At 32.1% G+C, this 72,089-nt stretch overlaps 5 protein-coding genes, 2 long non-coding RNA genes and 1 other non-coding gene across 9 annotated transcripts in view; 4 read left to right on the top strand and 4 right to left on the bottom strand.

The window, feature by feature from the left end:
• The first annotated feature begins 915 nt into the window (after positions 1-915).
• LOC146918084 (uncharacterized) lies at positions 916-3,477 on the top strand. The gene is made up of 3 exons (XR_015015972.1): positions 916-1,406; positions 2,171-2,278; positions 2,963-3,477. It is a non-coding gene; the product is annotated as an uncharacterized LOC146918084 (long non-coding RNA).
• Positions 3,478-15,121: 11,644 nt separating this feature from the next.
• LOC146918083 (uncharacterized) lies at positions 15,122-18,215 on the bottom strand. The gene is made up of 3 exons (XM_085719750.1): positions 17,639-18,215; positions 17,423-17,501; positions 15,122-16,230 (listed from the first exon to the last, which is right to left on the bottom strand). The coding sequence occupies exons 1-3, from the start codon at positions 17,642-17,644 to the stop codon at positions 15,650-15,652; spliced, it is 666 nt and encodes a 221-aa protein (XP_085575876.1). The 5' UTR covers positions 17,645-18,215; the 3' UTR covers positions 15,122-15,649.
• A 12,146-nt stretch (positions 18,216-30,361) lies between these two features.
• Positions 30,362-30,442, top strand: TRNAL-CAG (transfer RNA leucine (anticodon CAG)). The gene has a single exon. It is a non-coding gene; the product is annotated as a tRNA-Leu (tRNA).
• A 2,923-nt stretch (positions 30,443-33,365) lies between these two features.
• On the bottom strand, positions 33,366-39,290 carry LOC146918081 (uncharacterized). Its single transcript, XM_085719749.1, has 2 exons — positions 38,965-39,290; positions 33,366-33,886 (listed from the first exon to the last, which is right to left on the bottom strand). The coding sequence occupies exons 1-2, from the start codon at positions 39,179-39,181 to the stop codon at positions 33,567-33,569; spliced, it is 537 nt and encodes a 178-aa protein (XP_085575875.1). The 5' UTR covers positions 39,182-39,290; the 3' UTR covers positions 33,366-33,566.
• A 2,154-nt stretch (positions 39,291-41,444) lies between these two features.
• On the top strand, positions 41,445-42,932 carry LOC146918080 (uncharacterized). Its single transcript, XR_015015971.1, has 2 exons — positions 41,445-42,332; positions 42,815-42,932. It is a non-coding gene; the product is annotated as an uncharacterized LOC146918080 (long non-coding RNA).
• Positions 42,933-52,781: 9,849 nt separating this feature from the next.
• LOC146918079 (uncharacterized) lies at positions 52,782-57,202 on the top strand. The gene is made up of 5 exons (XM_085719748.1): positions 52,782-53,429; positions 54,925-55,089; positions 56,027-56,119; positions 56,544-56,690; positions 56,804-57,202. The coding sequence occupies exons 1-5, from the start codon at positions 52,902-52,904 to the stop codon at positions 56,936-56,938; spliced, it is 1,068 nt and encodes a 355-aa protein (XP_085575874.1). The 5' UTR covers positions 52,782-52,901; the 3' UTR covers positions 56,939-57,202.
• A 576-nt stretch (positions 57,203-57,778) lies between these two features.
• LOC146918078 (uncharacterized) lies at positions 57,779-64,008 on the bottom strand. Of its 2 annotated transcripts, none has more exons than XM_085719745.1 (10): positions 63,686-64,008; positions 62,394-62,471; positions 61,204-61,501; positions 60,928-61,118; positions 60,682-60,784; positions 60,365-60,469; positions 60,098-60,268; positions 59,105-59,275; positions 58,891-58,991; positions 57,779-58,129 (listed from the first exon to the last, which is right to left on the bottom strand). In XM_085719745.1, exons 1-10 carry the CDS (start codon positions 63,935-63,937, stop codon positions 58,067-58,069), a joined length of 1,533 nt encoding a protein of 510 aa, XP_085575871.1. In that variant the 5' UTR covers positions 63,938-64,008; the 3' UTR covers positions 57,779-58,066. The 2 variants fall into 2 exon arrangements, with proteins under 2 accessions (XP_085575871.1, XP_085575872.1); XM_085719746.1 differs by having other exon boundaries at positions 61,210-61,501.
• Positions 64,009-71,668: 7,660 nt separating this feature from the next.
• LOC146918077 (Octicosapeptide/Phox/Bem1p family protein) overlaps positions 71,669-72,089 on the bottom strand; it is a 3,289-nt gene continuing 2,868 nt past the window's right edge. Inside the window, exon 2 of the mRNA XM_085719744.1 lies at positions 71,669-72,089. This exon is cut by the window's right edge and continues 741 nt beyond it. Coding sequence (XP_085575870.1) covers positions 72,065-72,089 — 25 coding nt within the window. The 3' untranslated portion in view covers positions 71,669-72,064.

Genomic DNA, 72,089 nt, shown 5'->3' with positions numbered 1-72,089 from the left:
TATTATAAATAGCAGGAATATTTTTTTCATAAATAACAGTCGGTTTTCTGCATCAAGGTTAGTTTAGTCAGCGACAACTTATCCCGTGCATTTACATTGCTTTTGGAAATTTTAGTCAATCCTCTTTTCTTCCAAGTATTTCAACTTATCCCTTTCTTATATTGTGGAGACTTTTTTACATTGTATAGAATTTTAGCAATGACAATTATTTAAGTGTATAATAATTTTCGACTTATAAAATTTTATAATATGTTTGCCAACTTCTCGTGTGTATTAGTGATGACTTGTCCCAGGTATAATATTCCTTTGAAGCATATGGAGTAGTAATGAGTAAACCACCAAATTGGTGTTTGTCTTTGCAAAACACTCTCGAATTATTCCATAACTTTATTTTTATTTGGAAATAATCTTTTTCTTTTTCAAAAATTTCTCAATTAAGTCCTTCGTAATGTGATAATAACATAGATATAAAAATTTAATTTAAAAACTTTTGATAATATTTCAAAATAGCATATGTTTTTGTCAAAAATTTCTCAATTAAGTAATTCGTCGTGTGATCAAAAACATTGATAAATATTTAATTGAGAAAATTTTGACAAACACTATTTTTGATATATTAATAGAGTCAGCGACTAAATTGAAAATGATTTTCAAAGAAATGGACCAAATTGATGATTTTTTTATGGTGGTCGATGTTTGAACCCCGGACCTTGCATATATTATGCATTGTGATGATTTAGTCATTAATTAATTGTTCCATTAAAAAATATTAATTAATTGTAAATTTGTTTTAATGCTAATTTTTCAAATTATTGCCACACCACACGTGTACCTTGTACTACCACTTTTCAAATCTCTACACATCACCACTCTCTCTCTATTCCATTTCTGAAATCCTCACACGTCTCATGTATATTTATTTTTCATTTAATATTATTTAATAATTTGTAAATTCTTTAACAAAAATTATCAGTTTCCAGTCCACTTCTCTCACATACTTCCCCTCTCTCTCTATCGACTAAACCATCAATTATCATTTTCTTCTCCACCATTAACAACCATCACCAGAAACTTCCGACCAGATCTACATCTTTCCGACGACCTTTACTCAAAAAAAATTACATATTATTCATCACTTCATTCTCCTCTATCTTTCTATCAAATTAGATTTTCAAAAGGAAATAGCTTGAAAATTTCTCGATTTTAAAAATGAGATTCCGGCCACCGTTTGGATGCACCACCACCACCACCACCACCACCAAACCAATATCTCCATTCTGTATAAAACATAATTTTTTTAATATCTCCGATTTTTCATACCGCCGACTTTAGAGGCCGTTTCCGGCCACTTCTTCGGTAACCACCGAGGACAGCCTCCGTACAGTGTAGTTTCTTTATTTTTCTGGGTAAATCATCCACCTCTCTTCTTGGTAAAGCCATTTTAGACATGTTCTTTATTTTTTTTTTTTGAGATCTCAACCTTTGTCCAGCTCAAATCTGAAAATGACTGTGTTGTATTTTTTGATCAGTTTTACATGCAAAATAACATGTTCTCACTTTGCCTTCCCAAAAAAAAAAAAAATTAGATCTGAAGCAGGTTTATTTTTAATTTCTCAGAGATGCATGTGAAATTATATTAGTTTGTCATCGTAGGAATATATGTATTTATGTTCTTATCTCGGTTTGTTTTTTTTTCTACTTTCTTTGTTAATAATTATTATTTTTTCTTTTTGTTATTTTTTAATAAAAAACATAATTTGGTAAAAAAAAATAAAAAAATATTTCGCTGCTGGTGCTAGCCTGCATATGGGGAAAAAAGACTCACTAAATAAATTTAAATGAACTTAAATTGGGTACTTATTTATTTTTTCTCATTTCCTTATTCTTAATGGACATCTTTCCTTTTCATGAAAGACTCTTTCTTTTTTACTAAGTACAATTGTTGAGATTTACAATACCATGAGTCCTCAAATTGTCATATTCTTTTCTTTTGATGTGTAAACTATATTTGAATTTAAATGATTTTATGTGAATGGAAAAATAATTTTTAACTCATTTATGAAAAAACATTGATGAGCTTAAAAAAAATTCATTTTATATTTTGTTATATATTTATTTTGTTGGGTAGGAAACAAAATAATTTAAATTCTTTTTAATTTTTATTTGGCAGAACATTATCTATTGTTGACTTGGGAGCAGCTTTCAAATCTCCTGCAAAATGAAGAACATAAAATGGAACTCAGTACAACATACAGAAGAAAAAATGAATGAGAGAAGTGTAAGATTTTACTCTTGAAAATGTTTTTGGATCTATGTTTCTTCATCATCTTCTTAATAACAATACTATGTTATTTTTTTTTTTGGATCTTTGTTAAATATATTACTCTATAGATCTAAAAAAGTAGATAACTTTTTTTGTTCTACATAATAGAATTTTTTGGTTAGATATAAAAGATTAAAACTTTTGAATAAAATAAGAACTTTTTTGAATGTAACACTGCAAAATAAAATAAAGTGAAAAAGTTTATACAACAAATATATGGACAATGAGAAGGTCTTTTGCAAAAAAAGTTCATCGAAATGACTAATGACCAAATCATTCTTGCCAAAATGTTTTTTTTTTTTCTCAAGCAAAGAACAGGCCTTTAACCAAAGGTGCTTCACATATAACTTAAAAAAAAAAAGTTCAAGAAATAGGTATATAGTAGTATAAATATTAATAAATATATTTATATGCTTAGACATGTCTTTGCTCTCTCTCTCTCTCTCTTTTGAATTAGGTAAATAGTAACTAAGTTTTGAAGTTAAAAAAAAGTTAGATATTCATTTATTTTCCAAAACATTGTTTCAAAAAAAGTTACTTCCCAAAACATAACTAATTCTATAAAAGAACATACCATAAATAGTTAGATATTCATTTACTGACCCGTGTGTTTTCTTCTTCTTTCATTTTATGGTGCAGAAGAGACAATAAAACCATTCAAGTTTGCAGAAGCTTTACCAATGGTGTTGAAGTTGTTTCTTTAGCTTTGTGTTGAATTAGAGAAGATGAAAATGTGAGAATGGTGAGAGTATAAGAGTATTCAATGAACTCACTCACCATTCTTCCTCTTGCTTTCTAATCATTTACTTGTCTGTGTTTTTTTGTTTACAGTTTGATGGAGATCATTTATAGAAATATTAGATTTGAAATATTGATGAAAATGTTTTTTTGTTTACAGATACTCAAGTGGGAAGAGAGTATCTTATAGAAATATTAGATTTGAAATAAGTGAAGAGAGGGAAAAGAAATTTTGAATTTGAAGTGACATTGGGAAATGTAATAAGAGGACAGCTTATGTGACATGTTGAGTTTGAAAAGAAAAAGTTAACTATATCCTTTCCCTCTCAATTGAACCCACCCTTGTGTAGTTGAAAACAAATTGTACTCGTTAGTTAAGAGGCAAAAAAAACTAAAGTGTGAGTTGTTAGTACTTACATGACCTCATTTCAGTCAAGTGAGATCATTTAGTTACAAAAAGCATTATTTAGACTTCTTTTACCCCTTAAATTAGGACGTGGCAGTTGTATAGGATGTCCAGCTTGGGTTTTTCCACAACATTGAATCTTCTTATATTAAGGAGGATTAAAAAAAGATTTTTCAAGTGATTTACTACCATTTTTGTTGTAAAAACATGTTTAGAAAAAAATCAATTACAAAAAAAATATTGTATAATATTATTCATATTTTAATAATGTATTTAACCACACTTCTATTGTCAAGTTGCTTCATAGATTTAATGCAATTAGAGACATCTTTGTCCATTCGATTACGATCTGATGGTCTAAAAAAATGAAAATTCTATTTTTATTTTATAATTCAGAGTACCGAGCTTAAATTTCGAATATTGGATCTGAATCAAACGGCCAACGATGTCCTAACAGCGCAAACGCAAAAATCTGACTGTAGAGAAACTCATGTCTAGAAACATTGTTAAATACTGATGTTGCCCTATTTCCATCATCTAACTGTTTAATACTTTGACAATTCAACTTCTTAATACTTGATACTATAACATACTAACTTCACTTAATATGCAGCGCTATAGAAAAAGAGTTCTTACCTTGTGGTCAACATTGAATGGATAACAAAGATTTCATATGAACCCATATAGAAAGTAGAAACATAATGAAATTATTTATTTATCGCATTCCATCTTGACTTTCAACAAATGTTCAAACATACAAGAACTTTAAGAACAAATATCATAAAATTGCAAATAAAGTTAAAATATGAATCACAAAAAATGCTTCTAGTCATGTCTAATACTCCCTAGCATAGTTTACATGCAAGATTGGATGTTTCACAATACTTGAACAAAAGAAAAGATTGCTTAAACAACTCAATGACTTCAATATAACTAAATTGATACAAACAATTAATAAAAATTCTTATAAATAGAAAGGAGCTATCTATCGTCACTTGACAATTATTCAACCTACTGATTCAAGAGAAGTAATACAAAGAACATGAAAAAGAGATGTGTATGTAAAACCAGTTACCTAAATGCAAATGAGAAAAAAAATGATGTTAAGTCCTTAAATATAAGAAAAACTAGTTTTGGAAGAAAGAAAAAAAAAGATTTGGTTTCCCACCTATGTATAGTCCAATGGAGCCAACCATGTTATAGAGTTTTCATGTGAGATACAAAATTTAATTTAATCGATTCAACTAAAATCTAACATTTATTTTTAAACATTTAATTTTTGCATCGATAAGAAATTCCACTATAAGTGATTATTGGCACAACCATACCCACAATAAAATACATGCATATCACTAATAACCTTGATAAGTATGTTTGTCATACATTGATTGTGGTCATCAAATTTCTATTAGGCTTGTGTAGCCAATTATTTTGAAGTTTGGTGATCACAATCATGTATCATAGACATATGGGAGGAAATGTTCACAATCCACGGCCTCTGGCGATCAAACTTCTCTCAACCCTCTTTGGCCAACTAGTTTGAAGTTAGGTGGCCAATGCCATGGAAAGTAAACAATTTCGAAAGGATTATTGGTATATATCATGTATTCATAATATAGTCGTGAGTCATTGTTGTGCCAATATTATATTATAGTCATTTGTTAAAAGAAGGACTAATCAATATTGAATATGGAATAAGAAGAGTCTCATACAAGATATATGACATCTGGTATGAAATGAGCAACTAGCTAGAGTGGATTCTGTGAGATAGAATGAAGCGACTGTGTTTGTAGGAGAAGTCAAGAGTGGTTGAAATGAGTTTAACTTCAAAGAAATGTTGAATAGACATTTTATAGTGTAAAAGGATTTTGAAGGTAAGTTTGTGTTAATAGAGTAGATGAAGAGAGCTAGATAGATACATTTAATGTGAAGGGAGGTTGTAAGTAGAGTAGGTGAAGAGAGGTTGAGACGCAAACTAAATGTGAAGGGAGGATTGAATTTAAGTTGTACTTAGAGAGTAGGGCTTGGTTTGATAAGGCCAAAAAGTTAGCTTATAGTGGATAGTTTATAAGTTTGTTTGACCAAACAGGCTCTGTTTGGTAATGTTTTTTCACCACGAACTTATAAACTATTTTTCAGACATTATTCCAAGTAACGTTTGAGTTTATAGCTTATAACTTATTATTTTTTCTTTCAATTTTGCCCTTATTATTTTATCTAAATTATGTTTTTACCCTTTATAAATTGTTAGGTTAGGTGTCATCGTGAACATAGCTCAGTTGGTAGGGACATGCATTATTATATGCAGGGGTCGGGGTTCGAACATCGGACACCCCACTTATTCACCTTGAAAAAGGTGAATTCGAGCCATTACGCTACTTGACAAAAAAAAAGAGGGGGAAATAGTCACTTTAGTCCCTGAATGAGGAACGAATAGTCACAATAGTCCCTCAATGTATCGAAATTTCAAAATAGTCCCTGATTGTGCATTTTGTTAGTCAAAATAGTCCTTGATATTAAAATATTTCGTTAATATTCATATTAGTCCTTCAATAAACTTATTTATTATCATATTAGTCCTTATACGTACTTACTTATTGTCATTTTAGTCGTTAGAGACTATTTTGACTAACAAAGTGGACAATCAGGGACTATTTTAGAATTTTGATACATTGAAAGACTATTATGACTACTTGCTACACATTCAGGGACCAAAGTGACTATTACCTGAAAAAAAATTGTTAGGTTAGGTTAGTGACAAAAAATTGTTACGATACTGGCAATAAATTTAAGGGACGTTTATTTTGTTACGTAAACAATATACTTTTATAATTTTCGTTAAGGGAAGATGGTGACAATATACATATTTTGTTAAGGGAAGATGGTGGCAATATACCTTGGCAAAAAAAAAAAAAGATGGTTGCAATATACATATTTTGTTACGCAAACAACATTACCTTTATAATTTTTTGTTTTGTTTTGAAAGAGCATTTATAATTTTCATTGTTAGTTTATAATATATAATTTATAATTAAAATGAATAGATAGAAACATTACTATTAAGTTTTTTTATAAAGTATAAAATTAAAATAAACATAAATAAAAATAAAAATTTCTGCAAGAAAAAATTAATTTAATAATAATAATATATAAAATAATATTTTTAATTAATTATTTAAATTACTAATTTTTAAGTATCTTAAAATTTCATAAAAAGAAAGTATTTTAGTTATTAATTGATATAAATTTTATTAAGAATTAAGAATGTCTTTTTATGTCATTTTGCATTTATCAGCTAGTTGAACCGATAATTTTACGAAACACTTTAATTAGCATATCAACTATAAGTCATTAGCTATCAGCTATCTGCTATAAGCTATCAGTCATCAATCATCAGTTATAAGCTAGCAACTAGGTTATAAGCTATCCCTACCGAACAGAGCTTAGGTGAAGAGAGGTTGAAGGGAGCTTTTAACATGGAAGAAGGTAGAAGAATAACATGAATTTTTAGAGTGGCTAAATTAAAATTTTGATACTTAAAATTGTAACTTTGTAAGGGTCGGTAATTTTTGTCATTTTAATTTTCAAAATAGCAATTTAGTCCTTTTTTAGACCATAGCAATCACTTTGTGTAGGTTTTAAGTGTAGACTTAAAATGTTTTAAATTCAATAAAAGAGAGTAGTAAAGAGAGTGTTGTTAGCACTATTTTTAGTTCAAATTAGACCACTACACTTCAATCGTACCGTGAAGGACTTTGATAAGTGCTCGGAAGTGATACTTTAATGTTATATTTTAAGCACTTTTGTTACTTGTTTTGCAAGTTATTTAGGGAAAAGCCGAGATAAAAGTGATAATTGCCTTATTACGCTTTAATTGCCTTACTTTACTCAATTGCGCAGGATTTGACCTCAAGACACTAAGCAAGGATGAAAAAGCCAAGAAAAATGCAAAAGGGCCGCAGGTACCCCATTGCTCGCGAGGCGAGCACATCTACTCGCAGTGGCGAGCATCAATTCAAGTCAAAAAGTCGAAAGCACCCACTTGCTCGCGAGGCGAGCATATCTACTCGCCGTTGCGAGTAAGGGCGGTTTGACCCTCCCAGGGTGACATGGCAGAATCTTAACGGTGCAGGAAACAGCACTCGCCATGGCGAGTAAGGTTGCTCGCGAGGCGAGCTCAAGCATAGCAAAAATTCTATAAATAGCCCCTTCCTATTCTTTGAAGATATGATCTAGGGTTTTTAGCTTTTCCTAGTTCTTCATTTGTAAGATATTTTGCAGAGAGAAATAGGGTAGTTCTTCATAGAGTAAGAGTGGTTTTGGAAGTTGGATCTTATTCCTTTGTTGAGACATCACAAGTGTAATGAATCCTTCCTTTTCAATCCATCCTTGCAAGGCTTCCATGATGATGAGCAGCTAAATACTCTTTGTTGGGATGAGAGGTACTTGATCTTGCTAAACATGTAATCTTTTGATTTTGCAATATATGGTTCTAGCAATTTATATTCAATATTGTTGTTATTCATGTGTTAATGCTTTCAATGAGATTCAAGATGATTTGGACACAAACTCTTGAATCTAGAGCTAGAGTAGCAATATATCATAGGTTAACTTACTTGACATCTTTGTTAATCTTGTGATAATCACCATAATCAAGAGTTTAATGCTTTCGGATACTTAATCAGGCTGGACACGGTCGATTAAGTTATCTGATCGACTTTGTTATCGTTTAAGGGATTTGGACACGAATGTTTAAATGATAACTTAGAAATAATTATATCACTTTGGACACGAAGGGTAGTTTAGAATTGATTGTGATAATATTGTTTACAAAGCTAGAATTCGTATGGATCATTAGGTTACGTGTGATGCTTGGTTAAGGAACGCTAATCCTAACAAGTTTCAATCCTTATTTATCTCATCTTTTACTTTTTGCAAATTTGTAGATAATCACATTTCATTTCAAACAAACAAGTACTCTTAATACTTGGAATGATAATTGATGTTAAACTGTCATTGATAACGCACTATTCCCTGTGGAGACGATACACAAATACTTATCTCGTTTGATGCAAAATTATTCCATCAGACTTCACTACTCATGCTCTCTAATTGGAATGCAACAAACATTTGGGTTTGGCTTAAGGTCATGTCTCTCTCGATCGATCTCCCAACTTATCACCAACTCCTAACTTATCACTAACTATGAGTCATACTCGACACTAATATTGCAAATGAGATTAGTATTTTCTTTTCTCTCATTAGTGTTTTGGTAGTTCCTCTAAAATAAATAATATTAATTTGGGATTGGCTTCGGTTTGACCAGGAAAAACCCCCGGTGTTTGAGAAGAGGTGGCCACTTGTTGGGCCACTTGGGAGATTTGGGTCTCGAGTATTTTAGTGTGGGTAGCAATAGAATCTACTTTGGTATTGAGTTTGGAAAGAGAATCATTCGGAAATCCAGTTTGGTTTTTGAGCTCTTGAAGCTGTTTAGATTGGTTCATGACATAGTTTTCCATTAAAATTTTCAAATTTGATTTCTGAGCGACTCTCTGGTTGTTTGCATAGCCAGGTGGTGCTACTTGTCCATAGGAATTCTGAGGGTTTTTGTAAAAGTTTTGGTTTTGCCTCATTCCTTGGTTGTATTGAGCATAGTTCATTTGCTCGACACCATTAGTAGCACTACCTAGTTGGCAATCAACACCAATATGATCAAATATACCACAAATTTCACAAAGAGGAGATACAGGAACAGATGTGATAGCACTAACATTTAGTTTTTCAATTTTTTGGGTTAGTGCATCAACCTTAGCAGCAAGATGGTCATAGTTAGAGACTTCGTACATACCTGCCTCTTTTTTAGAGGGTGAAGAGTTGGTGATGGCTCTCTCATCGGTCCATTTGTAGTGATTCTGAGCCATGTCTTCAATCAAGGCGTACACTGCTGTATAATTCTTGTTCATTAAAGCTCCACCTGCAGCTGCATCAATGATGAGTCAATATTAGTTAGTTTTAATATAACATTTAAGTCCTTTTTAATTATATTTGAGTTTATTTTATTTAAGTTTATTTCCTTTTTAGAACTCTTTTACTACAATTGCAAGTTATTATATTTCAGGAACAAATATTCTAAAGATTGAGTCTTGGAGCAAAAGAAAGGAGAATTGGAGCTGATTCGTGCCAAAAATATAAAAGATCTCATGTAAAAATATATTGTGCAAGGATTCATGTCAAAAATATGAATATCTCATACAAAAATATCATGTGCAAAGAATTTGAAGATCTTGTACAATAATATGACAAGAGGCGCGCCCCCTTTGGTCCTTTTGCTGCTTCTACTTCAAAGACAAGCTACCTATTAGTTTCTTGTGGAACATTCTAGTTATTAGTTGCTTAAGTTTTAAGTCGACATAAGACTATAAATAGAGTAGCTAGCTATCACAACAAATCATCTTTTGTTCTTTGGAATAAAAATTCACCTTTACTTTATTGTTATTTACTTTTATGTTCTTCTTCTTCTCTTCTATGTCTACAATGAACGTTAGTGAGTAGATTCTTTTTGTCTTGGGATTGTTGGATAAGTCTAATGACATAATCCTAATCAAACCAAACCTTAAACCTTGATTTTATGTAACCCTAATTTCTAATCTAAATTCACCGTGTTAACATGAATTAACCATTATCAAACTGTAGAAGCGAAAATGGAGGGTTTGATAATTGTTAATTCTTTATCCCAAATATCAATTCATAAAACGAAAGTGGAATTTTGATATTCGAACAAGTGAATTTAGACAAGGATTGCGAAACATGAGAATAGCTAGCAAACCTTGAGACACATAAAGTTTCGAACTTCAAGGATTCCAAAGGCAATCACCCATGAGAATAGGCGTGGTTGTTGGAGGAACACACTCACTGAGACCGAAAGGAGATATGATAGGTCAAAGAGAAACTTGTCTTTAGAAATTATGTCTAACATAAAGTTATAAGTTTAATGGTTTAGTTTGTGAAGGGTTTGTCACCATGATGGACCAATAATCCCAAGGCTCTCTTTTATTTCATTATTGTTATTTTCTTTTAATTAAAAATCTAAACTCTAACCTCAAACTCTAATCTAATCATTATTTAAAGTTAATTGAATTCATAATTCTCTGTCGGAACGATATCTTTTTATTACTACATCGGTAAACCGTGCACTTGCGGTTTTATCCCATCAAGTTTTTGGCGCCGTTGCCGGGGAGTTATTGTAATTTGATTAACTTTTTAATAGTGGTTAGACAAATATATATATATATATATATATATATATATATATATATATATTATTTCTTTTTCTTTTCTTTTTTTTATTATTTATTTTTTTATTTTATTTTTCTACCTTTAACTAAAAAGCATATATAAAAAAATAATAATAAAAAAAACAAAAATTAAAAAATAAAATAAAAAATAAAATCTCTCTCTCTCTCTCTCTCTCTCTCTCTCTCTCTCTCTCTCTCTCTCTCTTTATTCTATTCTATCTTTAACTGTTTTGATTTCAGGCATGGCTCAAAACCTTTATCAATGGACTTTTGATTTCAGGCATGGCTCAAAACCTTTATCAATGGACTTTTTCCCCCGTTTCACCACCTTGTAAAGATTATGAAATATTTGGTCATACTAGTGTTGAATGTCAACTAGGTAGTGTTGTTAGAAGTCCTGAGCAAGTAAATTATGCTCAATATAATCAAGGGTTTAGGAATAGTCAAATTTTTTTTCAAACCCCTCAAAATCTTTTTGGACAACAAACATCACCACCCGGTTTTGCAAATAACCAAGGAGTCCCTCAAAATCCGACTTGGAACTTTTGCTAGAAAATCTTGAATTAGATAACATTAGCCATAACCAAGAATTTAAAATCAAAGCTGGAATTTTGAATGACTCTCTCGATAGGATTTCCGCAAAAGTGGATTCTCTTTTTACTCACTACAAAATGCTAGAGACTCAAATCCCTCAAGTAGCACAACAAGTAGCCTCTCCCTCCCAAACCTCCGGAAACCTTCAAAGCCAACCTGAAGCTAACCAAAAGGGTCAAATGAATGATATTACACTTAGAAATGGCAGGTAATTAGAGGACCTCGTTGTGGAAACCAAGACAATTGAGGTTGAGGTAGAGAGTGAAAAGCCGCAAAGTGAGAAAGTTGTAGTAGAGAGTGAAAAGCCTAACATATCACCACAATATGAGCCAAAAATTCATTTCCCACAAGGGTTTGATGAGTCCAAGTTAGATAAGCAGTTTAGGAAATTTATTGCAATCATTCAAAACAAATCGTCATCTAAACTTAAGGATCCAGAGAGTTTTTCCATACCATGTGTCATAAGATCCAAGACTATAGAAAAAGCCATGTGAGATTTTGGAGAGAATGTCAGTTTGATGCCATTGTCCCTTTCTGAAAGATTAGGTATAGGGTATAGAAAACTCTTGATCGTCAAGCTAATGACTTTAAACAAGTGCTTCGTGGGAGGCAACCCACGCATTTAACTGCTTTTATTTTGTTTGTTTTTCGTTGTTTTAAGTTGTTTTGTAGGTAATTGTCCGAGCATGATTCAAGAAAATGAAAAAAATTGAGCCTACGATACCCAGAACCTTGGCACGGCTTGTGCTCCCACTGGCACGGCCGTGCCTGACCTGCCAAACCAACAAGTCAACATTCCAGATGCTTGGCACGACCCGTGCCAAATGTGGCACGACCGTGCCATACCCCTAGCCTTCAAAAACCAACATTTTTTCTTCTTTTTCCTTCATTCCCCAACTCAAACATCTCTCCTCATTCAAACTTCTCTCTAAAACCTCCATAACCAAAAACCTTCATATCTTCATATTTCCCTCAAATCTTCACCAAATCACATAATTTCTTCACTCAATCAATCACAAACTTCATAATTCTAATCACTAAGAAAAAGTTAATCAAATTAGTTAACTCCCCGGCAACGGCGCCAAAAACTTGATGTGATAAAACCGCAAGTGCATGGTTTATCGAAGTAGTAATAAAAAGAGTATCGTTTCGACAGGGAGTTGTTCAATTCAATTAACTTTAGTTGATGATTAGAAGAGAATTTAAGTTGCAAAGTTGGGGTTTTCAATTGGTTGAAAGAAAATATAATAATAAAAGGAGCCTTGGGATTATTGGTTCATCATGATAACAAGTCCTTCACAAACCAAAACCTTAACTTATAACTTTATGTTAGACCTAATTTCTAAAGACCGGTTTCCTTTTAGCCCCTCACTTTCCTACCAAGTCCAATGAGAGTTTTCTTCTAGCAATCAAACCTATTTCATTGATTTGATTACTAGAAGAAGCTTTTAAGGTTTGAAACATCCAATGTCTCAAGAATTGCAAAGACTATTTCGCTGCCTTTGCAATTCTTGTCTAAATTCACTTGTTCGAATATCCAGACTCCACTTTCGTTTTATGAATTGATATTTGAGATGATGAATTAACAATTATCAAACCCTCCACTTTCATTTCCACAGTTTGATAATGGTTAATTCATGTTAAAACGGTGAATTTAGATTAGAAACTAGGGTTACACAAAATTAGGGTTAAAGCTCGGTTTGATTAGGATTATATCATTAGACTTATCCAACAATCCAAAGACAAGAGAAGTCTACTCACTCATGTTCATCGTAGACATAGTGAAGAAGAAGAAGAACATAAAAAAAATAACAAGAAAGTAAAGAAATAAAGGAAGAACTTTTATTAATAAAGAAAATTGTCACTTCTTGGATTCCAAGAACAAAATATCATTGTTAATGATAGATGGCTACTCTATTTATAGTCTTATTGTCGACTTAAAACCTAAGCAACTATTCAGTATAATATTCCACAAGAAACCACGGGCTTTTCGGTCAAAACAGGTAGCTTGCACATGAAGCAAAAGCAGCAAAAGAGGCTCTGGGGGGTGGCACAACCGTGCCAGTTGGTGGCACTGGCCGTGCCAAGCTTCTGACTTGGGGAGAATATATTTTCATCTTCAATCTTCGTATTTTTCACCCGAATCAGCTCCTAATCCTCTTTCTTTTGCTCCAAGACTCAATCTATCAAATATTCGTTCCTGAAATATAATAATATGCAATTGAAGTAAAATATTTCTAAAAGGAAATAATATTTAAATAAAATAAACTTAAATCTAAATAAAATGAAACCAAATATTATATAAAAACTACTAATTATTGACTCATCAGTATTTACAAATGTTTTCCAACCCAAGAGAACCTCTCATCAAATACACTCAACCCTAAAGTTACTTATTTGATTTACTAAGTTTCTATCTCTTAAAGCTCTCTCAAAAAAGTGAATTCCAGTTTATGTAAGGTGAGGGCCAAAATTGTTCGATATGTCCCCGTCAATTGAGTTAGCATCACGATCAAGGATGGATAATAAAAGTTTTAATTTACTTTTATTCTATTTCTCTTCTTCAAACATTTTTAATTTTTGCTTTCACTTTCTTTTCCCAAATCGGATCGTCTTCATATTTTTCTCATATTACGATTTTCATTTTTTTGGAAACCGGTCATTTTTTATGTATATAATTTTTTTTTTGGTAATATTTTATATACATAATTTATACGGATAATGAAGTTTGAACTTATTAAGGCTTCATCCATATTGCCAAAATGGTCACACCGAGTAAACTGCAAGTGGCTTCAATGCCTGCTTAATTTCATTAATCAATTTGATTTAGTACCGTCTGTATCATATAAAATGACTAGTCAGTCTTATATATGATATAAAAGAATAATTGGTCTTGTACCAAAAAAAAAAAAAAAAGAATAATTGGTCAGCCAGAGAGTACTAAAATACTGAGATTTACATAAGACAAATTCTCCAAACACTTGTTACATAAGACAAAGTTTCATTGTCAAAAAGAATAAGACATAGTTTCAATTTTCAAAATCGCTAACACATAGTTATATATTTTCCACCATTCATATCATTACATTGGCATTTTCTGACATAGTTGGCACGCAAAAGTGACGGAATAATTTGTACAAAGTTTGCGTAAAAGATATATGAAATACGTACATGAATATAAGATGAAACTAGAATTCACATCGGTGAAACTTATTCCCGATGTGAATTATACCTATTTGACATCCGTTGCTATGGTACACCTGATGTGAAATCCTATTTTTTTAGTTTATTGATCACATATCAAATCAATAATTTGCTGCCATTGTGGAAAACAACTTATCACAACTGTTATGTACCCGATGTTAAATGTCGTGGACATACAACATCAACTTTAGTTATATCGGATGATACCCAATGTGATAAGTCAATTCTAACCGATGTGAAATGTCATTTTTGTAGTAGTGTGGCTATCTTTCTAAATGCTATTTACATTCACTTTAAATTCAACACCGTCACACTTGAGGATTTCACATGAACTTGTGAGACATTACAATCGCATTGATTAAACATTCATTTATATTCGAATTTGGTAGGTTTTTTCAATTAATCAAAATTACCATAAACAACAAGGTTTGCACTACCTCTCAAATAACTACTTCTGGATTCAAATATAGTTTCTTTTCCTTTGGGAGAGTCATATTACTCAATGAAACTTACGTTTTTTTTAAGGATCAATGAAACTTACTTTTTTTTTGAAGGATTAACTTACTTGAAAGCTACTTTTATTCTGTATTAATGAAAAATATACAATTTAATCTCATTCAAACAGTAAGAAAACAACAAAGCAGTTTCATAAAATTTACATGGTAAATGAATACGAAAAACCAAATAACACCCTATTCTTACTTGTTGAGATGAGACCTATAAAAAAATTAGTAAAAAAATTAGAGATAAAAAAAATGAAATTCATCACCAATTCTTTAATCACTAAATTTAATGACAGAATTAGATATACGAATTTCACATTTTCTCCTCTCCAAATTTTCATCACTAATTTATTTATTTTCCTTAAAAGATTATTGTATACAAGTATCTTATAATGACACCATGCTTGCAAATTTTATTGAAGGCATTATGGTTATGCTCCATATCAACCTTATTGTAACCCTTATCCACCACCTAATTATGCGGCTTGTTATGACCCAAATACTGAACCTTGCTCCATCATTATTGTATACAAGTATCTTATAATGACACCATGCTTGCAAATTTTATTGAAGGCATAGTTCTTACTCACATGATGGAGCAAGGTTCAGGATTTAGGTCATAACAAACCACATAATTAGGTGGTGGATAAGGGTTACAATAAGGTTGATATGGAGCATAACCATAACACCTTGGGCATGTGCACCATTGAGGACATTGTTGGATTTTTGGTGAAGGAGGCTTCTTAGGAGTGCAACCATCACACTTCTTGTTGTCACAACAACTCTTTGGATTAGGTTTACACTCACAACAACTCTTTGGATTTTCACACTTGAAGCAAATTGTGACACATTGTATGCCATCACATTTTGCACTTCCACATGTGCATTTTTCACACTTACCATTACAATGAGTATTGCAAGACTTGCAAGAACCAAACAAAACAGTACGACATGCTTCCATCATCTTTTTCTTTTCTTCTTCTTTTTTCTTTTCTTCTTCTTTCTTTTTTTCTTCCTCGGTTTTCTTCTTCACCTCTTCCACACTTAGAATGGTGACACAGTTGAACTTTTTTTTCAGCATGTTGGCTAAGCAAACTGTGTCTACATTATCACCGGTGACAGATATCTTATCTTTATCATCTCCTTCCAATGATACTGAAGTCACACCTATGTATGCATGTATTTTGGATTTTGATCATATGAGTCATAAGAAATGAAGAAGCACTAGCTAAAACTTGTATATATTGTGATTGAGAAATGATGTTATGACATCGAAAAATTGATGTCAAATACGGTGTGTAATGTGTTTTTGTGTGTAATTTTAAAATGTAAAGTGAGAGAAAGATAAAGGTAAACACATATGTTCGGTATATTAATGTTCAAATAACATATCTGACTATGATTTATTGTAAAGAAAAGTTGAATTCTCAATAAAAATTATGCATAAAAACAATGAAAATAATTTTTTACTTAATTTCATCATTTAGTATTAAAGACAAAAATTGAAGACAAAATTTCATTATCTTAATTTTTAAACACTTGTATTTAAAAATAAAATAAAATTAAATATTTCAATTTTTTCTAATGATTATTTGGTTATGTTCTTTGGAATTGTTTTGTTAGCGCTTTGTGACAACACATTAACTTATATGTACATATTCGTCCACACGAGACTTTAAGTGGTGTCACTAAGACAACTCATTTGCGTTGCATGTGCAAGTGCGCACACAAACACAATCAATCATGTTTGTGTGGGCACTCACACACGTATATAATTAGAGAAAAACATATTAATATTAATATCTAATTTTCTTAAGTGAATATTTTTGCCGCTAATTATGTCGTTGTTTTGATATTAATTTTATACTAGGAAGATAACATGTATTTGAGTACACCAAATTTTTTCATATATACCCATATGTAAGATTGAAATCATACTGAAGTCAACTCATGTGCCACAAAAGTTCATATAACCTCTCATCTTTTATATACAACCAAAAAAAAGAGTGAGAGTTTACAATATAATACATGAAAATCATGAGATTTATTGAGGGTGAAAATTTGCGAACATAACAAACCTGAGAACAAAATAATTAAGGAAAACCGGTCCCCTTAAATTTTTTTTTTGTTTTATTCATCCTACTTCTAACTACAAAGCAAACTATGGTTTAAAATTCCAGTTAACGTTACGCTGCAAACTTTTATATTACTGTAAAATGTAGTTAATGCGATCAAAATTGCAATCGGGATATTGTTGCGAATACTTCAAAATCCGCAATATCGTGGTCCCAATTGCGGTTGCAGCCCATAATTTAAATCCATAATTAAAATAAATATAGTGATTGGCATGATGATTTACCTTTGACCACAGCAGCAGTTTTGAGTGCTTTGTTTCTGCATTTCTCACAATCCATTTGCAACTTTATAACTATCTTTTGCTGTATTTTCCATTTTATAAATAGTTTGTTAGTAAAATTATTACAAAAGAAAAAGAAAACTTATAAAAAGAAATACTAATAAAAAGGAAAAATGAAAAGAAAACTCAAAATAATGACTAGTTTAGTATTAATCATACCTTCATCCTAGCTTAATTGAAACAAACAACAACTTTTTTGCTTCTTTTATTTTTCTGATTGGACACAAACAAAGTTGTTCTTCGTATTTGTCTTCTGCTTTGGAATTGAGCTGGTTGTACATAGGTTATGATATATACATTGGTATTTGTCGATATATTGCTTGTTGACTTGACTCATAAATTAGATACATTGTCATTGTTTTGTGAAAGGTTCAACTAGTTGCCTTCCAAAAAAAAAAAAAACTAGTTGCGGTTAAAATGAAAAAGAATAAAAACAAAAAAAAAAAAGACTAAACAATTTTTGAATAATTGAGGTTGTTAGAGTCAACTCTCTCTATAGTCAGCTACCAGCTTGTGCTTAGCTTGTTTTAACTATTTGGTCGTGCATATAACGAATCCACTTCTTATTATTTATTGTTTAGGGTGATTTGATTGCAATAATTAACGAATTTTAATATGTATTATAACTATTAACTACTCTCCTCGTGAGCTTAACTCAGTTGTTAGGGACAATGCATAAAATATGCAAGGTCTGGGTTCAAATCACGACCACCACCTAAAAAAAAACTATTAACTACTATACTTTCGTCTAGGGGTGTTCACGGTTCAGTTTGGATCGGTTTTCAGGTAAAAAATCAACCAAATCCAAAATAAAAATCACGTGCGGTTCGGTTCGGTTTAGATGATTATGTTAAAAAAAATCCAAACTGATCCAATCCAAATATATGCGGTTTAATTTGGATCGGTTTTTGGATATCCAAAGTGCAACATGTAATTTTTTTATTAATATTAATATTACTCATACACCGTAAAATAATAAGTTTGATACAAAATATCACACAAATTTATTAAAAAAAGTTAACATTACACAATGAAAATGATTGATTATATTTGAAATAGATGAAGTGGTAATAATATAGATTAAATTAATGCAATATATAAGATTAAATACTAATAAGAAATATATTAATTCAATATATAATACTAATAAAATAAGGGTCATGTTAACTTGTGCCCTGAGGGCACAAGTTAAGGAGTTTAAAATGGAAATAAAAAATAAGTTTTATATTGAAAATATAACTTTTGAGACTTTTAAGACATTGAATGCACAATTTTCAAGCAAAAACTTCTACATTTGGTTTCTTAACTTATGCCTCAAGGGCACAAGTTAACATTTCCCATAAAACTACATTTGGTTTCTTAACTTATGCCTCAAGGGCACAAGTTAACATTTCCCATAAAATAATAATGAAGTATAAAAATTTACTTTTGCGGATCGATTTGGTTCGGTTCGGTTTTGAAAAGACAATCCGAAATCTGATCCTATCATAGCGGCTTTTCCAAAACAACATCCAAACACAACAAAAAATATTCGGTTTTTTGCAGTTTTCGGTTTTTTTGGATCGGTTTGCGGTTTTGTTTTGGACCGGTTTAGATTTGAACACCCCTACTCCTAACTTATCACTAACTATTAGTCATACTCGACACAAATATTGCAAATGAGATTAGTATTTTCTTTTCTCTCTCATTAGTGTTTTGGTAGTTCCTCTAAAATAAATAATATTAATCGTTAAACATCAAATTAATTATTGATATTATAATTATCTTATATGTAGGTGTATAATACATTATCTGTGTGTTAGAAATATCAAATATTGATTTATTGTTTTGTCACCTTATCAACTACTCACGATCAGAAACCTTAATGAATTGCAACTTTTGAGATTTCATTAATTGATTCTGATGCTTCTTAAAAAAAAAAAATGATTTTGATAAATTGGGAACTTCACTTTCAGTGGTAGATATACCTTTATGAAGGAACATAAATGAATCAGCTGCACTTTTGGTTGTGATGACAGTGATATGGTTGGTTTCTGGTTGAGATTGTTGAGTGAAATTTAGTGACTTTGAGCTCTTTGCTTATTTAGTTTCTTATCTTGTGCCTTTAGGACACAAGTTAACAAGACCCTTAAAATAGTCATTTGACAAAACCAGTGTGTGTTTGGATTAGTGGAATCACAATTTGCCCTTGTAATATAAAAAAAATCAGACATCTATCATGATTCTGAACAAGCACAAAATATATTTTGACTAGCTTATATGAATCAATAAAATGCTAATACTAGTTCATTTACGTTGGGTCATAAGCAGAGTTCGGGGATCACCCACATCTAGATCAGACCAACCATATAAATGAGAGAGACACCACTTTTATCTGAAATTTTAAGGTAATGAGTTTATGGGTCTTCTAATGAATAAGTATTGAGAGTATCCTTTTAATTAGTTAAAGTAATAATAGTTTTATTGAACACAATCAACATATATATACTAAATTATGAAAGAACAAAAATAAATTTTTGAGTCGAAAATTTCATATAAGAAACTAACTATATGAAGATATAGAGTGATATGGAAAATTTGGTAACTAAATGGTTTGGGTGAGAGCATGAAGATATAGAGTGATATGGAAATAAGCACGATTTTTTTTGGTAACTAAATGGTTTGGGTGAGAGCAAACTGCAAGCAAACTGCAACTCAGCAGGAGTTGAACACAGGTCATACGAATCATCCATCAAGCATAAACCGTTAGACCAAGAGAGAAACCTGTAAATAAGCACGATTATTATGTGGTTTCTTTCATTCCCTTTTTCCAAATACTTAAGATAGAAAGAATAACACAAACAAATTTATCCATGTTTTGTCATACTATGCATATGGAATATTGCATCAATTGAATAACAATAAATTCTAATAAATAAATCTATTATCCATGTACTTCAATGTATTTAGTTATATTTGTAGGCATAGATACTTTGTTGTTTTGTGTTATTAACATGGATGATGTGAGTTTGTTCACAGATTCATCTTTTATGTTTTTAGCGAATTTGAATTTGTATTGTATTGATGTACTCTATCAATTTAAATGAATGAATATCGTTTACTTTTTGTCCAAAAAAAATCAAGATAAGAAAGTAATAATTAATTTCAATGCAGTAGATGATAAGGAATAAATCAATCACAAAAGATGGCTCAGGGATAAAAGGAAAGGTAGAGAAAATAGAGAAACTCTCTAATATTCTCAAAGAAAAGTTGTTGTTATTGGAATTCTTCAATGCTTGACTATCTTGAATATCAGAATGTGCTTAAACACTTAGTGGTGAGCCTTATTTATACTACTCTAAGAAGGCTCCCAATTACAAACTAGAAATGTCTAGAGAGATCGATTACAAAGAAAAGTCTAGAGACATGGATACTCTAGTTCATAAGACTAGAAGGATCTAGAAAAACTAAGATTTCCCTAGTGCCTAATTTTATTTTATTTGGTAGAGTGTCTAGTAGCTTCCTTATTATTCCATAATATTCTAGAGACTTCCATATTATTTTTCAATGTTCTAGAGACTTCCACATTATTCTTTATTATTCTAGAGATTTCCATATTATTCTTCATCATTCTCTATCAAAAGACATGTTATGAACACCTACCTACTCAATTTAAAACACAAAAGACATGTTATGAACATCCAGCCTTGAACAATAGCAATGCAATTGGTATTATTCCAAATTATATTGAAACATACTTAGCCATATGGAGATAAATATTACACTAGAGAAAAATAAATTAAAATAAAAACAAACTTCTTCAAATGCTATGATATGTCTGGTTTGTCATGACAACATGTAAACAAGAGCTACGGTAGTGATGTGATTATTTTCATGTGGTTAATAAAATTCGTCTAGGGTCGAATAAATTGATCTTATTTGAGTTCGATTATTGGGTGTCTTAGACACTTCAACTCTAACTATAGTCAGTCATTCACATATAGTTTACTTGACACGCAAGTTACCATTATTTGTAACTTAGACTAGTCTTAACTAGTAATTAACTTTTAGCCATAGTTAGTTAAAATTAACTGAAGGTATAATGATTTTTCCATCCACTTTTACTTCCATATAATGTATATATACATGTACAACACTTTTGTAGCTCAATTCAATTCAATGTTAATCGACATTTCTTCAATATTGTTGAAGTTCTCTATAAGGTGGAATAAATCTAGTCACGTTTTTCTTACGTATCTGTTGAACTCACTTATTCACAATCGCTTTCTATCAAAACTTTATTAATTAGTGATTAGTTAACTGGTCACTGGTAAGAGAACCTTTTAAGTCATGAGCCCACATAGGAACATAATAACTAAATTATTTAGATATAACAGGAACAAAGGTAAAATATAGGTTAAATATATCATTCACCAATTTCCATCTAGACTTTCTACATACAAATGTTCAAACATACAAAAAAAACTGAAAGTTAAAAAATCATAAAATTACAAAGAAGTCAAATTAAGAATAATAAAAAAATTGATTCATGTCATGCCTAATACTCCCTGACATAACTACAAATTTGGATGTTTCACAATTCTTGAACCACAAAACTGATTGTTTAAACATATAGTCTCCATCTAAATTCAAACAATTAATACAAATCCTTACAGAAAAAATAAAAGAAACTATCTACCGTCACTTGACAATTATTCAACTAAGGATTCAAAAGAAGTAATACAAAGATCCCGAAAAAGAGATGTGTATGTAGAAATCAATTACCTAAATGCATGCAATGAAGAAAAATGATGTTAATTAAGTCTTTAATTATAAGAAAAATTAGTTTTGGAAAAGAAAATAGTTGTATAATCCTAAGGTGCATGCAAATAGAGAATAGAAAAATATAAATAAAAACACTCATAAAGTTGACATTATAAAGAGATGACGAGCAAACATATAAGAACGGCCCAAATACGGATCTTATTTGATTTGAATATAAAAAATTCAATACAACTGAACTACCTACAAAGCATTAATAGGTAGTAACACAACTAAACCTAAACCTAAACATAATAGGTAGTAACACAACTAAACCTAAACCCTTTGCTTACAGAGAAGTGGGAAGAGATCACTTCATTACATATCTATAATTAAAGAGTGATTGAGAGGACGGTCGAGCGACAAAGAGGAAATTTAGATTTTTTATGAAGACATGGAACAACAAAGAGGGATGGTACCCAATGTGATCATTGTCTTAAAATTCATCCAAGCAAATAACACAGTCAAGTGGAGATTCTAGTTTTGCATACTTAGCGGTGTAGATGGAGAAGGAGATGGTGCTTCTAACCAACTCGTCTAAGTTATGGACGAGGTGTGTTTGTTGTTGGTACAGTGATGCGTGGTATTCATATTTTTGTGCCATATCACCATTGTTTGAAGGCGAGTTACAACATACCCAATGCTATGATGAGGAAGATAGGGAGTGATTGTGATAGTGATGCATGTGCGGTTGAGTTGAAGTTGTGGTCGTCATGGGAGGAGAAAAATAGGGAAGGGATAGGTCGTCATGGGAGGGGAAGAAGAATAGGGAAGGGATCGCGTTATGAGTGTTTTTATCTATATTTCTTTATTTGCATGCACCTTAGGATTAGTGCCAATACAAACTGTATACCTAAAACGGTGCTTGTTGGCACAACCATAGCCCACAACAAAATACATGAATGTAGGACATATCACTAATAACCTTTGCTAAGTATGTTTGTCACACATTGATTATAGTCATCAAACTTCTATTAGGGTTGTGCAACCAATTATTTTGAAGTTTGGTAATCACAATCATGTAACATGGACATATTTTGGAAGAAATGTTCACTATTCACGGCCTATAGCCATCAAACTTTTTTCAACTTTGTTTGGCCAATTAATTTGAAGTTAGGTGGCCGGTGCCATGAACAGTAAACAATTTTAAAAGGATTATTTTGGATATCTTGTGTTCATGGATATAGTCGCAAGCCATTGTTGTGTCGATATTATATTATAATCATTTGTTAAAAGAAAGACCAATCAATATTGAAGAATAAGTAAATAAATATTGAATAGAGTTTTGAGAAAGTCATACATAGATACAAACACAAATAAACATAGATACAAACACAAATAAAATTATTTGAACACACACACAACAATGAATAGAATTAAATGATAAATAAATTAGTAACATCATTAAACCAATTTATCTTTTTAAAAAAAAGACATTTGTGTGAGTGTGCCCAAACTTTTTACATTTGGGTTTGTCCCTGAGTAAGTATTTCTCTAGAGTTTTCACGGTGTAAAATGAATTTAAAGGTAACTATGCATTTATAGAGTAGATGAAGAGAGGTAGACAAACACATTTAATGTGAACGGAGATTGTGTGTCCAAAACAAAAATGTGAAGGGAGGTTGTGCAAGGAGTAGATGAAGAGAGGTTGAAAGGGAAAATAAATGTGAAGGGATGATTTATTTAACTTGTACAGGTGAGGAGAGGTTGAAGGGAGCTTTTAACATGACAGGAGATGGAAAAATAACATGACTTTTTAGATTGTGTAAATTAGAATTTTAATACTTTTTTAAGGGTAAAAATTTAATATTTGAAATTGTAACTTTGTAAATTTGGTGAATTTTATCATTTAAATTTTCAAAATAGCAATTTAGTATTTTTTTTTTTTTTTTAGTACACTAAGTAAATTGGAATTTCAATACCTTTTTTTAAGGGTAAAATTTTAATAATTAAACTTGTAACATTTGTGAATTTTGATGAGTTTTGTCATTTAAATTTTCAAAATAGCAATTTATTCTCTTTTTTTCTATACATTGTCAATCACTTTAGTTATTTTTCTCGATTAAATCATATATTTGTCTTGATGTTGCAATAGACTATTTAGATTAACATACATGCCTTTAATTTCAATTGTTTTAATGATTACTTAAAAAAATTGATAGAAAGACTAAATTTAACTAATAATCTTTAGTTTAAAGGACTGATTTTCAATTTCGAACATTTGAGAGACTCAACTTCTTGAACCTTACAGTTTCAAAGTGATAATTTATTGTCGTATCGCAAAGAAAAATTAATCTCAACTTAAAATTTGATATATTGTCCAAGACAAGCAAACATGCACTAACAGAAAGTAATTTAGAATATTTCATCAAAATTCAAAGCATACTATATCTTGTTTCATGAGATTTAATTTTCAATCTAAAGAGGTACAGTATTATCTACGTTCTTTACAATTGCTAAATATTGTAGCAAAGCACCCACGATCCTCAATTGCATATATTTGTAAAGTGAAACAAAATCAAATGAGAAACTATGTGTCTCAAAGTGTCTACGTAGTGGTAAGAGCTTTATTTTGCAACATCAAAAGATGGAGATCAAATTTCATAAAGACAATTGTAAAATGGTCATTAGTGTCATCATTACTAATAATTAAATGTAAGAGCAATGCTATATGTCAAGAAAGATTTTATCAAGAAAGATTCAAGAATGACATGGCAGAATAATCACCCTTAGATTTTATCAAGAAATTGTCCTGAAATTAATGTTAGCCAATAAAATCTCAGCCTGACCGGAAATCATGGGGTGGTGCGGAAATCATGGGGTGGTGGGACTGAAATCTAAGGGTGATTATTCTGCCATGTCATTCTTGAATCTTTCTTGATAAAATTATTCTTGATATCTAGCATTTTCCTAAATGTAAATATTTTATTTCATAATTTGCCCCTTGTGGTTTAGCTAATGTTTATGCAATATTGTGGGTGGTTTTTGTTATCTTTTGCATTATCTCATCAATTATATAATCTAAAGAGCTTTATCTTTTGTATTATCCAAAGAAAGAAATTCAGCAGGAGGTCGATGTGCTGCTTCATGTGGTGCATGAGATCCTTAATGTTGCTACATTCAAGTATGAACTTAATCTTCTACTTGTAGTAACTAGTGAATAGATCATAGCCAGGACACAGTTCAAAAATTGATTTTAGTCACTAATTTGATGCTAGTTTCTTATACGAATTTCTTACCAGCTTATTGCAAATTAAGGTCTAAAATGTGGACATTGTAAAAACTTCTAATACTTAATTAAGTTAATTGAGTCCTGAAAGGACAGTTTGAGTAGAACATTTTGATCTCATAGACATATCCTCCAAGTTACACATTTCCAATGACATTATATGGATCAGTCACTCATTTTGATATCTTTGAGTCTATCTTGTGCAATACATTAAAATTTGGGTTTAAAAAAATATCCGCAACCAAGATTTTGGCTACAATATCGTGATTTTTGAGGTTGTGATCATGACTCATGACCATAATTTGAGACTTAATTTAACTATCAAAATTCTTGATGCAATCACAACTGTAGTTTAAAACCATAGTTTAAAACCATCATTAGACCATCGCAATAATTTCCTCAAGATGCAAAATGTTAGTAGTACATAGTAATAAACAAATTAAAAACATATTACACTAATCAACTATTGTCAATGTAATTAATCTAGTGTGAATATAACATTTGATATTCAATGAATGCAAAGTCCTACCAAATTTTCTTAAAGAAACATTTAACAAATTGACAATATCCAAGAAAGTGTCAATACCAAATTTACCAAGTTGAAATATCATTCTATAGCGACTCGTATATTAAATAGTTACATTGCTGAGATTATCAAAGAAGTTAAGATGGCAGAGTTGATCTAAGCCGCTAGTTACGGGGGAGTGGGGAGAGATTACTTCGTCACAACTAAACCTTAAACCCTTCCCTAAGTTACGGGGGAGTGGGGAGAGATCACTTCGTCATATCTATAATTACAAAGTGATTGAGAGGACAGGTCAAGCGACACGGAGGACAGTTAGGTTTTTTTTATGAATCCAAGCTTCAATGCAATCGAGATGGAAATTGTAGGAACAACAAAGAGGAAGGTACCAATGCGGTCATTGTCTTAAAATCCATCCAAGCAAATAACACAGTTACGTGGACATTCTTCTTTTGCATACTAAGCAGTGTAGGTTGAGTAGGATATGGTGCTTCTTCTGACTAACTCGTCTAAGTTATGGACAACGTGTGTTTGCAGTTGGTCGTTAGGATAGTTATGTGTGGTATTCATATTTTTGTGTCGTATCACCATTGTTTGAAGGTGAGTTATAAGCGAGTGAATAAGTAGGACGAGGAGATACAACAAATCCAATGCTATGATGAGGAAGAAGATAGGGAGTGATGGTGATAGTGATGCATGTGCGGTTTAGTTTTAGTTGTGGTCGTCATGCATGGGAGGGGAAGAAGAATAGGGAAGGATCACGTTATGGTAGTTTTTATCTATATTTCTCTATTTGCATGCGGATTAGTGTCAATACAAACTGTATACCTAAAACGGTGCCTATTGGCACAACCATAGCCCACAACAAAATACATGAATGTAGGACATATCACAAATAACCTTGCTAAATATGTTTGTCACAAATTAATTATGTTCATCAAACTTCTATTAGGCTTGTGCAGCCAATTATTTTGAAGTTTCGTAATCACAGTCATGTAACATGGACATATTTGGGAGGAAATGTTCCCTATTAACGGCCTCTGGCCATCAAACTTCTCTAAACTTTATTTGGCCAATTAGTCTGAAGTTAGGTGGTCAGTGCCATGAACAGTAAACAATTTCAAAAGAATTTTTAGGATATATTATGTGCTTATCATATAGTCGCGAGCTATTGTTGTGTCAATATTATACTCCCTACGTCCCTTTATATAAGCCCCTTTTGCATTTTTCACATTTCTTAAGAAAAGTTGTTAGTACAATTAATGTGTTTATTATGTGTGTTAATATTACTAAATTGTCATTTGTTTGTATGTGTATTAAATTTAACTTTTCATATTTCAAGACAAGTTAATAGTATTAATTAGGGGTATGTTTAGGGAAAAAATAATAAATGCATCTAGTAATATGAAAAGAGGTTTACATTAATGGACAAAAATAAAGTCAAATGGGTGCTTAGATATAGGGACGGAGAGAGTATTATAATAATTTTTTAAAAGAAAGACCAGTTGATATCGAAGATAGAATAAGTAGATAAATGTTGAATAGAGTTTTTATAGTGTGAAATGAATTTGAAGGTAACTTTGTATTTATAGAGTAGAATAAGAGAGGTAGACAGACACATTTAATGCGAAGGGAGATTGTGTGCCCAAAACAAAATGGGAAATGTTAACTTGTGTCCTTGAGGCATAAGTTAAGAAACCAAATGTAAAAGTTTTTGCTTGGAAATTGTGCATTCAATGTCTTAAAAGTCTCAAAAGTTATATTTTCAATATAAAACTTATTTTTTATTTCCATTTTAAGCTCCTTAACTTGTGCCCTAAGGGCACAAGTTAACATGACCCAAACAAAATTGTGTGAGGAGTAGATGAAGAGTGGTTGAATGGGAATATAAATGTGAAGGGAGGATTTATTTAACTTGTACTTACAGAGTAGGTGAAGAGAGGTTGAAGAGAACTTTTAACATGACAGGAGATAGAAGAATAACATGAATCTTTCGATTGTGTGAATTAGAATTTTAATACTTTTTTTGTTACAAGCTAATCAAAGCAACAGCAAAAAAAACAAAAGACATATTTTAATACTACCTTTTAATAACTTTTTTTTTAATACCTTGGATTAAGGGAAAAAAAAATTTACTTGAAATTGTAACTTTGTGAGGTTTTGGTGAATTTTATCAATTAAATTTTCAAAGTAGAAATTTAGTCCTTTTTTTGGTACACTAAGTAAATTAGAATATTAATACCATTTTTAAGGGTAAAGTTTGAATACTTGAAATTGTAACTTTGTGAATTTTGTCATTTAAATTTTCAAAATAGCAATTTAGTCTTTTTTTTTTTTTATACAGTGGCAATCACTTTGGTTATTTTTCGCGATTTCGCACCACAATTTAAAAACCATGTATTTGTCTTGATGAATAAGAGAGTATTTAGATTAACAAAAATGTCTTTAATTTCAGTTGTTTCGATGAATACTTAAGAAAAAATTGATATAAAGACTAAATTAACTAATAATCAATAGTTTTTGGCAAAAAAAAAAAAACTAATAATAAATAGTTTAATTCTTCAAAAAAAATAATAAATAGTTTAAAGGACTGATTTTTAATTTCGAACATTTGAGAGACTCAACTTCTTGAACCTTGCAGTTTCAAAGTGATAATTTATTGTTTAAGAGTACGTAAAGTGGACATATATTGCAGAGAAAAACTAATCCCAACTTAAAATTTGATATGTTGTCCAAGAAAAGCAAGCACTAACATAGAAAGTAATTTATTAGATGTAACCAAAAAAAAAAGAAAGTAATTTATTAGAATATTTCATCAAAATTTAAAGCATATTATATCTTGTTTCATGTGATTTAATTTTCAATCTAAATAGGTACAGTATTATCTACGTTCTCTACATTTGCTAAATATTGTTGCAAATTTTGTAGTAATGCTCCCACGATCCTCAATTGCATATATTTGTAAAGTGCAACAAAATCAAATGAAACATGTGTCTCAAAGTGTCTACCTAGTAACCCAGCGGTAAGAGCAAGGTTTTACAACTTAAGAGTTTATCTCAACTCGTTTTATCTATGTAAACTTGAATCGTAAACTCGACTTGTAAACTCGTACGAGTTTACCTAAAATTAAAATTAAGTAAAATTTATTATATACATGACATATGTAAGATAATATAATATTACAAATAGGTCAATAGTGCAAAATATACCTTAGTTATAAAGACAAAGTATCTATAATCATCATAATAAAGAGTTATATTCAACTTAACATCAAAATACAAAATTAACTTGCAAAATCGTAAGTCTCTAAACCATTCAAAAAAAAATCTCAAATTTCTAAAGTCGTTAATAAAACTATCCAAAAAATAGTTAATTTCTTCGAAAGTTCAATCATTATAAAGTTTCACAAGCACATTCGGTATTCAGTAAATCACACATCAAAGACAGAAAATCACATGTTTCATTACCTTGGGTTTGAAAAAAGAATTGGGTTTTGAAAGAAAAAGGACCAAAATAAATAAATAAAAGTGTTTTTTTAAACATAAACTCGTAAACTCAAACGAAATTACACGAGTTTAATACATGTTAACTCGATCAAACTCGTCAAACTTTCTAATTTCACCAAAAACCAAGTTTACCTCCGAGTCAACACGTTTTTGACACCTAAAATCGTAAACTCGAACGAGTTAACACTCAATTTAAGGATAACCGTAAAATATGGTTATTAGTGTCACCATTATTAATAATTGAATGTAAATATTTCATAATTTACCCATGTGGTTTATCCAATGTTTGTGCAATATTGTGGGTGGCTTTTGTCATCTTTTGAATTATCTCGTCATTTGTATATTCTTGTGCTGGTGGTGTATCCAAAGAAAGAAATTCTACAGGAGGTCGATGTGCTGCTTCATGAAGTGTTGTAACTTGTAAGTAATGCATGAGATCCTTAATGCTTGCTACATTCAACTATGAACTTCATACACAAACGACAAATCTTCTACTTGTAGTAACTAGTGAATAGATCATAGCTAGCACACAGTTCAAAAATTGATTTTAGTCACTAATTTGATGTTAGTTTCTTATATGAATTTCTTACCAGCTTATTGCAAATTAAGGTCCAAAATGTCGACATTTTAAGAACTTTTAATACTTAATTAAGGTGATTGAGGCCTGAAATGATAGTTTGAGTAGAACATTTTGATCTCATATACATATTTATCTTGAACAAATTGACAATCCATGAAAGTCAATACCAAATATTCCAAATTAAATTACACTTCTATCATGAACCGTATATTTTATATTATACTTTGTAAATATCATCAAAACAGTCAAGATGGCCGAGTTGGTCTAAGGCGCCAGTTTCAGGTACTGGTCCGAAAGGGCATGGGTTCGAATCCCATTCTTGACATTTTATCTTGACATTTTATTTTTATTTTTTTTTCTTTTCATTCAACACGTGAGCACGCTTGACATTTTTTTTTATTTTTTTTCTTTTCATTTTAATTTATTGAACAATTCCACTTTCTATAATATGAAATTCAAGTCCAAATTATATTTTATTTTGTCAAGGAAGTCCATAAATAGTTAATATTTTCATTTATAATCATGATTAATTCATAATTTAATCCTAAAGTTCCACTTTCTATAATAAGAAATTCAAGTCCAAATTATATTTTATGAGTAATGATATTTTGACATCCATTTGATGACAACTTTGTTGACAACCTTGTTTTTCTCACTTCTTATTGGTCAAAAACAATGGAGAGAGAAAAAGGAAGAGAGAGGATATCAACATCATGTGAGTATGAGAGAGAAAGTTGTCCAAAAGTTGTCAAAAAGTTGTTGTCAAAATATCATTTCTCATATTTTATTTTGTCAAGGAAGTCCATAAATAGTTAATATTTTCATTTGTAATCATGATTAATTCATAATTTAATCCTAAAGTCCAAGCTCTAGAAAGTTATTAGGTACATATATAAAAAAAACTTATTTGGCAATTTAGTTTTTTCAACTAAGGTTTACGTTTAAAATATATATAAAATTGGTACATCTATATTATGCAGTATCATCATTCTTCACCATTTTTTTCTGATGATTGACATTTTTTCAAAATGAAATTGACATTTCTACACTATATTTAATATTATTTTTGAATAATTCCTCTTTTCTAATAAGAAAACTAAATAAAAAATAATTAATATAACTATAATTCTATAAGCAAAAGCCATTTGAAATAATAATCATAATTTATAATATAAGAGAAACATATAGTGCTCAAATGAAACTGAACTCACGATTCTTGAGTTGATGCAGCTGCACTTATTATATACTTAACAAGTAATGAAAAAACTATCTATTTTGTCTATGGAACAAAAACAAGTACATTTGTTGTAACCTTAGCTTAAGTGATATCTGAATCACTATCAGAAAATGAAGAATAATCAGCAAACACCTTATTTTTTCTTCCATAACAAGACCACCACCACGCGCGCCGCAGCGTTTGATGACATAGTATACAAGATGGTTTGATGAAACAACATACTGGACAACACACACATAGCAAGCAACAACTACAAAGAAACTCAATCAACTTTTCTTTGCCTTTATTGGGACCTTGAATTTGGGATGAATTTACCATCATATATGAAGAATGTTGCAAATGAAGATGAAATACTTGCAATAGTATTATTTAAGGTTTGTGTAAACATTTACATGGAAATCTTCCTAGGAAAGCATTTTGAACATAGTTTAGTTACTTTATTTTTTGAAGAGTTTCTTTTTCTTTTATATTGCATCTTTCTTTAATTTTGGGTATTTAGTTATCAAGGAATCTTAGTTGCCATTGAAAAGGATGCTTTTCAAATTCTGGCCAAGAGAATGAATGTTAGCTATTGGTGAAATTAGAGGCAAGTGCAATTTGATTTTTGTCTAAAGTTATTCGCCTAATATCTAATGTATGATGTATCTAATGTTTTGCATTTTTCTTTCTAAAAGTTGGGACCATAACTTTTGAGGTCGATAGATTTTGCAATACATCACTCAAATTTATGGTTGACTAGTGCATGTGAATGTGAAGGGATGATATATCATTGGCACAGTCCTCATGATTTTCGCAATAATGTAGTCTGTGTTTAGTATCATGGTGGATATGTCAAAATCACGATGATCCACCATAATTTTTCAAAAGTTACACTTTGTAGCTTCTTCAAAAATACAGTGGATCATCGTGATTCTGACATATCCACCGTGATACCAAACACACATAACTTGATCATTTTCCATTTCTTAAAATTGGACAAGTGTTATTATATATGATTCTTAGTTTCCATCATGATAAAAAAAACAGTGCTTTATGAGTAAATGTGACTTAGGTGGCTACAATTAGAATTTGGATTGTCTTAATTAGTAATATATGCCACATTCACACAATCAACACATCGGTGATTCAATGGAGACCAAACGATCCAGATTTTAAGGTCAATGTTTTAGTTTAAAAAATATATATCAAAATCTGCGGCAAAATATGGATCATTCAATCTTGATCTAATGGCCATTGTTGTTCCAATTTCGTAAATGTGAGAGATTACCGGCTACATGCAATCCAAATTTCTGCAATTGGTGGTTAGGGTTTGGTTTCAAAGCCTAAAACTTTGATGTTATAATCAATATTGGCTATTGCAACATGGATCTCATTGTTATTCAAAGTTCTGAAAATTGGACTTGCCCTCAGCATTTAGGACTTCCAACACAGTCAAACCATATTTCTTTACCATCATGACCATATAATCATCTTATCTGAAGAAAAAAAAATTTGAGGGACCTTATCTGAAGTAATAACTACACAAAAACATAGCATCCTCATCCCAACAAAAAAAATTAAACACTAGTAAAACGTAATCATACTTATTACTTATAGAAGTCAATTAGTTAACTTCTTCATGAATATTAAAAACTTGTATAAATTCTTATATCAGTAAAGAAATATAAACTTTAAGAAACCTGAACGTAAGCTACTCTAAAATAAGCCGATTGGGAGTTAAGCTCCGATCCAAGAAACGTCAATCGGATCGTATCTCCCGATAGTTTTGTCGATCAGAAGTTATGATCCGATAAACCCGTGGGTTTTTTGAGCAAATTGAGGGCCCGTAGAGCAATCTTCTAATCAAACTTACTTCAGTCAAGTTAACTTGCAAGCAATCAGATTCACTTGCCTCCAAACAGATTCAACCCTAAAGTATAGAATAGGTGAAAAATAATATCTCCCTATTATGCATCCTTCTTCTTTTGTTTCATGAATGCTATTAACAGCACCTTTGCTAAACTGAACCCAATTTGCACTTGTAATAATATATGTTATACTATTATGTGATGTAATTTAGTTCAAAACTCCAACATTTCTAACCAAAATGACAAAAGTGTTTTCAGAAGATAAACTGCTAAAACCTATAAGCAAAAAAACAAACACACTATAGCTTAATAGCATTAGTCTAGAACCCTCTCATGTAATTGGTAATTGCAGTACCATTAGTTAATCACTTCATTAAATTGACCCCGCTTTTTGCTTTAACATCACGATTAAAAGCTTCTTCCTCTTCAAAATCAGAGTCACTGATTCCCTCCGAATCAGAATCAAACTCGTCTTCATTTTCCTCATCATCGTCTTCCGAATCTGTTCCCTTCCCTACCTCATCATCGTCATTCGACTCTGTCCCCTTCCCTAGAATATCCCTCATCAAATCCTGATCAGCATCTATTGGCTCCCCCTTCAAATACCTCTGCAATACTGCCTCAAAGACTTCTGGAATTGCATCATCATCGCCTTCTCGAAGCCTTGCAACGCGCCTCTTCAACTCTTTAACATGAACACAAATACAAATCAAAACTTCACACAAGATTTGAAAAACCAAAAAATACTAATTCGATATATTTGAATACTTGAAATGGGGTTTTTACAACATTACTTGAAAAAACAATGATGTGTTGTGAAATTCACAGAAGCATCATACCAAATACCAAATTAGGCCTCTTCAACACGAACACAAAAAAAATCAAAACTTCACACCAATTTTGAAAAACTCAGAAAGGCTAATTCAATAAATTTGAATACTAGTCTGAATGAGGTTTTTAAACATTGCTTCAAAAACAATGTTGTGTTGTGAAATTCACGGAAACATTATAACAAATCAGGCCGCTTCAACTCTTCAACATGAAAACAAAATCAAAATCAAAATTCACACCAATTTCTTTTGATGTAAACCCCGTATCCTCCGCGCCCAACTACGGAGACTAAGACTAATCAATGTAGTCGTGTGGGACCCAGATAGGCGGGAAAAATCTACCTAAGAGATTTAACAATGCTACATGGGTTTGAACGAGACCTTTGTTAAGCTAAACTTCACACCAATTTTATAAAACCCAATGTTAAGATATATAATAATTCTATATTTATTGTAATTATATTGTAATTATGTTAGGAGTAATTAGTCTTTATGTGTAATTATTCCTTGTGTTTCTTTGTCTCCATTCCTATAATATAAATAGGACAATTTCCTTGTACTTGAAACACATAATGAATATACAAACATTTTCTTGTATCTTCCTGAGTTTCTACATGGTATCAAGAGCTTAGGCTTTCGATTCATTTGTTTTCCTGGGGTTTTAAGTTATTTTTTGTTTCCTTGTTCATCTCAACGTCACACCGTTGAATCATTCCACATACTTTGCTTTTACACAAAAAAAAAAAAAAAAGGTCACGTTTTCATTCGTTGGTCCTCACAGTGTTAGTTTCTTTTCCAACTAAAACAATTGTTAGATTGTGCCACGGTAAATTGGCCAATTGCAACCTGGCTAATTTCATCAAATCAACATCACACCAATAGCTTTCTACAGGAGCTCGGTGAGATCTTTTTAAATTTGTTTTTCGGTTGATTCCCCAATTGACTTCTTCCAGTGGTGTGCCTTCTTGAGTATTATTGTGATCTTTGAATATTATTGTACGATAATGGAGAATTATTGTAGCCGGTGTCGTAATTTTGGACATTCTTTTCCCAATTGTCCTACAGTTGAATGTTACAACTGCATGAAAAAGGGTCATATTGCTTCGAATTGTTGTCGATACTGTAAGACGGTTGGCCACTTGATTCAAAATTGTCCCACTCGTCCTCCACGGTCTGATCAAAATCAGAATCAATCTCATTCCAACTCCATTGGGTCTGTCACAAATATTGAGTCTCTTTTGAGACAACTTTTTCCTTCTGGTAATACTCCTGCTGCTCTTTCCACTACACCAGGTAATTCTAAATGGTATCTTGATTCTGCATGTTGTAACCACATGACATGAGCGTCTCATTTATTTTCTTCCCTATCAAAAAATGACATTAATCCTTCTATCCACACTGCTGATGGATCTCTTATGCACGTAAGCCATACAGGTTCTATCTCCCTCTCTAATTTAAGCCTACCTAATACATATCTCATCCCTAAACTCAATTTTAACCTTATCTCTGTTGGCCAATTATGTGACCTTGGTTATGAAATTATTTTCTCTTCCTCTGGATGTCGTGTGCAGGATCCACGGACCGGACAACTCATAGGGACTGGGCGTAAGATCGGAAGGCTATACGAGCTCACTGAACTGCATATTCCTATTGAGTCCAACATTTGTGCCGCTACCACAAATTCTTCCATTCAACTTTGGCATCGTCGTCTTGCTCATAGTTCTATCGGTAAATTGCGTCCTCTAGTGTCTCAAGGTTATTTAGGATCTGTCACTAATGAGTCTTTTGATTGTACTGCTTGTCAAACTGCTAAACAACCAGCCTTATCTTTCAATAAAAGTACTTCCATTTCAGCTTCACCATTTGATCTAGTGCATTCTGATATTTGGGGCCCTGCTCCCACACCTACCATGGGAGGTTCTCGGTATTTTGTTCTATTTATTGATGATTATTCTCATTTTACATGGATATATATGATGAAAAATAGGCATGAGCTTCCTCAAACTTACATTAATTTTGCCAAAATGATTCGAACACAATTTTCTAAAGTCATTAAAGTTTTCCGACGAGATAATGCCATGGAATATCGTGATTCTAAACTGTTGTCTTTTCTTAGTGAGCAGGGTACATTGTCTGAATTTTCTTGTCCATACACATCTCAACAAAATGGTCGCGCTGAGAGAAAGCATCGTCACATTCTTGACTCAGTCCGTGCCATGCTTATCTCAGCCTCTTGTCCTGAACGTGCTTGGGGTGAAGCTGCTCTTACTGCTGTCCATATAATCAATCGTCTTCCTTCCCCTGTCATTGGTAATAACTCTCCTTTTGAGCGTCTTTATTCCACTACACCAGATTATAAATCACTTAAGGTGTTTGGTTGTGCTTGTTTTGTCCTCCTTCAGTCTCATGAGTATACTAAACTTGAACCGCGTGCTCGGCTGTGTTGTTTTCTTGGTTATGGCACTGAACACAAAGGTTATCGATGTTGGGACCCAATATCCCAACGTATTCGCATCTCTCGTCATGTTGTCTTTTGGGAACATATAATGTTCTCTTCCTTATCAAAGTTTAAGTCGATCCCGTCTACTTCCACTCCTCTCTTTACTAACCCTGATGTCGATCTTTTTCCTAGTGACACACATGCAGGTTCTGAGACATATGCAGGTTCTTCTGGTGAGATTCCAACCCCTTCTGATGTTCAATCCACTTCTGATGACGTTGTTCCGACCGTTGATCCTGCACCTCCCACCGTTGAGCTTCCTCCGAGGGTAAGCAATCCACCTCCTTATCTTCGTGATTACCATTGTTATTCCACTATGCTTCACCATCATGAACCAGAATCCTATAAGGAAGCCTCCACAGATCCTCGTTGGCAGCAAGCTATGCAGGAAGAATTATTGGCATTGGAGAAAACCCACACATGGGACCTTGTTGATCCTCCTTCTGATAAAACTCTTGTAGGATGCAAATGGGTGTACAAAATAAAGACTCTTTCTGATGGATCAATCGAGCGTTACAAAGCTCGTCTTGTAGCAAAAGGGTTCACTCAGGAGTATGGAATTGATTATGAAGAAACATTTGCCCCTGTTGCCCGCATCAACTCTGTTCGAACTCTTCTTGCAATTGCTGCCACTCGCAAATGGAAACTCACTCAAATGGATGTTAAAAATGCCTTTCTCAATGGCGAGTTAGAAGAAGAGGTTTACATGCGTCCTCCTCCAGGATATACATGTCAGGAAAACAAGGTATGTCGACTTCGCAAGGCTCTTTATGGTCTCAAACAGGCCCCTAGAGCTTGGTTTGCTAAATTTCACAAGACTATCACTCAGCTGAATTTCTCTTCCAGTGCTCATGACTCTGCTCTTTTTACTCGAAAAACTGAAAATGGCACCGTTGTCTTACTTCTTTATGTCGATGACATGATTATCACTGGTGATGACTCCATTGGAATTGAAGAACTCAAGCAATTCTTATGTCAACATTTTGAGATGAAGGATCTTGGGCCATTAAGTTACTTTTTGGGGCTTGAAGTATTATCTTCGAGTGATGGTTTGTTTCTCTCGCAGGCTAAGTATGCTTCTGATCTTGTCTCCCGAGCAGGTCTCACTGACTGTAAAATCGAACATACTCCTCTAGAACCAAATGTTCGATTCACTCCTCAAGATGGTAATTTACTTAATGATGCTACTCTTTATCGGCAACTTGTAGGTAGCCTAATATACCTCACTGTTACTCGTCCGGATATTTCATATGCTGTTCATCTTGTTAGTAAATTCATGACTTCTCCACGCACCACACATTATGCAGCCGTCCTTCGGATTATTCGATATATCAAGGGTACTTTATTTTATGGTCTTCATTACTCAACTACATCCCCATTAATTCTTAGAGCCTACTCTGATGCTGATTGGGCCGGTGATCCTAGTGATCGTCGTTCCACCACTGGTTTTTGTATTTTTCTTGGAGATTCTCTTATATCTTGGCGTAGCAAGAAACAAACATTGGTGGCTCGCTCTAGCACTGAAGCTGAATATCGTGCTCTTGCTGATACTACTTCTGAGATATTGTGGCTTCGTTGGCTTTTTGCTGATTTAGAGACATCACAATCTTCACCGACTGATCTATATTGTGACAATCGAAGTGCGATTCAAATTGCCCACAATGACGTTTTCCATGAGCGAACCAAACATATTGAAATTGATTGTCACTTCATTCGTCAGCATCTTCTCCGTGGTGAACTTCATCTTATCTCCATTGGCACTCTTGATCAACCGGCTGATTTGTTCACAAAATCTCATTCTCCAGGACGTTTCCGCACTTTAGTTTCCAAACTCAAGTTGGTTGAAGCTCCGCCCACTTGAGTTTGAGGGGGGATGTTAAGATATATAATAATTCTATATTTATTGTAATTATATTGTAATTATGTTAGGAGTAATTAGTCTTTATGTGTAATTATTCCTTGTGTTTCTTTGTCTCCATTCCTATAATATAAATAGGACAATTTCCTTGTACTTGAAACACATAATGAATATACAAACATTTTCTTGTATCTTCCTGAGTTTCTACACCCAAAAAGGCTAATTCAATATATTAATATTCAAAATGTAGTTATTAAAACATTTTTTGAAAATCCAAGTTATATTGTAAAATACACATTAGCATTATACCAAATTAGTCCTTTTCAATTCTTCAACATGAGCACAGAAAATAAAAAACAAAACTTGCCACCAATTTCAAAAAACCCAAAAAGGCTAATTCAATATATTAAACACTGATATAATAAGTAGTGAAAATTCAAAATGGAATATTTAAAACATTACTTGAAAACCAAGTTATGATTGAAAGTTCACATAAGCATTATATCAAACACATGGAGGACACAAATTTCACATGAAATAAAAACCGAAACACTAAGAATAATTTGGAGCATTACCTTCATTGCTTATGTCTTCCAAATCATCAAGTGATTGTTGAGTTTGTTGATTCTTCACATTAGCATGTGGAATAGTAGAAGGTGGAGGGTCACTACTAGAAGAGAAGAACGAAATGGGTTTGTAGAGAGAGAGAATTGAAGGTGAAGATTTGAAGGGGTGAGAGAGACGAATACGACGTGCGTGGAATGAGATGTTTCTGAGAAGAATCGAAGTCATTGTTTTTTTTGTTGCAACGATGATGATTTTTGTTCTTGTTTGTTTCTCTTACGTTGTTGTGTGATCACGAAACAGTTCTGTTCCGACAGTGTTTTGTACTAGGTTTTGGGTAAAACTAGGTTACTTTTGAAGGACTTGGATTTGCATGTAGTACTAGGTTTTCGGTAAAACTAGGTTTTACGTAAAACTAGGTTTTACTTTTGAATTTGCATAGTTGAAAGTAAGAATTTAGATTTACTTGCAATTACGCTCTCGAAACATTGGTGATTATCCGGTCTCGATATGATGATTATAAAAAGACAAATTTACTTTTTATTTTAAAACTAAAAAATACGAGATTAAGTTTTGATCGTCTGAACTTAAATGAACGGCTATGATTGCATGACTGCATCAACTTATTGTCCGCAATGAATCAAGTTCTTGAGAGTAGGGAATTGAGACGAGCCATTGTTAGTTTGTTACTCATTGCATGCTTTCACAATGTCAAGGATTCGTGATTGTTAGATTGTGATCCGAAGGTCCAAATCCCAAACTCATTAATTTCTTAAAAGTAGAGAATTGGGACTTGCTATTGTTAGTGTAAACTAAAACTAAAATTTGCTGGAGATTTTGACCGTTCAATCTTGCTTGGAAGATTAAGGATCCCTTGATTGAGTAAATGCATGCATGATGGATAATTTAGCAAGTGTGCTAAATTGTCTCGCTCCAGTAAAAAATCTAAGTTGGTATCCACAAGGTTGTTCAATTTCCATTTAGCAATTCAATTGTCCTTAGGATGTAAAATTGGGGGGTGGTGGTGGTTACATATGGCATAAGGTTCGGTTCACAAAACAAATTAGGTTTTGTTAAAATCAAGAAGTAAATGTGATCATTTTTTTAATCACTTCTTCTTTGCTATTTGGTAATCGCATTAAAAAATTTATAATTGATTTAGTTAAGGAGCTTCTGAACTGATTGATAAATATGCTGAAATCTTCTTGCATTCCTTTCCTTCCGAATCATATAATAGGTTACACTCCAAACATAATATATTGCATAATAGTCTATCAATTGATAGTATTAATGTTCATGTTACTGCATTGCATTGCACCTTCCTATATAGCCTTTGAATACTCAAAATTGAAGAATAAACGAGAATGGTTTTCATTGTCTTTTTTTACACAAGATGCATGTTTGGTCACATTGTATTCCAACTTTACTCAATTTGTCACAATTTGGCAATCTAGCATGTATTGTGAACCAGGTAACAAATAAACACTTCAGAGGGACATAATTATTACATGTCATTTCCCTCCGACTAACTCTGAAAAAATCACCTCTTAAAGCATTATACATTCGTAAGTTAGCTTGCTGAAAAATATTACCACAGACATTTGAAAAAGTCTTTGTTGCATCAAAAACTTTTTTCACTACTCATGAAGCTTGTGAAGGTACTTTCATTAGTAACATATTCCTCCCATTTACTTAATATTCATAAACCCACTTCATCCATAAGACATCTTTTTCATTGGCCAAATTTCAAAATTTATAAAGTGAAATTCATACAATTTACAAACAAATATATTAAGAAAATAAGTTTACTGCCCACGAAAATTATAAAACAAGAAAACAGTAACGTTATTTTATTAAACAAAAAAAGAGAGAGAAAATGGACGAAAATTGTTGTTGACACATTTTAAAAGGCTGAAAAACACATGTAAATTACTCAAAAGCTCCCGCGGCAGTTAACTGCCGACGAAAGAAACCGGCGGCAGTTAACTGCCGAAGTTACTTCGGCAGTTAACTGCCGATGATCTGTTATAAGAACAGTACAACACCTAGGAGTTTCCAAAACTTCATTGTTGCGGTTTCTACATCCATAGGTGCGATTTTTGACAAGGTCAAGCCATTCCAAGTCAATTTCAAGCACAAAATCAAGTAAGTTGATATCATCTTATTGCATTGCTGTTTTGTGATTGATTTGTTACATTTTTTGGTTAAATTGTGACATAATTAAGTTTTGTTGAATTTATGATTTTATGATAGTTTAGGTTTAGGTTTTGATGAATTGTTGTAGAATTGTTAGGAAATATTGTTGTATAATTGTTAGAAGTTTTTGGTTAAATTGTCACATAATTAGGTTTTGTTGATTTTATCATTAGATGTTAGTTTAGGTTTAGGTTTTGATGAATTGTTGTAGAATTGTTAGAATCTAATATATAATACTAAGGTTCACAATGCATGCTCATTATGAAACCCTAAACCTAAACCTAATCCTGCCTTTTTTGAGAGGTTTAAAAAATCTTTCTGAAAAAAGTCTCTACAGGGAGTTGAACTTGCAACCTATCGCCTTCATCCAAGCACTTTAACCACTTGACCAGTAGCTGTTTTAGTGTTATAATATCGCTTCCACTAATACAATATGATTGAAATGAATGAATAGCATATCATGAACAAACCAACAATGAATTAATACAGCTTTTGATATCAACAATTAAAAACAATACACAAGGTCAAGTAATACAAGGCACAATTAACTTTTAATTTGACGTTATGCTTTTTGTTTCATTTTACGTTATACCTCCTTCACACATTCTTTACATGTTTATTATGGATTATGGATGGATGGATTCATTTCTATCACAACCTTTGAACTGTTTTTTTTTTTATTCCGTAACTCATTTTTTAATTATGACCCTACACTCACTCATTATATATACAACCACTAATATGATCTCAATATTTTTAGTTTCTACATTGAAAACATTGTGTATGAATATGTGATTTTGTGCATCATATTTTGGGTTTTGTTCATCATCACTTTCAAGTAACAATTGGATAGTTTATCTTCAATTTTGTATTGTTGTTTTTCCACTCACTTTTACTCTTCATCTTTTGATTATCAAAGTCTAAAACAATAGTGTTCTATTTGTAGATTGGAGTTTGCAATAGGACAAGCTTTAGGTGGCTACATGAGGAGACATAGAGCTTCAAATATGAAAGGAAATAACAATATTCACAATTCTAATAATACTATGTGGTGGTAGTAGTCTTGATTCGCTGCAAAAGATGAAAGCTAGAAACCAGTGAGTTTTGGTGTTGGATTTGGATTTGAATCCATTTTTCAATATTTCTTGGTATTAATTATATGACGATTTATTCATTAGTGTAGGTACAATTTTTCTCTTATCTCTTGATTATTAACTGGTTTCTATGATATGATAATTGATAGGGAGTCAAGTTACTCTTAGATTGATCAAATAGTTAAGCTTCAAATGTTTATTAGTCTATTTTTCGAACTTTCTTTTATATATTTTTGGCCAAATACCTCCCTGAGTCCTTTAAGTTTCACGTTTGTAACAGATAGGTCCTTTAAGTTTCAAAGGTTACAGATAGGTCCTTTAAGTTTCTAAGGTTTCAGATAGGTCCTTAACGGAGGTTGATAGAAAGGACCTACATGAAACAAACTCGAAACTTAAAGGACCTATCTGAAACCTTAGAAACTTAAAGGACCTATCTGTAACCTTTGAAACTTAAAGGATCTATCTGTTACAAACGTGAAACTTAAAGGACCCAAGGAGGTATTTGGCCTATATTTTTTTATTCCTTAATGTGTATGTGGATTTTTGACTTTTTTTTTTTTTTGTGAATTAGGATAAATGATGCTTCTATTTTTTATTTTGTTGCATCATTGATGGTGAGGAAGAAGCTTATTAAAAATGGTTGTTTATCGTCACTTTCTCCATGAAACTATTGGATGATTCCTCTTCAATTTGGTGTTATAGTTTTTATTCTCTTTTTTACTCTTTATTTTTTCGCTATTAATTAATACAAATTGGTAATATAAAGAAGGGGTATATTTATAAATAATACTGTTTTTTTATAAAGGTGAAGACAAGTGTCTACCATTTTTTCGTATAAAAATAATAATAAATATATTACTCCAAGTATAATGATAGAGATAAACATTGTGTATGTGTAATTAAGATAAAGATAGATAAAATTGAGATGAATAAAGAATAGTGCCTCTAAAAACAATATATAGAGAAGGTTAAAGGATATGATCCAAGTTACACATCTATCTCTCTATCTTCTATATATTTATATATCTTTGAATTTGTACATCTAAAAAAAATTTACACTATTAATTAACAACTTGACTTTCCAATTATCTTTGAAGAATTTAAGAATTAATTAATTATCAAATTGAATGGTTTCCTCCACTATTGAAAAAAAAAAAGGAACTTCCCATTCTGCATGTCACACAAAATGAAAGGAGAAAACAAAGACTTACTTGACAGTTAGTACTATATACCTCAAAGAAAAATATGTATGCTACAATTATTAAATAATTAAACCCATATGTCCACATAAAATAAATAAAAAAACGTATACACTAATCAAATTGTCAGAAAATTTAGGAAAAGTCAGTCCTAACATGATAAGAAGATTAAAATGATTATGATATCCAAAAAAAGTTCCATTCATTAGATTGGAAACTCTAAAAATGAACGTTTTAATTTTTTTCAATAAAATCTTGCCCCAACTTATCTTATATATGCATGATTGCCCAACTCTACTACCATAATCATTTATGCTTTTCTGCTTTGTTAAGGTGATGTGGTTCTCCTTTTACTTTCCCTTCCTTATTTTTTGTGTTTGGGTATACATTTTCGGTCCATAAATTGGTTTTTTTTTTAAGGAAGGTCCGTAAATTGGTTGATATGTTTTCTCAAAAAGAAGTTCATATATCCCACACATATAGCATATAAGATTATACATAGAGGACACATTATTTTCTTAGACTAATACAATTTTATTTTCATATTTTATCCATAACAACAGAGAGATGTGTGATCACTAAGATGTACTTTCAAGGTTTGATACTTACTATTAAAATTTGCTTTTAGGATTTACACATATGCAATTTGTATGACCCGTGCGGCAGCACGGGTGCAAGGACTAGTTATTAGGAAATATTGTTGTAGAATTGTTAGAAATTTTGGTTAAATTGTCACATAATTAAGTTTTGATGAATTGTTGTAGGTTATAGAATTGTTAGAAGTTTTGGTAAAATTGTCACGTAATTAGGTTTTGATGATATTGTTGTAGAATTGTTAGTTTTTTAATGAAATGTTGTTGTTATGAATTTGTGATTGAATTGTTACGATTAGTTTAGTTCGAGTTCCCAGGCACATGGGTGGCAGGGAACGTCGTGTTGATGCTAACGACAAGCCTTAGCCAAAGTCAGAGTACGATCAGATGGACATGGAGCATCAGGTGGAGGATGATGCTGAGGTCGAGGAGGATGTGGGTGATGTTGAGGAGGATGTGGATGATGGCCATCAGCAGCGACAGCGGAGGGGGAAGCGTGTATCGGAGCCAGACCTTGAGCCTCTTGATGACTATCCTGGTGGCTCACACGACACTACCCTACCAATGAGGTACCATGTTCATGTGGTCAGGAAGGCGGTTGATGGTGAGATACCTATTAATGTGATACTTTAATGATTGTAAACGGTTGTTTATCTTTGTGAAATAGATGTTAATGTTTTGTTTTTAATTTTTTGCAGTTGCGAAGCAATTTAAAATGCATCAACAACGGGAAGAAGATTGATTTGATGCATGATAACGATAACAGGCCTATCATGGTTGCACGGTGGTTGCGTGATGGACTGAGTGCCACCGATCTTTGTTGGCTTCAAGATACCGGCTACAGCCAGATTGACCACGACCTATGTTCTACATTTGCGGAGAGGTGGCACGAGGAGACTTCGAGCTTCCATCTTCCGTTTGGTTAGATGACAGTGACACTTGATGATGTGTCGTGTTTGCTGCATCTCCTCATTGATGGCATGCTTTTGTCCCACGAGAGTATTTCAAAGGACGATGCGGTGTCGATGATGATGCAGTATTTGGGGTCTTCTTCGGGAGATGCTATTGAGGAGGTGAATGACACCAGAGGTGCACATGCATCGTTTAGCTACATGAGGAGGATTTTCAAGGAGTGTCTTTTGTAGTAGTTGAAGGCTGATATTGAGGGTGATATGGAGGAGGAGGTGCAAAATTTGCGGGCGTAGGCTCTCCGCATATATTTGATATGCTTGGTGGGAATCACGCTCTTCACTAACAAGAATGCCACATATGTGGATGTTGTCTATCTGACGTACTTCGGAGACCTGGAGGTTTCTGCTGGTTATTCATAGGGAGTTGCTGCACTATCACACTTGTTTAGGGAGCTTAACAATGTTGCCCATTGGAACACCAAGCATTTGTCATGAAACTTGACTTTTATGCAGGTATAAATAAATAATTATGTTTGTTTTTTCATCCGTAATTGTTGATTGTTTGTATATTTATATCCCCATGAGACTTTAGTGGATATTACCTTCCACTTTCAGCATTTTCTTGATCATCCGCTGACACCTCAACAATTGGGTCATCGTGCAATGCGGGGTGTGGAGGCGGAAGAGGGATACATCAGTTGGGTATCTCATCCACACATGATTCTTCCAAACTAGGAGGTTTCGGTGCCGAGGCCACAAGAGCAGGAGGCCCTTGATGAGATTGCTGCTGAGGAGGATGGATATCAAGGGTACTTGGAGCTGTCTGGAACATTGACCCGTATCAGAGACCATGTGTATGTTGTGATGTCTAGTGGTGTGGTGTCGCAAGGGTCTAAGACATGGAAACATTTGAAGGAAGTCTTAAGAGAGGTTTAAGGTGGGAAGGTTTATTGTCGTAGGCATAATGTTCAGGGTGGCAGGGGTGTAGTCATTGGATAATTGTAATTTTTAATTATATTATGTTTGAATAATTTGGATTTTTAGTGATGTAACATTTGGATAATTTTATTTTTATGTTTGATTAATGTTATGTTTGAAAATTATGTTGTGTTCTTAATTGCTGTTTTGAATATGGACAATGCATGGTATGTCGTTTAGAAGCAACCTAAATGCATCAAAACAGAATTTCAGCCTCTGTGCTGATGCAGTTCGGATTATATAATCCGGACTGGTTTTACACATTCCGGATTATATATTCCCGAAATATCCTTTTTTACCCCAAATGTTGACTTTTTACGCGGTGATTGACACATTTCGGATTATATAATCTGGAATGTGTAAAATCAATCCGGATTATATAATTTGAGCTCATCAAATGCACTTTAGCATAGATCCTTCAGGGTGCTTTAAGCTCCAAAATGCACGAAATTTTCCGGATTATATAATCCAAAAGTAGTTCGGATTATATAATCCAAAAGTAGTTCGGATTATATAATCCAATCTAGGGGTATTTTTGGTAAAAAAAATAGGGCGCCCTAGAATCCAGCAGGGTGGGAAAAGTAATAATCAATAATAAAAGGGAAAAGATGGACCTATGTTAGTCCCAATGCATTGTAAGGTTAAAAAACGGCCCAATACAATTATTTTAAAAATATAAACCCTAATCTTATTAGTCATTGACCACAAAATCTCAATTTCATTCATATGCGCCGCAAACATCTTTTTACTTTTCCTAAGGATACATGCGGTGGAAATTTCCTCATATAATAGGAAAAATATTAGATCTGGAAAAATTTCGACTATTAACGTTATTGATCGATGAAAAGAATGGAGATCCATCATTTTTAGATTTGTTTGGACTAGATCTAAAATACTTCTTAAAAAAAAAGTCTCTAAAGACATTATAATTTTTAAATCACATGGTTTTACCAATAAAACTTATATTCCTAAGTGATTATTCTAACATAAAATCAATGTTGTCATGGACATAAATATATAGAATCGTAACATACAATTGAAATAATGCACAATAGATAATCAAGGTGTAAAGATTGAGATTCACTCGCAAAATGAAAAGTTATAAAGAAACAAGGGGTAATTATTACCTTATATGCTAGATCATTCTTTGTGAATTATCGAATTTGAATCAAATCGGCGAAATACCAAATAATATGAAGAGAAAAATATGATTTCTATATCATTTGGTACTTCGTCGACTGATCAAAATTCGTCCTTCGATTTCATATGAATGCCAAGTTACACATATCCAACATTGAACCACATATGAGAATAGCATATCACTCTCACTCTTCTTAAGTCCCCCTTTCAACATTTCTATACAGTACACAATGGTGTATATATAGGCAAAAGGATACAAATGGGTATCCGAAGACATGTGTAGTAATCACTAGCAACCCGACCCGTTAATGAAAATGATACTCATGTCCGCACGATCCTACACGTGTATTTGGTTGTCTATTTTTATACTAGATTTTGTGGTATCCACTTGTATCCACATGTATGATTCATTTTTTAAAAAATGATTTTTTTTCCTATAATACTTCATTCTTAATACAATAATTATAATCAGTAGTGTTTGTGTTTGTCTGTCCGCTTTATTTATTTCTTAATCAAGGGTAATATATAAGAAATAATATTTTTTTCCTTAAAAGAAAAGAAACAATATTTTTTGGTATAAATTTGGATTTTATTGAAACTTCTCACTTTTAATTTATTTTATTATTCATTTCATAAGATATAAGTATAGATGTGAGGGAGTTGTGACTTTGAAATTTTTTAATAAACAACATTTATATTTTTCAATGATGTCATCAATCTAACATTTTATTTCAAATTCAATTTTTTTTAATGTACTAACTCAAAATCTTATCATAGACGTACATCTATAAGAAAAATAGTTTTTTTTTTGAACAAGTCTATAAGAAAAAAAACAATTTTTTTTAAGAAAAGTAAGGCCAAGTTTGTTTAATGGTATTTTTTTACCAAAGAAAAAATTCATCCTGAATAATGTTTCCCATTTATTAATCCATATCACCACATGGTTGCTACATACAGTATGGGATTTGAAATCATTAATGTTGAGGAAAAACTCCAAATCTTTCTTTTGATTTAATGATAATAAACTTTGTTGAATAAAAGAATTCAGAATGATTCTGATATGTATTGTTTTCTAACATGTTTTCTTCAAGTGTTCTTTAGAACTAAATATTACAAATGCGTAAGTATTCATGGAAACATGAATCTCAACAACGCCAAATGCTAAGAAGGACTTCAGTACAATCATAAGTACTTAAGAACGAGATGAGAAGTATTTCATTGACACTACACAATTGAAGACTAAGATTGACACCCACTAGCAAAGTATCATTCTCAAATTGTAAATGAGAGATCAAAACATTATATATGGGGCCAACTTTATAACCAGTAAGCATCCATGTCTCTATTATGGCATTCATCATAACATTGAACTCTTTAGCGGCTATCATAAAGAGGGAAGGAGAAATAGGATTTCCTTGGCGCAGTCCTCTTTTGAATTTAAATTCTTCAGTCAGGTTGCCATTCACCAAAACAGACGTCGTAGAAGTGTTTATACATTCCATAATCCATTTTTGCCATAAAGTTGGGAAATTCATTTTAACCATGAATGTTTCAAGATACTTCCAATCTATCGAATCACAAGCCTTCTCAAAATCAGCTTTAAATAATAACAAATCTTTTTTAAGACTGCGAGCTTCATTCACCAACTCATTAGCTATCAAAACTCCATCAAGAATTTGCATCGCATAAATAAAAGCTGACTGGAAGTCTGATATTACGCTTCCAATTGTACTTCTCAATTTGATTTCTAATACCTTAACTATCACCTTATACAAACACCCAACCAAAAAAAATCTGCTAAACATTGAAGACTTTCCACGTTAGGAATTAGAGCTATAAAAGTATTGTTAAGCCCCTTCGTCAACTTACCATTCCGATGAAATTTAGATAAAAAGAGCATAAAATCATCTTTTAACTTTAGCAAAAAATCCTTGATAAACCCAAAATTTATTCCATCCGGCCACGAGCTCTTATAACTATCATAATCAGACACTTCCTGTTTCACCTCCTCAATACTGAAGGGTTTTACTAGCTTACCACACAACACCATACTAATAAATTTGAAATTAAAATTTTCCACCCCAAGTCTCTCACATTTACTTACCTGATAATGAGTGGAAAAGTGGTTATACACAACACTTCGAACACCCTCCATTCCTTCCATTTACGTCCCATTAACTCCATCGTAAAATTTAGAATTAACGTCCCCCTCTTTCAACCAAATCATTCTTGATTTTTGCCGTTCAATACTAGTACGAGTCTTTGACAAAAAGAACAAGTTAGATGATAATGAATGTATTTCCTCGATCTCTTACATCTCTAAATCGTACTCTTCCCCCTTAACATCAAAGGAAGAAATGTGATCTTTAACCTATTAATTCTACGTTCTTGATTTGAGTATGGTTCATATGCCAAATTTTCAGACTTCCTGTTATCAATTTTAGTTTTTCTTTTAGCACATAACTTCCCCAACCATTCACTTGAAATGATTGCCATTAATCACGAATGAATTGCTAATATCCTGAAAGATCCACCCAACTATTCGATATACGCTGAGGATGAGGACCCCAGTTTTCTCATCTATCGTTAGCGTAACTAGACAATGATAAGACATGCCACAAATCTAAGCCATCTTAATGCAATTTGGCCATTGAGTGCACCAATCTTCAGACAATAAAATTATGCATAGTCGACTCATCGACAATCCATCTCCTTGATGCCAGGCAAATAGCCTCTTACATAGAGGGATATCAAATAAAGGATTATCTTGTATGAGGTGATTGAACTGAGAAAAATCATCATGCATGAGACAATTCATCCTTCTCCTACGCTCATCAACAAAGTGAATAACAAGTTTTCAAAGAAAGACCTAGTCATCTTGGGCCAAGTCCGACAAAACGAAAAAATAGGGATTGAAGAGAGGAAGAGAAAAGAGCCGCAGTCCCCAACCCTCGCAGAGAACGCGATGATGATGTGTCAACCCCTAAAACATCACGAGCATGTGAAAGCTTTAACTGTCAACTGTTTGACTCTTTGACTTTGGCAGAAAACATGGAAGAATGGTATTAAATAGCCGTTTGCAATGTGCCACCTCATTTAGTAAAGTTATCGTGAAAGACATTCTCGCTAAATTCAACATTTCCCTATGAACAATGCTATATGTCTCGACAATAAACCTCACGATTTTTTTACAAACGTGGTTCTACAATTTAACTTGCTTTGCCTACTGCCTATCCAAAAACCAATCTATATCCATGCACTCAATTGCTCTCCCATGTCCTCCCATTAAATCTAAAATTATAAACAAATACACCTCAAACAATGTGGTTGTGAATGTTATAGATTTATAGTAAAATAATGAAGAGGAGACTTTCAATCAATGACCAATGCCTCAACACAGTTTTCAACTCCGACGTAGGAGTCTGACAAATGATCACAGCTAGCATTAAAGGGCGCCCGAACTTGGAAAAAAAATATGCACAACACATTTTCAACACGTTAGCATTTATAATTCGAGGAAACTCTCCTAATTTTAATAGTGGAATCTATTTCAATTTAAAGCAAATAAAAAAGAATGTGTTAGTAGTATTCCCTCCGCTCCTTATTTTGAGAGAAATATTAATTTTTTTTCTTGGTCTTATTTATAGGAAAATAATGCAACTTTTAAGGTGTAATTGTTTAAAAGACTTTTTTAACCCTCACTTAAAGTTTGTCTTTTTAATACTCCACCGTCCCAAAACGTAAAAAAAAAACTAACTTTTTTTGTCCCAAAATTTAAGCAACAAAGACAAACGTTTATCCTATTTAATGTTGTTTTTTTTAAAAACCATATTTTTCAAGAAAAACTTTTTTTTATTCTCATGAAATTAAATGTAAATTACATTCAATTTTCTCTCTTCCATTTTCTCCGTCATCAATAGCCAATGGAAATTGTTTTTACATCTTCCTATAAAATTTATTTCAAAGAAAACATAAAAAACTATACTCCAAATTCTTATATTTATATTTTAGTAATTTGATTTTTGTTTTGCTTTTGATTTGTGACGGAGTGAGTATTAGTGAATGTTTTAATGTTTCACAACTTTCTGTAAGAGTATATTTGTAAAAGTATTTTAAAAGTTACTACAACAATTAAACAATTAATGATGACGTTGATTTTAATATTTTTTTTTAGAAAAATGCTAACTTGTGCCCTTAGAGCACATCTTAAAAATTCCACAAATAGAAGTTATGTATTGAAAATTGTGTTAATTTATTGCTAAAAATGTTTAATATTAGTAATTTTTTTCAATAAATTCTTACAATTAATGGAATGACATTAATGATAACATGTGTCTTAAAGGCACAAGTTAGTATGAGCTCTTTTTAATACAAACCGTATGAGTATAAAATTCAAAATCAAGTGCATGGAACTAAGAGCAATGTTGCTTTACTTAGAAGGCTTTTTTGGTATCAAAATTGAAGACACACCACATGATAACATCAACAATTTATGTTGAGGAGCTGGTAAATAAATGATGGCCATGATAATGTTATAGTACAACCCAAAAATGAAAAAGCATTTATGATATTTCACCTCGTGATATCTATGTGGGTCCCATTCAAATGCTGTCCATTCTAACCTCTAAAATTCTGACTTTTGTTTTTGCAGTATCATAATTTAATTTAATTTAATTTAATTTAATTACATGACCCCTGCATTGCATCTCCTTCTACCTCTTTTCAATACCACTTTAAGCCACAAGCCAAACCACTAGACTCCAAGGACAATGAGGGAGTGTTTTCAACTTCTCTTTTAGCTTAATAAAAAGCACAAAAAGAAGCAAAAGTTAGTCACAAGATTCCAGGACTTCAGGCTAATTGATTGAAATTGAATAGCATATATGCCCACAATTCCAACAACATGACAAATTAGAGCCCACCTAACAAACAAACAACCCCATATGGAAAGCAACCTCACAATATATAAAATTTATTCTTTCAAAACTAATCAAATTATATTCTTCCCCATCACCAAAAAAGAACAAATTGGATCACTGCATAGTAAGTTGTAGATGATTAGATTAAGGGAGAAATTAGATTTCCTCCATCCGGTATTAGGGGATTTAGATTCGGTGCATTAATATTAACATATACACACATTTGAATTGGACAATTCAACTAGTTTGAGGTAAATATTAATAAAGGAATCGTTTTAAACTTTGGCGAATGAAAAAATGACGAGTCAACGATAACTTTGGTGAAGGTAAAATGTACCAACATAATTAACATTCTGGGATGAATCGACTCATATTACATCTTTACATAATCATATTTAAATAATCCATACAAACAATTTGAGTTCGAACAACTGTAAAATTATTTGTCACACACTTTTTATATGTTGAATCCAAATCAACTTTAGGGTTTAGTTGATCGTAGTTCGTTAGAATTTTTTTTCCTATTAATTTAACAATCTATAGCCATCTACACTATAAAACCTTCAACATAGGACAAGTTAAAAAAGAACGACTAAACTCTCTTACGGTTAGAGATTCTCTACGTTTGTGCAATGAGAACATCGATATCGTTTCAATCAAGATAAGACAATATAGATTTAAACTAGTATTTTAAATTATAATTTTTTAAAATTTTAGTTATGCCAAATTTTTACCAAATACTAGAAATCACATTCTCTCCATTCTACAAAACTAAATCTAAGTTAGTTCATTCTTTCCACAAACCAAAGTTTCATATCATGTTTCATTCTTCTCCTTTCAATATCTTCTTATAAAAATCTTAATAGTTAACACTCTCTCTCTCTCTCTCTCTCTCTCTCTCTCTCTCTAATCTAAACCATGCCTGTTATCACAGGACACATGAAATGGAGAAGTCCCAGAAACAAATTAAGGCATCCCATTTCAGAAACTGATCAAACTTCACAACTTTCTTCCTTAATCCAATCCACTTCCTGCAAATCCAGTATCTCCACTCTCTTTTCCACTTTCTCAAACAACACATCCAATGAAACCACACATGACAGTAACCAAAACAGAACAAAAAAGAACAACAATAGCAACTTTACTGCATCAACCTTCAGAGGACTCGGTTGCACTGCCGGTACATCACAACAGGTGTCTGTACCGGCAGTGATTCGATCCTCTGCAGATTGGCAAGGGAAGAAGAACAGGAAAAAGAAGAACAGAAGGAACAACAAAACATGTCATGGTGTTGATGATGTGGATTTTCAGGATGTTTGGTGTGGACCTGGAACTGGATTCTTATCTGATGCTGCTGCTGATGTTTCTGTGGATTGTGTTGTTGCAAGAAAGAATGTTTCTTCAAGAGGAAAACTTGATAATGGTGAAAGGATAACACATAGAGAGGTATATTTCTTTATTCTTGATCAATTTTTAGTTCTCTTGAATATTTTGATGTCTCAAACTGTTGACTTTTGATTCTTTGTTATCTTGTATGTTCAATTTTGTAGACCATGATTATTTGATTAATTGATTTTTATGCATTATATGGCTTATGCTGGAATTGTAATACGGTTAACATTATTTTTTGGTTTTGTTTTTAATTGCACTCACACTTACCTTTGATTTTGATTATTAGTTTTGTAGGTTTATTCCTTGTCCTTGATAGATTATGGTCTTTTATTAATTCCATTTTGGCTTGTTAAAGAGAAAAAAAATGCATTCACACACACGGACACCGAATATGACACTAAGACATGAACATTGGTATAATTTGCGAAAATGATATATTAAATATAACCACATGTATGTTGTTGTGTTGCACACACATATCGGACATCAAACACGCCTTCAGGTCTTAAGAGTCGGTAGCAGAAAGTCTAATGTTGATGTGATGGTTCAAACAAGTGAATGTATAGAATTCATTTATGAAGATGAAGTCTTTTGTTCAATTTAAGCTAGTAGGACCGATTTTTTTTTTGGGCCCTTTGCAATAATGACATTTTTAGATTAAATTATTTGAGTTTATCTCTTGAAATATTTCGTATGACATATCCATAAGCTATATTCAAAAGCTAAGGGAGCACTGCTTATCAAAACAAATTAACTTTTTTTTTTTATATATAAGTAACTTTTTTGAGATGTCGTTTTCATACTAGGGACAAATTAGTCCTTGATTCATTATAATAGAGGGACTAATATGTTTCCGATATAAAAATGTCAGGGATGAATTTGAGTTTTATTTTTGCCAGAGATTGAATTGAGCAGTCAAAAAATTATGAGGGACCAAAATGGTTCTTCACTCACAAATTTATTAAATAAATAAATAAATAAATAAATTTACATCATACAAGTCGGGGGTAATATTGTAATCTTCACTATGGTATATAAAGACAAGGTGCTGACTACAAACCCTAACCTATCACTCATAACAAAAAGGAACTGCTCCCTCTGCCGTCGGAGAAGTAGACACAATTGGCCGAATTTCGTTACATTTTACATTACATGTGTGTTCTTTCTTTATCATTTCATTTCTATACTCTTTCGATGATGTTTACTGTTCTAACAAAAACCATTATATAGTAACAGCGACTATACAACTTTCTCCATATACGTACACGCTTCCAATTTCTAAAAAGTCATACGTATAACAATTTTCTTGATTGATTTATTGTGGACCCCTTGAAAATAAGTCTAGTGATCATAGACTTTGAAATTATGTATCATTTCTATTATAAGTATATAGCTTTGTTTTATTTTTGTTTTATTCTATTGTTGCATGACATACATGTTAATGATTGGTTATAGTTTTTGATTCATGTGTGTTTGTGGTTTTGTTTCGTGGTTGTTTTGGTTACTACTTGTTCTTAGATATGTTATAAAATTTTATATGTGTTGGCAGCGTTCATCTTATTTTGGAAGGCGCAGTGTAAACCTAAATCAAGAAAGTTTGTCATTTTTGGAAGATAATTCTGATATTTTCACAACTCGTCGTGGATTAGAGTCTTTTGGAAATAGTGGATTTTGTCGTAATGCTTCGAATGTTTCTTCTGATGGTATTGCTGAGGTTGGTTCTTACTATTATCCTCTTTTCATTTCTTTGAATTCAGATTGTCTGCAGTCGGTAACCCCTCGCATTTCTGTAGTTGGCACGTCAGCGTTTGTTGGATCAAGACCATATGGCCTAGATGTTAAGTTTTTTTATTTTAAAACTTAAAATACGAAATTTGAAATATGGACCGTGCAATTTTGATCCAACGACCATCGATGTGGCTAATACGGAATGTGGGGGTTGCCGACCACAGACAATCTGAATTCGTGTTGCTTTGTTTGAGACATTCATGATCATGCATGGTTCATAGAAACACATTGTTGTTGTTGACAAAATGGTGATAGAAATATTGATGAGTTAAAATGAGTTATTCATATCATTATAGGTTATTTGTTGTTTGGAATTTGGTTTGTCATTGAATTTAATTTGATTAAAAATGTTAAATATGTTGTATAATTTTATCTTTAGTGCTTTAGGAGGATTTGAAATTTATCATTTATGTGTTTTACTTATAAATTTGTGACATCAAAGTTTTATCTCATTTAAAACCTAAAATCAGAAAAAGTTTATGTGTTATTTTAATTTGAGTGCTATGGACTTGTTAACTATTTTGAGCTCACTGTTCTAGCTGATTTTTTTGGTAACTTCTAGCAGATTAGTATATGGTATTATTTAACCAAATATAGAATGTCTTTAGTTAGATTTGCATACTTATTTTATTTTGGCATATCTTGTTTATATATTTATGTTTATCATATTTTTTTTCTTTCCTTTTTTGGATTATGGATGTAACCGATTAACTAAGGCTTGTTAGTGGAAGTTCTGGTTTATTATATAATGGAACAAAGAAACAAGTGTGCATACGTGCATTGTGTTACATACATAATACTAATTTTTATTGTATTCTTTCGTTCAAGAGATAATATTTAATAGCTTGATTGTTGCTTTGAAGATAATGAAATTTAAAGGAGCTAGACTAATGGGGGGACGATCACGTGATCAATTTAGAGACTGGAGACTTGATGTTGATAATATGTCATATGAGGTGAGTTCTTTACCCAATAAGGCTCTCTATTTTTATACTTACTATTGTCATGGTTATCAAGGGCGAGCCTCGACGCACGCTAAAGTTACTACCATGTAACCTGAAGATCACGAGTTTAAATTCTGGAAACAATCTATTGGATTTCTAAGGTAAGACAATATATGTCTTTGGACCTGGATTCCCTGCAATGTAGTTTCCACGCAATAAGGAATCTTAGCTATTGGTTTTAGATCAGACGACTTAGATTACACAAGGAATAAGTTAATTTTAAATGATCTCGACCATTGATTTAGAATGTGGTCGAGATATGTAACTGCATGGGCGTTCATCTTCGTACATCTACTCTCCTCACATCCCAAGCTATTGACATACCGTTTGCATTTTGATCCATATGTTCATCGAAATTTGTGGTTTTGTGTAACAGCAATTGCTTGAGCTGGGAGAGAGAATTGGTTATGTGAAAACTGGACTTAAAGAAGATGAGATGAAAAACAACATAAGGAAAATTAAGCTTTTGATTTCAAATGATTCATCAAAGCATCAAATAGACAAAAAGTGCACCATTTGTCAAGTGAGTTTGCAAAATCCAAATTAAAGTTTCATATTTAAAAAATTCATCTCATCACTTTATATCATTCATTTGCTATATAGTACAATGTTTATGTATCTTTCTTGTGTGTTCAGGAGGAGTATGAATCAGATGATGAATTGGGTAGATTACACTGTGAACACAGCTATCACTTTCAGTGTATAAAACAATGGCTTGTCCTTAAAAACTTCTGCCCGGTCTGTAAGCAAGAAGTCGTGGTTCGACCTTGATTTGAGTGGCGTAACCCTAATGTTTTTCCCCTCATTTTAATATGATGTATAGTTTTTCATATGCAATCTTTATTTCATCTTCTATTCTTTTAAAACTTTTGGCTTTCTAAGTGAAGAATTGGAAACATGTTATATTTGGTAATGGTCTCTAAATTGGAAGATGCTTTTGTAAATTATACTCAAGAGTGGGTCTTGCTTGTGAACAAATTATTCTTTTTGTTCTTTTTACTTTTCTCATGAAATTGGTGTTTGAATGGTCTTCAATTTGTGTTTCTACTTTATTTCATGCTTTGTTTTGAAATTTGAATACAAAAAGAGGTAATGGAGCATATACTATGATTTCTTTTAGCACTTTGCTGTTTTATTGGGGAAAATGCATGCACCTAATTGGTGATTAAAAAAGAAGTCATGAAAGCATTGTTGGTCTGCTTTTATGTGGGGTTAAAAGTTTTTTAGAGATTTGTATTCTTTTCCCTTGCTAATAATAATCTTGAATAAAGTTTGGACGACTCAAATTTTTAAGCATTTTTTATATGTTTCTTAGAATTTGGTTTGAGATTAACTTAACCCTACAAAACAAGCTTATTTATAAACTCATTTTCATGTATTCAATTTAATGTGGCCCAATGAATCTTAGATAAGTTTTGATGCTAGTATCCTAGAATTTGGGTTAAACATAATTCAACCCTACAAAATCAGCTTGTAAAATGAAGATACCTTCCACTAATAAACTTATTTTTAAGTCTTATTTAACCGATGCAAGACTCTTAACAATGTTGATGAAAAGTTAAAAACTGATCAAGTAAAATAATAGGTGCATTTGAAAAGTTAACAAATGACTTAAAAAAAAACAATTTTCATTATAATTTTACTTAAACAAAGTTTGCAAAGCCTTGCAATTTAATTACATAGAGAACCTAATTCCTAATACATGCTTCCTTGACACACTGATAACATCAGATTGATTTGGTGCAACCATCGCCGGATTTGTGCAGAGTACTTGAGGATCTGAGATAACTGTCACCTAGTATATTCTATTTACACATGTGTACATATTCTATCTGTGAGGATCTTCATATAGCTATATTCTAGATGTATAGAAGAATGGTAATTTGAAAGAGCAATGTATTAAGCCATGTCATCATGATTGATGAGGAATTCAATTATACATGGATATAGTTGATCTGCTGCCTGCAATTGGAGTGCAAAAGTAAAATGTTAAGAACATTTATAAATCTCAAGTTGCTTGTGTTAGAAACACTGCAAATAGAAATATTCCGTGCTGCATCAGTTAGATATAAAGCATGCTTTTCAGTTTGGTGATTTTGTTGAGGAAGTTTATATTGAGCCACCACCAAGGTTTATTGCTTTAGGGGATTTGCACGATTTTGTTTGCAGGCTGTGTAAAGGCTCATACAATCTTAAGCAAAGTCTTAGAGCATGGTCCGACAAATTTAGTGCAGTTCTTCAACAGTTTTGAATAAGACAAAGCAAAAGCAGGTCATTCGGCGTTTTACAAACATTCCTCTACAAATCAATTGATATGTTTTGTTTATGTTGTTGATGATATTGTTATTCCAAGAGATGACCATGATGGTACTCAACATCTCCAGCAGCATTTGTTTCAACATTTTCAAACTATATGTCGACCACTTGATCCGTCAATTCAAATGATCAACTGACAGTTATGTCGACTATTCACCAAGAGGCCCTCAAATCAATTATATATTTAACAAGCTTGGTGCATGAAATACATATGCTCTAGTATAAGGTAAAGTGTCGGAAGCAATAATAACGAAAATATGGGCTGATTCTTTGTTGTATGTTATACTAGCATTCTTGTATGTATGCCTCGTAAGGTATATATATCCTCTTTATTACTCATATCTTTCCATATGTTCAAATATACAGTATATATTTTATCAAGAGAAGAATAATCATAAAAATCGTACCGATCGACCACCCACTAGGTCATAATGGGCATAGTGTGGACCTCCAAACTCCCCAAAGACTTTGTATGTAACCAGTTCCTTAGGAATAAGCTTCACCGTTTCTGCATAACATTTAAGAATATGTTAAGCTTATCATAAAAAAGAAACTATTTTTGTTTTATAGAGAAAAAGGAGAGTTAAGCGTTTAATGGATTAGGTAGTGAAGTTTTAATACCATATACAGCTTCTGGGGGGCATATTAAGTCTTTGTCACCAGCAATTGCTAAAACAGGAACTTTATTTTTGCGGAGATGATCCTTGTAGAAGAATGTTCCATTTCTGTTGCGTAAACCACCTTTTTGCAAGACTGTTTTTAACTGCAAGAGAAGCTTAGAAGGCACAGTACCTGCCAATCACAGTTCATTCAACAATTGTGGATCAATCAAGAGTAAGGAAGAGAAATATTTTGTGAGAGCATGCATAGATTTATAATGTTTAAGAAGTTGCATATAAGTCAAACTAAGGGCCTGTATGGAAAAACAATTTAAGTGATCATGATATAAGAACTTATCGCATGAGAGCTTATGTTGGATAAGCTAATTCTGTGTTTCACAGCTGTATTTCCGTGTTATGCAGCTTTGTGTATTGCATAAGCTTCATGTCAAAATTCATAATCTTGTTAGGGGAGCTTATGAATTTGGGCATATGGGAGCTCATATGCTCTTTAATATTTTCTCCCAAACAGTTCTGCAAGCACTTATACCAGACATAAGCCCACAATAAGCCAACCCAAACAGCTCCTTAAGCCTACAAGATCTAACATTTATATAAGACTGCAAACTAAAACCGAAATAACTAATTAGCGTCTGTGCAGATAGATTGATTTATTTGAGCTTATCTACGAGCATAAACACTTGGGTTTATGAGAACAGCTTATGACATGTACATAAGTGTTTTTTAAGCTTATTTCTATAGCTCTCTAAGATAACTTATGAAAATGACTTGTAGTTTATATGAAAAGTAGTTTGACTTTATTTTATCTTTTGTTATAGAAATAGATTATACATAAGCGCTTCAAAAAATGTTTATCCAAACAGGGCCTTGGTACTATTCTATGTATGGATTTGATGACAAGAATTACATTTGTATAACACTGCAAGATCTGATATGTTAAGACTGAATAAAAGTTGAGAAGCAAACAGAGGAAAGCAGATAATTTGGAACCTACCGAAGTTGTTCAAAACAAGTTTCTCAAACAATTTTTCATCCATCATGTCTTGAGCTGAAATTTGAGCATTTAGCCAAGATAAAGCGTACACGGGATTTCTCAAAAGAGGATAAGCAGTAGCAATCAGTGGTCCAACTGGAATAACAGGAACGTTTAACACCTGAACAGGTTCTACCTGCAAACAAAAAAACATTCTCCATAGTTATTATGTTATCGTCGAGAGACAAATCACAGATTTTGGTCATGATAATAAGAAATTTTTATCACTTGCCAATGGTAAAAGCCACTTGAGAGATGATCTTGAAGGTGTATAGTCGAGTGATGACGCCAAAGTAACAACAGATGCAAACTCAGAATCCTTTCCATTGAAACCTGACATAAAATTTATTAAGAGAATAAGATGAAATATTGATTACGGAAGTGAAATACACAAGCATTGATAAGCAATGTTGTAAAGAAGCTTGGACTAAAAGCAAGCAAATTTGATCATTATTTTCCGATTGAATCATGATCGAAGAGTAACATAGCCTCATAATTGCAGAATTGTTGCAGAAAAAATAAAATGACAGATCAGTCGGACTTACAACAACGCGAGAGCATTGCATACAACAAAATACCACCCATCGAGTGACCAATTGCCAGCAATTTTCCATCCTTTGGTTGGCATTGAGCCTTTATATACTCCATCTAATGCACACAAGTTTAACAAAATAATCAGAAACAAAATTGATAATATAATCTGAAATTCATATACCAATATTCATAAAAAGAGATAAAGTGCAGCTGTTGCCAAATTAAACATAAACCATCACAAAGCAATGTCACCTTACCGCCGCAGGTACATCCTCTTCGAGATAATGATCAAAGTCCCAATTATACTTGACAATCAACTCAAACTGTTTCTGAAGTTCATCTAAAACCCGTGGCGGAAAAATTTTCTGACCACCAATCAAAGTTTGAAGTCTCCGATTGAAATCCTTGATTTGACTAACAATTGCAGAATTGTTTCTCCCTTCCAATTCTGAAAAAAAAAAAATCACTATGTTAGTGTTCATATGATGATCCAATGTTAAAAATCACAAGCTCTCAAAGTTTAAGTTCCTAACCCTGACCGAGAAAACTTGCAAGGCTATCAGACATCCTTGTGAAAATCTCCATCATCCTTGTTGTTGGCCGTAGTTCCTCAAATTTAGTTGCTTCCTCTGATCCTCTCCTTTTAATTTGAGAAACTTCTGATCCAAAGGAAGCGCTAAGGTTCTTAACTTCATAATCTATCCCAAATGAATTATTGAGGCCCTCTTCATCTTCCTCCAAAGTGTTCGCATATGTGCTTAACCCAGCACCTCGAACCTCAAGAGTCCATGTATCAAATCCTTGTGATGACATGTGCCGAGCAAATGAAGACTGAACACAAACAACACACACTTAGCAATATTGATCCTAGATTACACTAGACTATTGTCAATAATAAACATCCTTAAGATTTAAATTTAAGGGCAAACTGCACTTATAAAATGTTTTGAATTGCAGCCCGCAATTGCAGCAACAGCTGCAACATCATGAATTTTGAAGTAAGGGCAACTGCATTTGTAACCGCATAGGCCACAATTTTCTACAATATCAATGATCGGGACATAACCTCAAAGCCATCTTTTAAGATACCGGGTTGGGCCTAAGCCAGACCAATGGGTTGAGTAGGAAAGCTGGACGAGAATTGCTGATGTGGCAATTAGAGGGCATATGCAACATTTATAAGGGGAGGAAGTAAGAAGGAAAAATTCATTGAGAAGTTTGTTAGGAAATTGGTTAGGAGAGAAGATCTCTCTAGTAGGAGCTTTATCTCTGGGCAAGAGTCTTTGACTCTTGATTATCTTTTCATTTTCTGTTTCCACCATTGTAGAGAGCTCTTGAGCTCATCTCTTTTCACCAAATAATATACTGTTTCTTTCTCTATATTTTACGGGTTCTATCACCAACACTACTACGTCGCAATTTAAAAATGAAAGTGCGATGATATGACTATGAGATTAATGTTAATGGTCTGTTTGGATTGTCTTGTTTGAGCTTATCTACAAGCATAAGTACTTCTGAGATTGTTTGCAAGTGCTTACGGAAACAACTTATGACATGTCTATAAGTAAATTTCCGATTATATCTATAAACTCTCCATGATAACTTATAAAAACAATTTATAATTTCTATGAAACCAGTGTAACTTTATTTTTTTGTATTGTTATAGAAATAGCTTATGCATAACACATAATTGATGCTTATCCAAACAGGTTAGTCACCTCACCTCAGGAGAGAGATCATAGCCAATAGCATTGGTTGCAACCCCTGACAATAACAAAAGCGGGTGTTTCCTCACAGGAGCCTGCACAATACATAACAGAAACTTTTACACCTTCAACAAAACCTTTACACATTCACCTTAGAATTTCAAAAATAATAATGCAATATTACAACAAAAAAAAAGTTACTATTAGTTAGGAATGAATTTCACACTATTTCAAGAAACTAACATGAAATCTATGAAACACCGACCTACGAAGCATTACACTACACAGACACGACAATGACACATCGACACCGGTAATTATTTGAGAAAATGACATAATTGAATGTTAACGTTTTTCTAACGTGCACAAATAAACTGGTCTTGCACGATGCACAAGTTTGTTTTTTACTATTGGATCAATAAGTTGATCCAATGTGAAAACAAGCTTATGGATGGTGCAAGACAGACTTGTCTCATGAGTACACAATAGACTTGGTCTTGAATGTAATCACATGTGTCAATGTCGTGTGATGTCGGACACTAGCACATGTCGGACACAAGACACGTCTTTGATCATAGATGTCGTTTCTACGCAGACACCGACAAAGACACAAACACCAAACACGACATTGACATGTTGACACCGGTACTAATTTGATAAAATGAATAAACTGAATGTAATTACATGTGCCAGACACCTATGAAGCACAAACACAAACACGGACACCAGACACGACACGGACACCGACACCTATAATAATTAGAGAAAATGACATAATTCAATGTAATCATAGGTGTCGTGTTGGTGTCACTGTCGGACACCGACGCATGTCCGACACCGGACACACCTAATCCAAGGAGTGTCCGTGCTTCATAGCTAGACATATCTGCCATCAGAAATGTCGGTGTTGCCGTGTGGGTGTCACTGTCGGACACCGACGCATGTTCGACACCGGACACACCTAATCCAAGGAGTGTCCGTGCTTCATAGCCAGACATATCTGCCATCAGAAATGTCGGTGTTGCAAGCTATGAAACACAACACACTAACACGTAGAAGCCCATAATAACTTGAGAAAATAACATAATTGAATAATTGAATGTAATCACATGTGTCAGTATTGTGTCGGTGTCGGACATTGACCCCTGTCGGAAGCCGGAGACGTCCTCTATCATGAAATATACTTCAAGTGAAAATTTCTATTTTTGATTTTCGATATTAACAATGAAATCAAAAGAACCCCGGAAGATATATCATTACATTCTCAAAAGGGTATCCAAAAACATCATAAAGTTGAAAACTTGCAAACCTCAGGAGAAGGAAGGTAACGCCAAAGAGCAAGTTTCCAATCCGAGTTTGGAATACTGATATGGTGCAGTTCATCGGCGGTGCATATAGATTGTTGCTTCACATCTCTCTTCTTCCAATGTACCTTCGTCAGAGACGGTGGCGGGTCACGGCGGTGGTGGAAGCGTGAAGAGGTGAGTCGGGTTTTGTGATTCGGGTCGGGTCGTGATAGGTGGTTGTAACAGAATACGGCGCCAATGTTGCTGAGAAGCATTTTTTGTTTTTCTTTTCTTTGAAGGAATGTTTTTATGTTGGTTGGTTTAGATAATTGTATTAGACAAATGTAGGACACACTTTTTTTGTTGTTGTAATATTTATAGGAAAATTTTGATTAAAAAGTCATACTCATGCAAAAAGGAAGTACCATTTCTTTACCAAAAAAAAAAGGAAGTACAATTTTATAACGTAATTTATATACTCCATCCGTTTTAAAATGAGTGTCACTTTAGCCAAAAAAAATTGTTTCAAAATGAATGTCACTTTACATTTCCAATACAACTTTAATTTTTTTCTTCCAACTTTACCTTCAACAAATACTCAAACTTGTCTCTCACACAATTTTCAATGCAACTCTAAGTTTGTATTTTTCTTATAAAGTAAGGGCAGTTTAGTAAAAATGTTATGTCTAATGATTACTCCCTCTGTTTCTAAATATAAGCAAAATTGACATTTTAAGTTCATTTAATTAATAATGTATGTGGTCCATAATATCAACCACATAAATCATTAATTGAATGAACCTAAAAAGTCAATTTTTCTTATATTTAGAAATGGAGGGAGTATTTCATTCCATTCCTTAATCTGTGTGCAATTGGCTAAAGCAACACTCATTTTGAAACGGATGGAGTATAATTATCAACTCAAATATTTTAAAGGTGACACGGATATTGATTCTTCGAAATAGTCGGTTTTTACATTGGTTACTGAGTTTAAAAAGGAACTCAAATAATTTTGAATGATATTTAGAAGGAAGGAGGAGCTTGAGTTTGAACTCGGGGTTTTCACTTCTATACGTTTAAGGTGTGCGAGTCAAGTCATTAACAACTTGATTAAATTTCTTTAAAAACAAAACTTGATTAAAAAAAATTATAAGAAAACTGTATATATACAACGCTTAATGGAATTGAAATTGGTGGTTAGGATCATTATTTGGTATGAATTAAAACATTGTTTGTCCTTGTAAGTTTAGCTCAGTTGGTATAGACAATGCATTATATATGGGTTCAGAGTTCGAACCTTGAAGACCCCACTTATTCACCTTAAGAGATTTGTAAATTATCAAAGGAAAATGAGAACAAGTGTCAGCGAGGTATTAGTCAAAGAAATAAATATAGTAAAAATGTCTTGAAATTTATTCAGTCAATTATCAAAAGCATATACATGTGTTATTTTCAATGTAAATTTTTCTTTTTGTTTCCTTAACTAATGTCATATGGTCATTAATTAGCATGATCCATTATTAAAATGTGTCACATACTATCTCTTGTTAGCTCGTTGTATTAGATTTTCTTTTTCTAGCTTAGATTCTCTTTTATTCCGGAAGACATTTACCCTGGTTTTACGAGAAATTTTTGGGCTGATCTTAAAGTTGATATTTTACGGTTTATGATTGACTTTCATGGTAACATCAGATTGGTGAAGGGCTTTAATTGCACTTTTATAGCTCTGATCCCAAAAGTGAACTCTCCATAAAATCTACACCCTCCGGTCACTAATATAAGCAAAAATTCATTTTTAGATTCATTCAATTAATGATGTATGTAATCTTTATTATAGGCCACATACATCATTTATTGAATGAACCTAAAAAGTATAATTTTGCTTATAATAGTAACCGGAGGGTGTATGTGATTTTTAGCCCATATCCTTAGTTGATTTTATGTACAAGATTTTTGGCTAATAGACTAAAGTTTGTTATTGGAAGTGTTATTTCTAATGCCCAGTCGACTTTTATAAAGGGTTGACATATCATGTATGGTATTGTTATTGCTAATGAGGTGATAAATGATGTTAACAAAAGAAAGAAGGAGATAATTATGTTTAAAGTCGATTTTGAGAAGGCGTACGATTATGTGGAATGGGGTTGCTTAGATTATGTGAGGGGGGCTTGGAGTGAAGGCGACGTGGTTCAATGAAAGGGTGGGGTGAATTGTTGGTAACCGTGAGAGTACATCGTTTTGGTGTGACCCTTAACTGCATGGTGAAGATTTGCGGGTTAGTTTTTGGAGTCCTTTTGATAGGCTAGGGTAGGAGTGGAGAAGACGTCTCCATGCGATCTGGTTGTCAATTGTTTAAGATATTTGAAAGGACAAGAATAGTTTCATTTTTTGACATATAGATCAATCAATACTACAACAGGTGAACATCGCGAAACTTTCTTCTTTTAGATGGTTGTAAGCAAAAATCAACAATTTAGTTTTTTATTTTCATCGGTAGTGAACAAATCTCATTTGTGTTTTACCATGATTCCTAGTTAGTGATTTTCATTTTTTATTAACTAGATGTGGTGTAGGTCCTTTGTTTGTTATATGTAATTCTTACTGAGTCCTAACCGAAGTCTTTTGCGAATGTAGAACTCCTTTGGTTAATATATTTCATATTTTCTTCTTAAAAAATGAAGAATATGTTCAATTTTGACTTATAATTTTTCAAACTAACAAATTAGAGTTTTAAATCAATTTTTTAAAGATGTTTAATATTTTAGAAAGTGGGTGTTTGGCCTATGTTTCGTAAGAAATTAACCTTTCTTATCGTACGAATTCAGAACACAATACTTTTTCATAAGATGAGAACATATAATTTGTAATACTCATTAAATCACGTGTCATATTAAGAGTATGTATAAAATATGTTTTCGATAATATGCTTACAGATTATTTTTGCGTCAAAGATATATGTATAAAATGTTTTTAACATAAATTGTATAATAGTCTCTTGACCAAAAAAAAAATTGTATAATAATCTTTAGTTAACTTGTACCAAAAAAATAAAGTTAGCTAACTTCTTTTTGACTTCGTCGTTGGGATGTCAAGCAAATTGGCTTTGCGTGAAATATTTTGATTAACTTAGTTTAAGATGTTTTTTTTGACGGACTTAATTTAAATTGTTGAAAAACTAAATAATCAACAATATGAAGTTGTTCATGATTTTCCTTCGTGGTAAAGTTAATGAGTTTCCTTATTATTTGAACATGTGCGTATTAGACATCAATGGTTGCCACAACGGGGTCCTTATCCAAAAGAAGAAGAAATAATGAGTTTGTTTGCATATGCCTAACAAGAGCTCACAATTAATTGAAGAAACAACTAATTCCCATGTACCAACATTTGGCTATCCCAAAATAAAATTCTTGTTGCACCCTTTTAATTAAAATGTATTTTCCTTCCTTTTAATATTCACATACATCTTCCTTAAAAAAAATAAAATTTATTTTCACATACGTCTATCAAACATCCCTAATTCATAAAAAAAAAAAACTTTTTTCTTTTACAAAAAAAAAAAAAATTAGATTATATATATGTACGAAGTACAAATATTTAACATGATTATTTTCTTTCAAAAAAAAACATGATTATTTAATAATATATTATCACTTTATTTAATAAATTAAAAATACATAATCTATCATTATTTAATATATAAATTTTTCCATATAAATTTAATTTAATTGTACAAAAATCCTTAGTTAACTTCTTTTCACTTATTCAAAAAAACTTCTTTTTCACTTCAACACGTTGAGATGACAAGAATTTCACTTCAACACGTTGAGATGATAAGAAAATTGTCTTTACGTCAAATATAGATTAGATTAATTCTTTTGTTTCTATGATTAGCTTAATTTTAAATGTTAAAAAAAATTAAATCATTAACCAATCAAACACATGAAGTTGTTGCTGTTTTTCCTTTCTTTCCTTTGGGGTGAAGCTTCAAGTTATTATGAACACAAGTGCATGTTATACATCAATCGGTGAATAAGGTGGGTCCTTATCCAAAAGAAAGAAGAATCAATGATATGGGAGGCCTACATTAGCCCCTTGATAAATTGGAGGTAATTTACCCCTAATGACAAGTAGGATTTGATTCTGAAACGAAGGAGATGGAGATCACGTGTTGAATGAAGAAAATGAAGAAGTTTGATGTTTTTTAAGATGAAAATGATAACGTATTGTAAGGAAAAACTCTATCGGTGAGGACCTACATTAACTCTTGATGAATTGGGGGGTATTTATAATGACAAGTATGATTCGATTATAAAATGAAAAAGAAGAAGTTCACATGTTGAATGAAATATATAAAGAAGTTTGATGTTCTTAAGATGAAAATGAACTAATTAAAATGAAAAAAAGTGGATTTTTTTTTAATAGAAGTAAATTACTCTCAATTCATAAGAACCTAACGTAGAAAAAACCAATAATATGATTACTGCCTTCAAAATAGTTGAGGATTAGCATGGTGAATTTAAAAGATTGGTTGATCATGGTAAAGTTAAGAAACAACTATTGAATTAATAATAAATTAATATATATCTTTACATATTTGATCAAATAAAATTATTCATCAATTCATATATGATTAGACATTTTTTTTTTGATAGAAATGAGGACGTAAGCCCGGAAACAAGGAAAAACTACAAAGAAATTAACCGAAGGGTATCAATCCCCATAATATCAGCTAAAAGTAAATGTCTAATTTGAGTCACACCGATTGGTAGTCACATTAGACATGTGTGACTCAAATAAGAATGAGAAACAACAACGTTCCAATCCATCTCCAATAAGCAATGTCTTGGGGATTGATCAAAGTTTCTCATTATACCTGAGTGATTGGCAGTCACATATTGAAATTAAGGGAATAATCTCTTGTCATTCTTTATGATCAAGAAGAAATCATGACTTTTAGCCACTAGCTACTAGAAATATGTTTATTGATGGTTTATAGATCGAAATATTTCAGACACTATAAAGAGACCAGTTGGTTAAGACTTAGAATTATTAATCAAACATAACTTGGTCTCTAAATAATTAGTTGCTAATATATTTTAACGACTTTTTTTTATTAGAATATATTTTAACAACTGCTTAATGGTCACATTTGATTTTCAATATTACGTAAAAATTTGAGAGGGCACTACTTGTAATGTATCACAAAACTAGGGTGACTATCAAAGGAGGGTTTTGCTATTTGTGATAACTCACAAATTATTCTGTTTATAGATAGGCAAGAATTATAATTAAGTGATGTTATATGCCTAAACAAGGAATATGTGTCTACTTCATATTTGACGCAGTTGATAGGATGACCAAGAAAGAAATGAGTATACACTTTGTCAAGAAAGAAAATGAGTATACACTTAGTATACATAACAATTTTGATAACATTTATTTTTTTTTTTTTTTATAGAAAATGAGATTTATCAATTTGACCTTTAGAATAGAAGTTTTATTCAGTTTTTTTTTGTAGTGGCCGATGTTTGAACTCCGGACCTTGCATATTTTATGCATTGTCCTTACCAACTGAGCTATGCTCACGAGGACAGAAGTTTTATTCACTTGATAAGTTCAACAAAATTCGTAGTTATAAACTATTCAATACTACCTTAAACAACTTATTCTACCAGTAAAAAAAAAGTATTATAATATGCTATTAATTATTTTTAAGAAGGAAAAAGAAAGAAGTATATTAAAAGAAAGACTTTCTAGCATAATATGTGCCTAAAATTGACTAAAAACATAATTGAGAACACATAAAAATGCAAATACATTTACAACAAACAAAAACACGAAACTCAAAATTTAGCATAACTGATACACACATTAGGAATATGCCACCAAACATTCACATCTAGGTGTTGACATTTACTTTATGAATTAAACGAACCGTCATTTCTTTGTGACTAAAAATCATAGAATTTCTCACTTTTCAAATAACCCAAATACAAGCCAATCAAATCAGTTTTAAATTAGATCATACCATTTTAGGAAACAAATAAGAATCATCAAACTATTCGTCAACTCATCTTTAGTCCAATACCAGCAGTGCATTGAGCTTAATTAATATATGGAAAATGATATATATTGCGACAATTTTTCTCAAGAAACTGTCCCGAATTGTTGTGATTGGCTGGTCTACCATGACCACCATGTATTCCACTTAAACCGGAATTAAAACCACAAGATCCAACGGTGCACATGCCTCGTGAAATGCTCGGGACAGTTTTTGTCGCTGGGAATAGCACTTCTCTTAATATATTCTCAACTCAGGCGAATTCTAGAATTACTCTAGGCCAATACTAGAATTTGTGATTTCCATTGTAATGTTAAGAACAACTAATGGACTGAATTTTAATTGACCATATTTGAATTAATCGACTAAACCCACCCGATTATCCACTTAATCTGACTTAACCGAAATCTAGTAAACCAGATTTAAATTTGGGCGAAAATGCTATGGGTATAAGCGGATTGAGGTTTGGGGACCGACTGTTTTCCACCCCTAGGACTGGAAATGAACCGAACTAACTTGAAAATAGTTCGAAATTCGATTCAGTAATTAATTCGTTGAACTTGGTTCATGAACCAAATGAATCAAACTTGACTTGAAAATTAAGTACATTAAATAAATGAGATGAACTTGAGCTATGTATAATCTGGCTCGTTTGATTCATGAGCCAACTCGATTATATACACATATATAATGGCATACATTTTTTTTTCAATTTTTTTGGTTTTGTTTTGGTAATCTGCTTCGAGTTATCTTCGTAAGTTTAAATCGAGTCGAGTTCGTGCTGAAAAAAAGATCGTGACAAACTCGAGTCGAGTTTCGAATCGATCTAATTTTTATCCGGTTCGACTCCAGTCCTATCCACCCCTAATCACTAATAGTAATAGACTAATTGGTGACATAATCCTTGTGTTTGTGCGATAAATATGCTATAATGCTACAATAAATGCATATCTCCCTTTAACCTTTGTTTACAATAAATTAAGTTATTTTTTATATAACAAAAAAGTTTAAAAAAGACAAAATGTAGTGTCTTAACATGCAATTGTTTGACAGTGAAAATTGTTTTTCATGCTTAGGAAATGTCAGTGAAAATTGTTCTAATATGTGTATATATTAATATACAGCTAGATCTTGTACATGCTACATCCATGTTCATAGATTCCCTTGATTTGTATGCCAATAACATGCAATCATCATGAAAGAGTTATACTTGCCTCATGTCAATTCTGTGCCAATTGTTGTTATACCTCTAAACTTGATAAATCATTCATGACATTAGCTAAGTTTTACAAACCAATCTTTCATCAAAGATCATTATGGTGGATGCTATGACCATCAACGAAGTCCTTTAAAAATAAAAGTTCACGGTCCTTTTTATACTAACAGTTAAGACGATAGCTTAATTGATATTGGTTCGACAAAAACAAAAGAATCAAATGAGTTGAATTTTAAGGCACACATGATCATTTTATTTGTTTCTTTCAAAAATAATCATAATTGTGAATCTAAGCTATAATTGAAGTTTCGAATAATTTTTAAGTATTGTTCTACCTTGGAATTCCAAGTAAAATTTGCCTCATCTTTTTTCCTTTATGAACAACCTCATCTTTATAGTAACATCTAATATAGAACAAATGCATCATAACCTTATTTGAATTCTTTTATCAATATTTCTCTGTAAAAATATTAATAGGCAGAACATATTAAAATTTATTAATGTTGCTTATGTTCAAGTCATGCTCACGACATGACAAAGTGTAGATATAATCAAACTGAAATTTCTAAATCTCATGACCTCTTATTTTGTCTATTTTCTTATCTCTTCAATGTCATAAACTTTGACCGACAGAAAAAAGAAGACAAAATAAACTTATTGCCAAGTGACTAAAGTCTTAAAATAATTTTACAAAATGTAAAAAAATAAAGCAAAAGGTTCTCTCCATTAGGATAATGACAACAATTTACTTTATTCAATTGAGTAACTTTGATAGCCAAGAAAGCTAGTTTTGCAAAATATGATCTTACATTACATGTCATTCATCTTCATAAGTTCATATAGACAAAATTAAAAATAAACTATGCTTATTTTTCTATAACAAAGTAGGCTCCAAATTTTAATCATTAAAATAATGAAAGTGAACTCCAACTTAGTGAATAAACACATTCCCTGCAATCACTAGTCACTTAGTCATTTTGACCACCGATCCAGATCGAATGGTCAAAATTCATATTCTAAATTTGTCAAAGTCAAAATACGAGTCGTTCAATCTATATCAAAATACTTAAAATACTGACTATTATACTTGGAAATTCCGACTGCAGGGAATCTGGATCCGATTTATACCGGCTGTGAAGTTCTATTT

Source organism: Medicago sativa, chromosome 6, assembly GCF_051527215.1.
Source record: "Medicago sativa cultivar Bolivia chromosome 6, Bolivia_mono, whole genome shotgun sequence".
NCBI lineage: Eukaryota > Viridiplantae > Streptophyta > Magnoliopsida > Fabales > Fabaceae > Medicago > Medicago sativa.
Note: the sequence above shows the minus strand (reverse complement) of the source record. Positions and strands in the feature narration are given on the sequence as shown.

What these genes read in the sequence shown, in the direction of transcription:
- LOC146918079 (XM_085719748.1), top strand. Translation starts at nt 52,902, where the DNA reads ATGCCTGTTATCACAGGACACATGAAATGGAGAAGTCCCAGAAACAAA. An exon ending in AAAGGATAACACATAGAGAG is followed by an intron (nt 53,430 to 54,924) that starts GTATATTTCTTT and finishes ATGTGTTGGCAG; the next exon opens with CGTTCATCTTATTTTGGAAG. An exon ending in CTTCTGATGGTATTGCTGAG is followed by an intron (nt 55,090 to 56,026) that starts GTTGGTTCTTAC and finishes GTTGCTTTGAAG; the next exon opens with ATAATGAAATTTAAAGGAGC.
- LOC146918081 (XM_085719749.1), bottom strand. Translation starts at nt 39,181, where the DNA reads ATGACTTCGATTCTTCTCAGAAACATCTCATTCCACGCACGTCGTATT. An exon ending in GGAAGACATAAGCAATGAAG is followed by an intron (nt 33,887 to 38,964) that starts GTAATGCTCCAA and finishes TTCATGTTAAAG; the next exon opens with AGTTGAAGAGGCGCGTTGCA.
- LOC146918078 (XM_085719745.1), bottom strand. Translation starts at nt 63,937, where the DNA reads ATGCTTCTCAGCAACATTGGCGCCGTATTCTGTTACAACCACCTATCA. An exon ending in TGCAATGCTCTCGCGTTGTT is followed by an intron (nt 60,470 to 60,681) that starts GTAAGTCCGACT and finishes ATTTTATGTCAG; the next exon opens with GTTTCAATGGAAAGGATTCT. An exon ending in ACCTAGTGGGTGGTCGATCG is followed by an intron (nt 58,130 to 58,890) that starts GTACGATTTTTA and finishes CTCCAATTGCAG; the next exon opens with GCAGCAGATCAACTATATCC.
- LOC146918083 (XM_085719750.1), bottom strand. An exon ending in AACTGCTGCTGTGGTCAAAG is followed by an intron (nt 16,231 to 17,422) that starts GTAAATCATCAT and finishes ATGCATACATAG; the next exon opens with GTGTGACTTCAGTATCATTG.